The sequence below is a fragment of the Panthera uncia genome, chromosome D1 (genome assembly GCF_023721935.1).
Source record: "Panthera uncia isolate 11264 chromosome D1, Puncia_PCG_1.0, whole genome shotgun sequence".
Classification (NCBI taxonomy): Eukaryota; Metazoa; Chordata; class Mammalia; order Carnivora; family Felidae; genus Panthera; species Panthera uncia.
In genome coordinates this window covers 105010821-105082909 of record NC_064808.1, presented here as the reverse complement: position 1 = coordinate 105082909, position 72089 = coordinate 105010821, and the positions used below count along the sequence as shown (strand labels likewise).

Genomic DNA, 72089 nt, shown 5'->3' with positions numbered 1-72089 from the left:
AGAGGTGCCCAATGGCTAGGGAGCCAGGGTAGGAAATGACACTGAAACTCAAGGCCGACCTCGAAGCGCATCCTCTTTCCCTGACCTATGCTGCCTCTAACGTGAGCAGCTTTTTGCTTAGGTAGGGAGGAAACGTTCTTCATTGAACACCGAGCACCATCCCAAAGAAAGGCACGGGCTTCGGAGCAGTCCTGGGCCACCGCTATTGCGCGGTGAAGCAATGCTCCCCAAAGAGTCCCAGACCACGAGGTGGACCATCCCTCCAGAACAATTAACCCCGGGGTGAGGCTAGTGTTTCCGAAGCCCTGGTTGAAATGCAGATATGTGACCCGGGAGGACGGACTCGATCTCTCCATTACACCTAATGAAAGAGCTGGCCCTGGGAGAACTTGACCCGACCGGTCCAGGAGTTGGGAAAGGCGACGCTGCCCTCCCCCCTCCCTCGCCCCCCCCCCTCGCCCCCCGGCACAGGAAGGCAGGTGGGGTGGGCGTCTGGACTGCGGGAATCCCTGGGAGAGGCCGCGGGGCCGCAGCTGAACTGACAGCAAACTTTGACTTCTGGACAATTCTCTGGGAAGGGAGCGGGGAGCGCATCTCGCTCCGACAGGTCCCCGGGTCCGCGCGCCTCCCGCGGATCGGCCCCGTGCCACTGACCTGGGCCCGCGCGGCCGCCCCGCTCCCCTGCCCCCAGCGCCGCCCCCCTCCCTCCGCTCTCCGCCGCGCCCCTACCGCGCCCCCGCCACGCCCCCGCCCCGCGCCCGCGCCCCCGCCCGGGGACTGGGCATGCTCAGTCGTCGCCCGCGTCGCGGTCCCCGGGAAACCTCCGCGCGCCCTCCGCGGGCGGCTCTCGGTCGCCTCCCCGCCGCCGGCCGCCCGGGCGCCTCCCGGCGGGCTCCGCTCCCCGCGACCCAGATTCCGGGCCCGCCCCCGCTCCGCCCGCGCCTGCCCGCAGCCAGTGCGGCAGCCGCGGCCTCCCGGTGCAGCCGCGGCGCGGGGGGACGGACGGAGCGCGTGGAGCGCCGCCGCCGAGGGCGGGGATGGAGACCCGGCCGCCGCGCGCTCGGACCTGCTGAGCGTCCCGCAGCCGCCGCAGCCGCCGCAGCCGCCGCCGCCGGGAGCCCGGTGAGTCGCCGTGCCGGGGGCCGACCCCGGAGAGGCAGGGGCGCGAGGGGCGATCGCCCTTGGGGAGGAGGGACGTGGTGACGGGGACGCGGCACCGTGCGGGGCGCAGCGGCGAGGTAGGCTCGTGGCCAGAGAGGGGCTGGGAAGGGAAGCACGCCCGGCCTCGGTGCGGGAGCTTCGGGACCGAAATCCTTCCCCGCAACCTGCCCTCCAGAACCAGCACCCGGGGGGGGCGGGGCGCGGGGCCGCGCGGGAGGCCGTTTGCGTTTCGGCCCAGGCGCGGGTCACCTAGCGACCGAGCGAGGGCTCTGGAGGAAGCATCCCCGGCGGAGGCCGGAATGGGAGGGGGGGACGCCGAGGACGGCCTGGGCCCCGCGAGCGACAGACATGGGGTCCTGGGGCTCCCCCGGGGCCGTGCGGGGGCCGCGGGCAGCGGGTCGGCCTCGCCCCCGTCCCGGAGGGGCCGCCGGAGGGGCCGGCGCGCCGCACCTCCTGCAACTGCCGGGAAAGTCCTTAGGAGAGCATCGCTCCTTCCCAGGCAGGTGGAACCGGGGAGCGTGGCGGTGGCGTGTGCGGTCGTGAGTGCCTTTCCCCCAAGTGCGGGTACGGGTGCGGGCTGCGCCTGCCCCACCTCCGAGCGGAGGTCGGGTAACACGCCTTATGAATATTTCAGGGGCGACCTCGCAGGCTCGCCTGCTTCAGATCAAGTTTAATGAATGTGGTGCTGAGCCTCGCCGCTCTCTGCACGGGCAGGTGGGCGCCCCGTGCCCTTGCGCTTTCCGAACAATTCCATCCCTTTTCTCGCACCAACCAGGAGAATGACGCCACTAACCCCCGGTGAGCTTTGGAATGGGACCACAAATCGCGTGTGTCATCTGGAGACTAGTTTTGGGCAGGCATCCAGGCATTGTTCTGCATGCCTGCAGTGTGTGCGTGTGGTGCCGGTAGCTTGACAACCGTCCTTAACCGGAGCGGCCAATATGGTGGAAAGCAGGTGCTGAGCTTGTGTCGGGATAGACGTCTTAATTCATTATCGTCTTGTGACACCCGGTGGCCACGGCGGACTTGGTCACTCTCTCCCTCCAAGTTGAATCCGAGAACAGTCTAGATGAAATTTTGAGGATGGCACACTCCGTATCCGTCCGCTTAGGGAGCTGTTCATCCCTAACGCTTTCTTTCATGGGAATAAGGAGTCAGTGTCTTAAGTAACGAGCAATCGCTGTCAAGAACACTTAAACAGGAACACATTAACGTAGGAAACTTTCAGGACTGGAACAAGCTGTTCGTTTCACTTCCATTGCACCATCACCTTGGGTCAACGGCACACAGGGCAGCCGGTCCTCTAAAATGGTACTCACTCCTTTGCAGAAGAAACCTGCTTTTCCCTTCCTTAGAGAGACAGGTATGTCTTTTAAAACGACCTGCGAGGCATTCTGCTAACCAAGATTTCAAGCCTCCGAGATTTACAGGATGCTGAAAGAGGCGACTCTTTTCGCGTTCCAGCCCATTCACACGGAAGCCCAAGCGCCTGGGTTTACAGATGCTTCCCAATTGGGGAAGGCTTCTCCAGCAAAGACACACACACTGCGGTTAGATCACGGGCTCCACCCCCGCCTGCCAGGCTGCTTCTCCCCAGCCTGTTAGTGAGGACAGTCTGTCTTCGGGTGTCTGATTAATGAAGAACAGAAGCCCCAAGATGACTTAGGTATCTTCAATATTGTCTTTTGCTGGTTTAACTGAAAATACGAAATATTTAAAAATTGTTATTAATACATGTAGCTAGGACTTGACTCAGGCACAGTGATAATACGAATATCAGCTTTGTAAGAGATTTGGAGCAGTACCACGGTATTCTTTCTGCGTAAATCATTAATAGATGTTAGAAAGGAATTCTATAAATTGGCAAAAGAAATGAAAATTTTATATAATAAACAGCACTTGCTAAAGTATGTTGCTGAGATGTTCAGAAAGAAACCCAGCTGCATTAACAGAGATAAAATCTGCCCAGTTGAGAAGTTTGCAGAGTTGGAACACAAATCTCCAAGCGCTCTAAAGCATTCCTTGAGTCCTCTGAGAATTTTTAAGGAGTCACTGGTAGAGCTGTCAGACTTAGCAAATAAAAATACAGGCTGCCCAGTTAAATTTGAATTTCAGATAAACAATGAATAATTGTTTTTAGTATAAGTATGCCCCCTGGGACATACTTATACTTAAGATCCATATTGTTTACTTGAAAATCAGTTTTGATGGAGCAGCTTGCATTTTATCTGGCAACTTTAGTCACTAGAAATTTCTCACTCCTCATTTTTGGGTCATGTATGGGTTGAAAAAATAAAGTGGAGCAGGAATCATATGCTGTTCTGCAGACAATCTGGGACAGGCTCAGTTCTGGTTCAAGCTATTGAAAATAACTCATGCTGAAAAGTTAGTAGTTTCAGTTCAACACGTATCTGTCGAGTCCCCCTGCCTGAGCTGCTCGTGAGAGGTGCCAGCTACAGAGTGGGGGAAGTGTGTGTGAGGGGGCGTCCACATAGAGACCTGAGGCCTACTAGGGCCTGTGTGTGTTGCAGCCTGGGAGCCACACGGAATTCTGCTGGGCAGCTCCAGGCAGGGAGTGAGAAGACCAGCACGTTGCACGGGTCTGGCCTTGAATCGGAGAGTGAGATCTTATCCTTATCCTGGGAGGAAAAACACCCCTGGGCTTACACCTTGTGGAGGGGAGCTGGACCGGAAGTTGAAGGACTTTACCTGATGGCCTCAGCTGGAGGACGGAGTGGCCTGCTGACAATGAGGAAAGTAAGAGACGAGAAGGGGATTCTAAAGAAAGACTTTAAATAGTTGGGGAGTTGGGGACTGGAGGGAGCAGTGGGGACAAATGCAGGGATCCGGAAATGGTACCTGGACGAATGCATTTTGCTGCATTTAACAAAGCAGTTGGTCTGCCCTTTGATTAATACCCAAAGTGCTCCTTCACTGTTCCACCACCATCCTGGTTTCCTCGGGTAAAAAGTCATTGTTGAGTAATACTGGAGTATACTATTTATATAGTATTTTGTATACAAGTAGATCTTAAAGTGTAATATTTGAGATGTTGATCGATATTCACTTGCTTCTGGCACAAATTCCTGACACAGGATTAGCAGGTGTTTTAGCTTTAACAAATCTATCGCCTCAAGTAGGAAAAGATACTAAAGGGCAATGACTGCGTGATCTGGTCCAGCTATCTTTAAGGAAGCAGATTCTGATGGTGGAAAGAATGTAGGTTTCACAGAAATAGATTCTGATGGTGGAAAGAATGTAGATTTTACAGAAATAGCACTATGTGAAAATGACCAGATGCTTGTAGTACCAGAGAGTTCCCGCTCAGAACATTCCAAATGCAATTAATTCCGAAAAAATAGGACACCACTTAACATTTGTGTCTTCGAAAACCCAGCGGGCACTTTCACTATTGATCATCAGCACAGGAAGTTTCCAGAGAAGTTGAAGATCAGACCAGCACAGGCCACGTAGAGAAGTGTTACTCATATCTTGAATGTTCCAATTTGCCAGTCTCAAGGAGATGACACCAGAGTGCCATTCGAGATTGCACTTGTCAACAAATCTGGTTTGTCAACCATCTTCAGAAGAAGCTCCTATGCTTGAGTGCCCTCCATATGGTTACATTTCCACTTCGTATTTTATAATAAGTTCTTGAAAAATCACAAAAATTACTCTATGCTGAAATGTATAATGAAGTAGTTAATTAGGATCTTTCTTATCAAAGGATTATTCTTTAAAATAGAGCCAAAAAAAATCCTATTTCAGGTATTTGTACCGTTCCTCTTTGTAATATCTACCAAACACGTCTTGCCTTATAATTCTTTTTATTTTTATTTTTTAATGTTTGTTTATTTTTGAGAAAGAGAGAGACAGAGCGTGAGCAGGGGAGGGACAGAGAAAGGGAGACACGGAATCCGAAGCAGGCACCAGGCTCTGAGCTGTCAGCACAGAGCACAACGCGGGGCTCGAACTCATAAACCGCGAGATCATGACCTGAGCCAAAGTCAGACACTCAACCGACTGAGCCACCCGGGCGCCCCGTCTTGCCTTATAATTCTGACAGTAGATGAGAAAAAAAAGTGATCTAGCACATACTAAGCTTGCTAAAATTTCCAGGCAGTTAGACCATAGGTTGTTTTTTTTCAGCAAGATTTCACATGGATATGGCTTATTAAAGAACGGCTTACTGCAGTGGTCTCTAATGACAAGCTTATGTGCACGATCACCCCAAGAGAGCTTTAACTGAAATTGTGTGCTCAGTTCACAGTCTAAGTCCTCAGTAAATACTCTGAATTTAAAGAATCTGAAGACAGTGTGTTCTTGCATCCCAAGAGCTTTTAACCCTCCAGCACACTTCTGCTGACCACAAGCAAGTCTTATTTTACCTCATTTCTGTGCTGTGAAATGGAAGATATGCACATTTAGAAAAAGAAAATCGTGCCAGCTCCAATCCTCTATGTCTATAAAATAGATGCCAACTGTGACTACTGTTCTGAGGGATAAATAATTTCATTTTCAGGATAATTAGACAATCTGTGTATTGTCTGTGTACCCTCCGATGTTTCAGACACCATCAAGATAATTCACAATTTGCTCTGTTTCATTTTTTGCTTTTTTGGTACAAAGCAAGATGATTGTGGCAAATGCTTAAGAAGGACTCATTAAACCCCTTTAAAAAATCAGTCTCAAACAAGCTAATAACTGCAGAATTCAAAGGTCTTTATATAGCCTTTAAATGTTGTTTCCCTCTCAATTACTGGTATTAGGACTTGGTTAATTAGAAGTCTTGGTATAAGAGCTTACTTCAGCTGCTAGAACTCTCCCTCCTAGTTCCCTCGTACAAGTAGATGGCAAAAGGCTGCCATGTGTTTTGAAGGTTTCATTCATGATGAAACGAATAATTTATTTATCCCACAGCTGTTTTTTGGCTTAGCTTATATCAGTGACATCATAAACTCTGTTTCCTATTTTTTTTATATCACCAGTTGGCATTATAAATATTTTAAGTGTGAATCCATCTCTGCAATGAATTTGCTGCACAAGTACCTTTCTTCCTTTTTCCTTTAGAAGAAGAGTAAGAATGTTCTCCCCTTCAGAATTTAGAAGACAGGTTTTCTGAAGATTCTACATTGCAGTAGAACACTTAAAAAGTTTATTTATCTTGAAAGAGAGTGAGAGTACGCAGGGAGAGGGGCAGAGAGGGAAGGAGAGAGAATCCCAAGCAGGCTCTGAACTGTCAGCGTGGAGCCTGATGCAGGGCTCCAACTCACAAGCTGCAAGATCGTGACCTGAGCCTAAATCAAGAGTCAGACGCTTAACAGACTGAGCCACCCAGGTGCCCCTCCAGTAGAACATTTCAATTTTAATTAGTTTTTCTTTGGCCTTAGAATCCATTTAAGTTAGCAAAAACTTAAAAAAACAATTGTTTTTATTTAAGAAGTTAAATCATACATTCTCTTAAAATGGTAAGCATTTGTCAGAGTTGTTTTAATTAAAATGTGTATTATGCACATCGCTAGTCATAATTTTTAAAGCCTGTATTAAAATGCCTAACATAGAATTTTGACTTTCATATTGACTCATGTGTGATGTGTATGCGGCCCAACAGTAAACCCAGTATATAAAAATCAAGACTTAAAAAAGGATTGGGGTTACAGTTTTTGCTTCACTGAAGAGTTCTGTGTTGTATCAGAAATTTCTCCTACTACTCCTTTAAACTGTGGATAACCTAGCGTGTTTAAAATAGAGCTAGACCATCAGATTTTTATATCTACAACATCCTTCTGGAATGCATCTGTAAATGGGGCTGTGGAGTCATCTTTGAGAGGGAGAGGCAGAAATAAGGTCTAGGATGTGGTCTAATAGCTGGGTTGACCAGCTGTACCCAAAGAATGTTCACAGGCGTGGAAGCCCACATGGTTTCTGTTGGCTTCAGACACTGACATGACAACGTTTTATCAATGACTCAGGTATACTTGACCATATGCACATTAGGTTTGCTGATGTTGCAAAGCTCAAAACACTAGTGTGTTTGAATGACAATCATTTTCTTTTTTTAATTTTTGAAAGAGAAAGAGAGAGAGAGAGAGAGAGAGCATGACCAGGGGGAGGGGCAGAGAGAAAGGGAGACACAGAATCCAAAGCAGGCTCCGGGCTCTGAGCCGTCAGAGCCTGACGTGGGGCTCGAACTCACGCACCACAAGATCATGACCTGAGCTGAAGTCGGACGCTTAACGGACTGAGCCACCTGGGTGCCCCTGAATGACAATCACTATTAAATCTGATATCCCTGAGCCCAGAGCAAGGGCTGAAACTAAGACTGTACTTAAGAAGAAATGATATTGTCAGAGACTCTTAAACATGGAGAACAAACAGAGGGTTGCTGGAGGGGTTGTGGGGGGGGGGGGATGGGCTAAATGGGTAAGGGGGCATTAGGGAATCTACTCCTGAAATCATTGTTGCACTACATGCTAACGAACTAGGATGTAAATTTAAAAATAAAGTCTTTTTAAAAAAGAAGAAAAACAGATGTTGGCTTCATTTAGGATCTAAAATCAGTTGCCCAAGGACATGGGAGTGGAAGTCCTAGTTAACAACAGTTTGGGTTGTAAAAAGTAGTTTTAGTTCACTTGAGTATTAACCAACAATACAAAAGAAATCAACGCTATCTTTGGTTAGACTCAGAAATGAATAGAGTCTGTATCAGAAACACACAATATAACACACTATACTCAAAATGATGCATGGCAAGCCACCTGTCAGGGATGTAATAAGAGGCACTCTCTCTGTTGGGCTGGACGCTGGCACCCATGACCTCAAAAGCACCTCCTAAATCTGATTATGCACTTTACGCTGAGCTCCCAGGCACTTCTACGTGAATCTGCCAATGTCTAATTCAGCCTGGTACTATTTATGTAATATGTAATTATTATACATCCTTTTGTTGATTTATAATATCTATTCTTATTCTTTCTACTTAATGATTATTCCCTAGGTAATTAATCAATCATCACTTAAAGTAAGTGCCTCCATTCTGTGACCACCTCGGGTTCAATTTAAAAGGCTACTTACAGGTATTCTTTCATTATCGAAGATCAGAATTGAAATTCTTAGTTCAAAAAGGCATGGATACTGAAGAAACATACAATGGGCATGTGTCCAGGCTCTAAAATAAAATCGCACAGCACACCTAATCAACTCAGAGACGGAAGGCGAGCATGTGCCCCTCCTGTTCTCTCTGTGTACTCACTACTCCGCACTGTGTTTTGGCTTTCAAAGGTATTTGTTTATAGTGTAGGGCGGACACTTTTCGTTCCTTTTGAACACTGCCTTCTGAACCCCCTTCCCGTGTTGGGGGCTGTCCTACATTATGAGGCAGAGCCCCCCCCCCCCCCCCCCCCCCCCATCATAGGAGCTAAAATGCTGATACATCATCCTTGCATCCCGGGCCCATGACCCAGACCCTGCCCTGGGGGCGGCTGTTCCAGACAGCAACACCCCTTGGCCAGTGCTGGGGGACAGCGGTGTCTGCTCCAGAGTCTCGACACAGTGGCATCAGAAGTATCTTTACTGGACCAGCTCCATGTCATCATTTCAAGAGTTATTTTTGGCTACCTAACCTCTAAACCTAGTTCTCTACCCCTCCTGGAGATTCGGTGGGTTACCGTCGGAATAAGTTCCTTTTCTGCTTAAACAGACAGAGCTAGTTTCTGTCCCTTGTGATAATAAGCCCTGACTGTCAGAGGGTGCAAGTTCGTGCTCATGCTGGCGTATCAGTCGGTCACTAGGACCTGCTGAACGCGATGCACTCTGAAAAACACTAATGGAAATGTGTGTTCATTTTCCGAGTACTTCTGGAATAAGGCACCTTGCTTGGCACTGGAGAGGAGAGGCACACAAAGCTGGTATTTTCAAATCAGTGCTATGGGGACAAGCAGGAGGAGACAGGGACACCACTGTCAGAGAAGATGGAGGCAGGTATCATTTTGAGGGTTTACTGATTCTAAAGATGGATTTAGCATGGGGCCAAAGGGTTGAGATAAGAAAGGATGTTTGGGGGTGGGCACCTGGGTGGCTCAATCGGTCATGATCTCATGAGTTTGAGCCCTGCATTGGGCTCTGTGCTGACAGCTCAGAGCTTGGAACCTGCTTCGGATTCTGTCTCCCTCCCTCTCTGTCCCTCCACACTCTCTCTCTCTCTCTCTCTCTCTCCCTCCCTCTCTCTCTCTCTCTCTCTCTCTCTCACACACACACACACACACACACACAAATGAACACAATTTTAAAAAGAGAGAAAGAAAGGATTCTTGGGAAAATTCCAAGAGGCAATTTTTTTTCACCTTAACATTTAGGAAACACTGCTAGAATGTGTCATATTTTAATTGCCACTTTTTCTCCTAAACCCATCTACCATATTTCACAAATACAAGATGTCATTGGTATACACTGTTTTTAACCACTAACAAACAAGCTTGGTAAATATTTTTAAATGGCAATGCCTAACACCATACAGAGGCTCTACAGTCGAGGGTGTAAAGTCTCTACAACAACTAAGTCAGTCATGGAAATGGGTTAGATGCCAAATTCCTGTTTATTTTTGTTGTACTCTCCCAAGGCTGTTGAAGAGTCATAGATTTACCTCTAACTTCTGATATGAACAAAGTCAGGTGTTAATCATCATTGCTTGGCTAGAAAAATGCCTAATACGCTTACAGTGATTCTCAGTTTTGTTGATGGTGCCTTTTTTTTTCTTTTTTTGGTAAGTTTCTATTTGGAAAATGTCAAATATATACAGAAATAGACAGAATAGTATAATGGATCCTAATACTCAATAATCATCAACTCATGACCAGTACTGTTTGATTTCTAACCTATTGTCTTTCCACCCCATTTTCTTTTGAAGCATATCCTAGACACATATCATACCATTTATAAATATTTGTGTATGTATCTGTAAAATACAATGACTCTTCAAAAACACGTAATCACAATAACATTATTACATTCTGGAAAAATACAGCTATAATTTGTGGCATCTTTTCTTAATAACAGATTTTGTGTTCATTAATTAGGTTTTAGGCTGTTTTTATCTTTGGAGGTTTTTAAAAAGAAAAACAAATTAAGTCTACTTTAGTGTCCACTGATTTCTTTTTAAGAAATTAATATGATGCTGGTAGGTTATACTGCAGCTCTGAATAGTGTTGATCTCGATTTTTCCATTCTGTAGCTTTTATATGAATGTGTTCTCTAGTTGAGAACTAGAACTGCTGTTCTTGCCATTTCCAAAGCAATCTTCAGAAAAGTCCTATCTACGCCTTTTCTGTTTTCGTCCCTAAAAGGAGGATCCAGAATCACTGTCCAAGTGGCTCAGACATGCTGTTAGATGACAGGCACACCCACACTGAACCCTGCCAGCATTTGTTAACACAAACTCTGTGACTTTCCTGTTGAATGTTTTCAGTGCGTTTTCATCCGTGTCACATCCAGCACTCAAGCTGCAACTTATGGCCTAGTCGGATACTGTTCTAGAAGGAGGATGGGCTTTTTGAATCCCCCCACCTATTGCAGGCAGCTCTCTGGTTCCTTAGTTCCTCTGAAGCCTTAGTTTCTTTTTCTTTTCTTCCTTTTCTCTCTTTCTCTCTCTTTTCTCTATCTCCCTCCCATCTTTCTTTCTTTCTGTATGGATTCACAGAGATTAAGGGCACTTGACCTCAGGAGGCTAGGAGTACCATCTAGTGTATGTCATCTTTAAATTTAAGTTTCTGTTTTTAGCAAAGTAATACTTGTCCCTTAAAACATCACATAAATATCTGTCAAGTAATCTGTCAGTTCATTTTTCATGGAGACAGCCTTTCATGGAGACAGCCTCCTTTCATGGAGACAGGATGATTCACCATCATCCTGAGAATTCTTTTCCCCTTTCTCAAATATAGGACCTGATTGCTGGGTCCAATGTCTCTCTCATTCTCTACCTTCATTTCGGTAGAATGTTTCCTTTAGAAACTCCTTAAAAGGCATGCTTGGGAGGTACATGGAAGGCCTGTGTGTCTGAAATTGACTCCATTCTTTCCTCATCCCTAATATTTTGGCTGGGTATAGAAATCTGAACTGGAAAGAGTTTTTTTCTCAGAATTTTTATTCTTGCTTCCATGTTCCCACTGACAAACTGGACACTGATTCTTAGCTCTTTGTGTGTGAACTGTTTGTTTTTATTCCCCCCACTGGATACATTTATGTTGTAAAAGTGTATATTGATATGCTTTGGTGAGCATCTTTTGTTGTTTAAGGAGCTGGGTATCCTGTGGGCCCTTTTGATTGAAGATTCAGTTCCTCAGTTCTTGGAATTTCTTGTATTATTTCTTCAATAATTTTTTCACATACTTTTTCACTTTTATTTCTCTCTGGAACATCTGTTGTTTGAATACTGAATCTTTTTCTCCCATTTTTCATCTTTTTTGTCAATTTCTTCTCAGCAGATTTCCTCAAATCTGGGAGATTTCCTCAACTTCCATCTCTGTTGTTTAAAAAAAAATGCTAAGAACATTTTCTTATTCTCTTAATGTGAATTTTTATTGTTTCTTGTGTCTCTTTCATGAGTGTAATATCTTTCTAATATCTATGAAAATTAATTATGATGTGTTATTTTCTTCTCTTTGCATTGTTTGTTTCTTCCAAATTCCCCCTTTTTTCACTTTTCTTTGAGTCTCTATAATTCAATCAAGTTAGAAACGTTCCCTAATTCTTTGAAAATCCCTGGCTGTCCATTCATATTTAAGACTGAGGCACTAAAATGCTGACTGAAAGCTTTCCATGGGGCTTGTTGGCCATATGGTGTCACAGCAGTCCAGTGAGGGGCTGGTGCTTCACTGGGGGAGATCCACCTGTGTGTTGGGTAATTTCCTGAGGGGTAAATCCCCAGTAGCCTGGGAAGAAGCATTATAGCTGCCTCTGACCAGGGAGTTGAGTGGAAGAAGAAGCCTGGATAAATCTCATATTTATCATGCAGACTTTTATTTAGCTCCTTCTATTCAGGATGACCATTCAATCTCATTTTCTTGTGTCCAGAAGTTCAGAGCCTCTCTAGCTCAACCTCTTCAAGAATAAATCTCACCTCTTCTGACAGAATGGAGCGCGGTTATACTTGCTTTCCAAGAATGGGGAAGGAGCTCTACCTATTCCTTATGAAAAATGCCCACCAAGCCTCCTGTGTTGGCTTCATTCTACACTACCACTTTTAGAGGAACTGGGCATCACTAACTCCTGAATATGACCAAGAGTCCATATTGTCAATGGTACTGCCTTTGGATCAGTTCCCTCACTGCAGGCTTAATCAGTTAGGCGAAGTAAATTACCATTTGTTCATCCTTTCAGCCTCTAGAAATCTGCTGATATCTCACGTACGCTCCTATTGCCCTTAGCCTTATGGATTTACACCTTTTTGATTTCTTTATTCTCATGTCAGTGGGATTTGGTGGGGGGCATGTTTATTTGTTTACTTACTAAATTTTTTTTGAGAGAGAGTGTGTGTGAGTGGGGGAGAGGGGGAGGGAGGGGGAGAGAGAGAGAATATGAATCTCAAGCAAGCTCCACAGTCAGCTTTGAGCCCAATGCAGGGCTCATTCCCATAACTCTGGGATCATGACCTGAGCTGAAATCAGGAGTTGGACGCACAGCCGACTGAGCCACTCAGGTGCCCCTTTTTCTGCCATGTTTAAATGGAAGTCCATGACAGAAGCTTTAAGTTAAAAGGGATTATAGATGTAAAATACTGTTAACTACAGCAGCAATAATTGCAGTGAGACAACTCCTACTTAGTAAGGACCTCATGCTGCCTGTGTGAACTTCCATAACGACCATTCTTGTTTGTTGCTCCTCTGAGCCTCTAACCCACAGTAAATCTTAATGCTCTCTTAACCTACTCATACCACTTTCTTAGCAAAGTATTCCACCTCACACACACTACTATAAATAATATGTACTCCCCCCTAAAAAAGAGAATTTGGTATCATTGATCAGAATTTTGCATCACATCCATGAAAAATCCATAACAATGACATAATGGTCAGGAACCCTTGCCTAAGAGGATAGTCCAGTTTAGTCTGACGTGGCTGAAATGTATTTTCATTTGAGACAGCTCAGAGCTTCTTTTTTTTATGTTTATTTATTTTGACAGAGAGAGAGAGAGAAAGAGTGGGAAGAGGGGCAGAGAGAGAGGGAGACACAGAATCCCAAGCAGGCTCCATGCTATCAGTTCAGATCCTGATGTGGGGCTCGATCCCATGAGCTATGAGATCGTGACCTGAGCTGGAATCAAAAGTCGAAGACTCAACCAACAGAGTTGCCCTGGTGCCCCTGAGACAGCTCAGATCTTCTACACTGACTTCAGAAAGGCCCTAGACTCCATGTGTGAAATCTGCTAGATTTCCTACGCCTGGAGGACAAAGACTGTATCCTGTTTATTTTGTGTCTCTGGTGCCTAGAAAGAACTGAACATAATAAGTGAACACGTTTGTTGACTAGCAATTAGAGCCGAGGTCTTTTCCTACCAACTGTGGCTGTCTGGCCTTGGACAAGTGATTTGTTGGATTTGACTGAGGTCCCAAAAGACAAGGTCACCTTGTAGAGGTGAAGAGGAAGGAAGGGGTCAAGAATGGAATACTAGGGAACACTTACACTTAAAAGGCAGAAGAATGTGAAATGGGTGGAACCGGGAGAAGGGGTGATCATGGAAGGCAAAAACAGGCCGCAGCATCACATGAAAGCATATCAACTATGGTAACGTCAAGGAAACGGAGCTTGGACTAGACAGTGCTCTGCCTTCAATGAAGCATTTCCGTACTCCTTCACTCTTGCTGTAGATGAGGTGTGCTCACGTGTGTGAACGGTGTGTGCTGTGTGTATCGTGGAGGGGCTGTGATAGGAGAAGGGAACCAGAGCCCAGAGCCTATGCAGTAACCAGCTGGAAGCATCTCTGGTGGGTTAAGAAGGATGCGAGTTGCTCCTATGTAATCAACCTCTAACAGATCTTGGAATTACTTAGCCTGGTTTAAGCTGAATAAAAACGTTTGAGTTGGGGAATAAGAATCCTCTGGTGTGATATGCTGCAGGCCATTCGTGCTCTTTGTCACCAACCAATGGAATCTTCTGCAGAAACATCATGGCCTGGAATTTGGAAATAAGTAGGTGACTTCAGTCTGACTATATTTCACCTATCCTAAGACTTTTTTCCCCACTAAGCCACTGAAATCGGGCTGCAGCAAATTAGCAGCATTTTATCCTTCCTTAAGGACACATGACATAATGGCACATCTTATCCTTTATGGCACTGATGAGATACCACTGGGAAAAATAAAATATGTACTCAGCAAACGTTTATCGTCATGCATATTAAGTCATAGCTCTAAAATAAGTTTAAAACTACTTTTTTTTTTTAATTTGTTTTACAGTACGAATAGTTGCTGCAGCCCAACCTAATAAGCGACTGGGGTCAGCGACTGCCTTAGGGGCGCAGTACCTGTTTGCCTCCAGGCCCCTGGAAATGCCCTAATTCGCTTGGATTTTCCTGTCAAGTGTTTCTAACATATGTCCTCATTGTATTATCATTATATGAAAGAGAAAATTTAATAAAAAGTATCAGTCTAGATTGGCAAAATCATATCCATTTAATTTTTATGTAGTCATAAGGTTACCATTCTTTTATTGTGGTTTTATAGAAATTTGACTTTTAGGGGCACCTGGGTGGCTCAGTATGTTGGGCATCCAATTCCTGATTTCAGCTCAGGTCATGATCCCAAGTTCATGGGTTTGAGCCCTGTGTCGGGCTCTGTGCTGACAGCGTGGAGCCTGCTTGGGATCTCTCTCTGCCCCTCCCCTGCTTGCATTCTTTCTTTCTCTCTCTCTCTCTCTCTCTCTCTCTCCCTCCCTCTCCCTCTCCCTCTCCCTCTCCCTCTCCCTCTCTCTTTGCCCCTCCCTGACTCACACTCACTCTTTCAAGGTAAATAAATAAAACTTAAAAAAATTTTTTTTAATTTAACTTTTAAAACTCAAAGAATTGAGTGTGCAAAATCCACACAAGTATTTTTGTGGAAAAATGAATTAACACCTAGATTTTGAAATGCCCTTATTCTTTTAAAGATGAAAGACCAGTTTTATCAGTTCTGCTTTCCCCGCCCTTCGCTCCCTCCATGAAAACAGTGCAGACACGTTGGCAACCACAGGGAAAGCCAGAAAATCACTGTACCTTTAAAGTGGATCATCAATATATTTGCAGGCAGCCGTGGATCCTGTGGCTGGCAGGGGCCTCCATTGCTATAAATCACGAAAATAAACCCTGGGTGAGTGTTTTGTTCCTGAAGAAGGGGAAAGAAAACCTTCCTAGTTGTCATTTTCATGAGTGTCAGCAGAGCACTTTTCAAGCTAAGCAATAGAGGAGGAAGGTTCTGGAATATGGCCTCAGGGAGAATGTTATGCATGAGCGTTATACCTCTAACGTGGCATGCTGGACAGCATGTGTGAAATGTAATCTGAAAGATTTGTCACTTTTCCGGGGTGCTGAATTTTCATATTGCTTGCTCTCTCTCATCTGCATACCTGTAATAAAGTCAAAAACTGCACGTTATACATGTTTCAAAGGCTCAAAAATAGCCTTAGAAATTTTTCTTTCCTTTCTCTTCCCTCCCCTGCCGATCCTCGCGCCCCCTCCCCCACCTCCCTTCCTATTCCACATGGTGACTATGTTCTATCCTCTGAAGACTGACTCCCTCATCTGTCTAGGGCTCCCTCGCACTGACACAGTGCTTCTTAGGACTTGACAAGTAGGAAGCATGATGGAAACTTAGCCACTACCTGAACTTGCTAATTCAGACCTATTTATTCACCTCATTTGGGTCTGATACTTGGCCCACCAGATTTAAGAAGACTGACCTCCACGTCCTTGTGTTTTGTGGGTGGGCTCAGCCAGAGCCCAGCCCCACACACGGCAGGCGGCTTAGCAGCCACTCCTTATCCCCAGCCCTCACTGCTCTTGCCTGTGACCCCACAGAGACGTGCCTGTTTGGGAGCAATTCTGAAGTGGTTATATCTTAAAACCACCTGAGCTTCAAACCCTTCTCCTCCGCTTACCCTCCCCACCTAGACATATAGGTCTTCCGCCAAAGCGGAAGAAAGGGTGGAAGAGGGGCCCGTATCTCTTTCTGCCAGAGTCTCAAATCTCTCCTTGACTGATGGAGGGATGTCACCACTGTGATTTCATTGGACTTCATCAGAGCACAAGTAGCACACTCTGAGACCATTCAAGAGGGAAATGGAAATTTCCCCATAGGTTAATATCATTTACTTGGAGTTTATTATTGTCATCAGGAAAATTTTCTCAACTACTTTTAGAAAATATGTAAAGTGACATAATATAATAAGGACACAGAATAAACGGAATTGAACCAAATTAGCCTTAGGCTTTCTTCTGATACCCAAGGTGGCTTTGATCAATCGTATTTTTAGGGGAGAAAACTATAAAACTTAGTATTTCTGGACCTTACCATCCAATGTGCCATTGTTTTCTTCTCTCATCTGAAATGAGAAGAAAAGCGCAAAGTGAGGAAATTAAATCAGTGGCAAATGATTTCCATACTGCTGACCTTGAACTTATCATCTGCAGGGTTAAGGTGGGGGATATCCCCCCTCCCTCAAATGCTAAATGGACTTTTTGTTTCACTACTGATAAAAAAAACTTTGTCTTTTAAATCCACTCTGGGTTGGGGGGAAGGGTAGTGGAATGTGTCTTCATCTCCTGATTATAATGACGTATTTTGAGATTGACCCGTTTGATTGATTTTTTTTTCCCTTGGTTGTGTTGTAGTGTGAAAAGAAAACAACAAGAAGCAGTTAGGGAAATCTAAAGGGGAATGGAACTTATTTTGTTTTTCAGTGACATCAAGAAAACTCGTTCAAGTTAGTATATACCTCCTAGGTAGATTTGGAATATTTTACCAACCATTACACAGATTTTATGTGCAGCAAAAAACAAACAAACAGTAAACAAATATTTTCATCTGCAAGGTGGAAACTAAAACATACAGAGGTAGACCAAAAGCAAACCAAGAGAAAATGATGATTTGAGGACCGTGTCTCACTGATCAATAACTCAAAGAATAATTTGGGGAGAGTGAAATCACCACAGCAATGGCAGTCTGGCCCGAGCTTGCATTTCATTGGATTTTCCCCAAAGGAGCACTAGATTGACTTTGAGGGGAAGGGTACTTTTACTGCTAGTTACTTCAGAATTATACTACCAAGGATTCAGATGTCCTTGGAAATGTGGTCTCAGGAAAGACTATAAAACCCACCCTTTGGGGCTGTGTTGTGTAACTTCCCATAAAAGGTTCTCATTGGGAAACTTTCAGATCTGCAGTGTATTTGCCTCAGGAAAGGAAATGGGGTGGTTTTTAGTGCAGGAGTGACCCTTATTATTCAAGAGTCCCCTAGCTCACTCCCAGAGGAACACTAAGTTTTCATGTGCAGATGGACATCCAGGCCTTGATTATCCCCAGCTCTGCACTTGAGCTGGAATTGAATGTGCTGTTCATTTCTTTCAATCTTAAGTCAGTCCAGAATTTTCCCTCCGTGGTTTCCAGAGGCAGCGCAGGGGAGTGATTAATAGCGTCTCAGGAGCCACGCTGCGGGGTTGGGAATCCCAGCTCTGCCAGTAAGTAGTAGCTGTGTGACCACGGAAAGCTGCTTCACCTCTGTGTGCCTCGACTTTCCCAACTGTAAACTGGAGACACTATTATTCACTGCATAGAGTGACTGTGAGGTAAGCTGATACAAACAAAGCTCCTCGAATACTGCCTGGTGCACGGTAAGCACTTGGTAAATGTTAGCCAGCCACAAGACTTTACGCTGACATTACATTTTTAAATGAAATTTTATTTCTTAAATGTGTTCCGTACAACATTTAAAAAAAAAAAAAAAAACTAGGATGACCCCAAATTAGGGAAATTATTGAGAGTGGAGCACTGTTTACTTTGTGGATTGTCTTTTACTTACACATAAATATGAGTCCACAAGCATTTTGGGTTGTTATAGGGGACTCAGTCAGTTAGAATTCGAAGGCTACATATGTCGCTTTTTTTGTCTCATGTAGGGATTATGACTTTAAAGAAAGTGTTCCTGTTCCCTCTAGTTGAGTGTCTAATTCAGTCCCTGTGATACTCAATAGAGAGGTCGGTTTCTAAGAGGCAGGGTCACCCCGAGGTACTCTACAAAGAGCCCTAGGAGGTTTTTCGCTCAAAGGGGCCGCAGCAGGTTCTTTGATACCAGAAGAGACAGTGAGTTTTCAAAGCTGCAGACCACGCCTGCAGTCCCTTTCTTCCCAGCTGGAAAACAGAAGTACAGAGGGACCTAAGCCCACACACGGCACTGAAGTGTCACCTGATCTCTGGAGGTGTTTGATGTGCGGGCACAGTCATCCGATCCTTCCCTGCGGAGCGGCTCAGGGCAGTGTCCTCACACTCGTGGAGACGAATCACTGCACGTAAACGGAAGATTAGGAGACCCAGGATTATGGTCATAGTGTTTATTTTGGTTTAAAAAAAAATCTAAGGGGTTTTCTTTTTCTTCCAGTGGGGAGATCTTTCGTTTATGAGTGCTGTTATGGAACAGTGCATTTCTCTAGAAGGGTGCAGGGTTCATCCCAACAAATCCATACTGAGCCTCCAGTGGGCCAGGCACTGTATCAGGCCTTGGGGCTTCCCTGGGGCCCGAGAGGGGCATGTAGTCCAGAGGGGAAAGAAACACGGAGCACATCACCTCATTACAGGAGGAGAGATTTAAATACAGCAGGTAATTCTGGTGTCCACCTGGTTACACGCCCCTCTCGAGAGGCAGTTTCAGGGAAGAGATGGCACACAAAGCAGTCCCCACCCTTTCCTTGCACTCGGGGAAAAAGGTGGCATTGGAGCTCACATCTGACCAAAACAGGGCAAACTTTACATAAGTAATACCTGAATAAATCTGAATTAAACAGAAGAGTGAATATCAGTGTTTTTCAACTAGTGAGACGGATACAAACAAAACCAGCGCCTTCATTAATTGAGTGAAGGTCAACAGGCATATGTGTAAAATACTTGGAAGTCTCTCCGAGCTGCTGTTTTGTTAGAACGCTGTGCACATCAGAAGCAGCCTCCAAGTCTCCCTGACCTCTCTGGCCCTGTCCAGCGCTTGAAAAAAATGCTGCTTTGGCTACAAAGGAATCGGTTAACTCAGTACCACTCAGGGAAAAGCAACTCAAAAGACATTTTCTTAAATCACAGTGGCTCAGAGTATCATACTTTGCACGCCAAAATATCTGTTGCACGCTCCTACCATTCGCACAGATTGTCTAGTTAACAGCAAATAGGCCATTGGCAAGTGTGCCTCCTTTAAAACAAAGCTGGATTTAAAAAAATAAAGTAACCAGTAATTTTTTTTTTATATGAAACATTTAGCGAGGTTATCGAATGAATACACAGCAAGCAGTGAGTTAAACAGCATTTACACAAGCTTTCCACTCAAAGCCATTTTTGGTGTTTCCTTTTTGGGGGACACATAATTAGAACTAATCGTTGTCTTTGTTTCCTGTTTGGGGGACAGATAATTGGAACTAATTGTTATTTTTCCATCCCTTCACTTTTCCCATCCAACCAGTAAGTCCAGTTGATTCTACCTTCTGAATATTTCCCACTTCTGTGCACTTCTCTCTACCACCACTGTCGGTGGCCCAGTTCAGGTCACAACTTGCCAGGATTTATCTCAACAGTCCCTCCAACGTGAATAGACACTTCTCTAAAGAAGACATCCAGATGGCCAACAGACACATGAAAAGATGCTCAACGTCACTCCTCATCAGGGAAATACAAATCAAAACCACACTGAGATACCACCTCACGCCAGTCAGAGTGGCTAAAATGAACAAATCAGGAGACTATAGATGCTGGAAGGATGTGGAGAAACGGGAACCCTCTTGCACTGTTGGTGGGAATGCAAATTGGTGCAGCCGCTCTGGAAAACAGTGTGAAGGTTCCTCAAAAAATTAAAAATAGATCTACCCTATGACCCAGCAATAGCACTGCTAGGAATTTACCCCAGGGATACAGGAGTGCTGATGCATAGGGGCACTTGTACCCCAATGTTTATAGCAGCACTTTCAACAGTAGCCAAATTATGGAAAGAGCCTAAATGTCCATCAACTGACGAATGGATAAAGAAGATGTGTTTTATATATACAATGGAATACTACTTGGCAGTGAGGAAGAATGAAATCTGGCCATTTGCAGCAACATGGATGGAACTGGAAGGTATTATGCTAAGTGAAATAAGTCAGGCAGAGAAAGACAGATACCATACGTTCTCACTCATATGTGGATCCTGAGAAACTTAACAGAAGACCATGGGGGAGGGGAAGGGGAAAAAAAAGTTAAAGAGAGGGAGGGAGGCAAACCATAAGAGACTCTTAAATACTGAGAACAAACTGAGGGTTGATGGGAGGTGAAGGAGAGGAAAAAGTGGGTGATGGGCATTGAGGAGGGCACCTGTTGGGATGAGCACTGGGTGTTGTATGGAAACCAATTTGATAATTATACTTAATATAAAAAAATAAATAAAATTTTAAAAGTCCCTTCAGTGATTCTTCACTTGACAAAATGACCTTTTATTTTAGAAGATAATTTAATAAATATTTAATTTATTAGCATTGAATAGAATTTGATAAATAATAAGTAAAATATTAATAGTAATGAGTACCAACTCATTGAGTGCATGTTATATACCTGTCACTGTGCTAAGCACCTTACATGCTTTGGTTCATTCAATCCTTAGTACAACCATACAAGGTAGCTATTAATTTCTTGCCCCACTTAAGAGAGTGAAAACTAAACCCTGGAGAGGTTAAACAATTGTCTAAAGTCACTTAGTTAGTGGTAGATCCCAGAGATGAACTCTGTCGCCAAAACTTGTGCTCTTAACCAGCATGCGCATGCTGCCATATTTGCGAATTTTCCCTTATGTGGTAAATCTCTCTTGTAGCATTAAACTATATTGTATTAACCCAGCATGATGCTTGCACATAAAAATTCAAAAGGGTTTTTTTTAAATGGATAAATTCAGGAAGACTTATGTAGAGAATAGAAGCTGAATTATTATAATATTTCACTTATCCCACATCCTTATGACATTTTTTTAGATAAACCAGTTTTCTAGATAACTGAAATTAAACCATTTAAGGATATATTTTTATTTTCACAAAATCTTTCTGAAATGTATTTCATTCTTTATTTCTTTAGTAGTATGACCATCCTAATATATTACCTTGATGACAAAGAACTATTGTTATAAGAAACAGATGTTGCATATAGTATTTATTTACTATTTCCTTTTGGGTTGTGGTTTTAATTACCATCTATATGCTGAGGAAGCCCAAATCTTTGTCTCCAACCAGGATTTCTCTCTTGACTTTCAGATCCACATATATCCACACTACCACTTGACCCTGCAAGTTCAAAATGCCCCAAAGACCCCTAAATACACCCAGACCCTCAGATCTGCATCTCCAGAATTCTTCGCTTAGTGAGTCTACTCTCTACGCATAGAGATAGGCATAATGTTTGATGACTCCTTTTCTTTCACTAATATTCCCTAATCAGTAAATTAACAAAAGTCCTCTTGATTTTACCTCCTAAATATCTCTCAAATATCATCACATTTCTGTCTCTGTCCATTGCCTTATCCTACCATTATTATCTTTAATGTTAACAACCCTCTAAATGGTGCCCCTATCTATAATTCTACCACAATCTAATTTATTCTCCATACTATTTTTTTTTTAACTAGAAGTCTGATTGTGTCACATCTCAGTTTGAAAACTTTCAATAGTTTTCAATACCACTGCTCATGGGATAAGGTTTGAATGTCTTCAGTATTGCTTACAAAGCCTTCGATGATTTGAGACTTTCTTGCCTTTCTGTATCTTGTCATCCCTTTTTACCTGTCCCTCTCACCGAGCACAACCAGGTCATATAGAACATTCCCATCTACACATTGTGTATTCTCTTGCTTCTGGGACTTTGCATGTGTTGTCTGGAGAACCCCTGACCCCTCCATCTAAGGTAGATATCTCTCATACTCACGAACACAGCACCTATTTCTGCTTATAATATTGTGGTTAAGTACCTATTTGTTTCTCTATATTGTCTTCTCTTCTGCCTCCCTCAAGGCCATTGGGGCTGGAAGATGGAACCCATGCCCCACATGTTCACCTATATCCCTAGTACCTAACTCTGTGTCTAGAGCGGAGTTGGCACTAATATTGTTTAAGTTTTAGTATAGTATTAGATTTATAGAAAAGTTATGAGGATAGTACAGAGTTCCCTTATACTGGCACCCAGTATTCCCTATTGTTAACATCTTACATTAGTATGATCCATTTGTCACAACTAATGAACCAGTATTAATACCTAATTATTAACTAAAGCCATGCTATTCAGATTTCCTGAGTTTTTTTTTTTTTTTAAGTTTATTCATTTTTTTTTTTTTTTAAAGGCAAGGGGACAGATTCTCTCCTAGAGCTTCCAGAAGAGAACATAGCCTTCTTAATGCCTTTGGTTTTTTTTTTTAGGTTATTTATTTATTTTGAAAGAGGGGGAGTGCAAGTGGGGAAGGGGCAAAGAGAGAGAGAGAGAGGGTGAGGGAGAGAATCCCAAGCAGGCTCACACCACCAGTGCAGAGCCCGACGCAGGGCTCAAACTCACTGACTCACAAACCAATGAGACCACGACCTCCGCCAAAGTCAGAGCGTAACTGACTGGGCCAGCTAGGAGCCCCTAAGTTTATTCACTTTTTAGTAATCTCTACACCCAACATGGGGATCAAACTCACAACCCTGAGATCGAGAATAACACGCTTTTCTGTCTGAGCCAGCCAGGTGCCCCCCTTTCTTTAGTTTTTAACCTAATGTCCTTTTTCTGTTTCAAGATTCCATCCAGGATACCACACTACACTTAGCCATGCCTCCTTCGGTACCCCTTGGCCATGACAGTCTCTCAGACTTTCCTTCTTTTTGGTGATCTTGGGAGTTATGATGAATATTAGTTGGGTATTTTGTGGAGTATCCCTCAGTAAGAACTTGATGTTTCTAGCATGATTAGACCAGGTTGTAAGTTTGGAGGAGGAAGACCACAGAGGTAAAGTGCCATTTTCGTTGCATCATATTCAGGGTACATACTGTCAACATGACTCGTCACCATGATGTTAACCTTGCTCACCTAGCTGAGGTAGTGTTTGTCAGGTTTCTCTAGTGCAAAGTTACTGATTCCCTCCCACCCTTACCCCCCAACTTTCCATTTTGTACTCAAGGAGTCACTGTGGCCTGCCTACATTTAAGGGGTTGACAGGCTCCACTTCCTTGAGGGCAGAGTATCTACACAAATTATTTGGAATTCGTTGGTGCAAGAGATTTACATATTCTCCCCAACTTAGTTATTCAGTCATTTATTTATATCAGTGTGCAATCATGGGTATTTATTTTATACTTTGGGCAATAATCCAATATTTTGTTACTTAAGTGGTTCCAGCTTTGGCCATTGGGAGCTTTTCAGTTGGCTCCTGTGTTTATTTGATATATCCTCGATTTCTTTTGAGCACTCCCTTACTTTCTGGCACAAGACATTTCAGGCTCATCTTGAATATTCCTTACCCCAGCCCTAGAATCAGCCATTTCTCCAAGGAGCCCTGGTTCCCTTTATTGTAAACTATAGGCACACCCATGATCTGGGCTCTGGGTAAGTACTAACAATTTTTCAGAAAAACTGGATCCATTTTTAGAAACCACAAAAAGCACAAAGACTAATGTATCTTCCCACCACCCAAAATAAGCCAATGTTTTTCTGCTTTGTTTTACCTCAGATCCATGTTAAGAAATAAAACACTTGAAGTTGAAGGTCATTTTCCCCCAGTGGCCTTTTCCCCAGTCCTAAACCCTGCCCTCCCCTCCCAGAAGCAACCACAATCTTAAGCTGATGTGCAGACACTTTTTTTTCAAGCATTCATGGAACAGCTACAGAAGCATATGTATTAAAGAAAAACCTGGCTCATCTTCGGTCTGAGCGGCCCACATTCCCAGACTGTCCTGGCCGGTCGTTGTGTCTCCGCCCTCAGCCACCATCTGTACACTCAGCTCCTCGCCTGCCTGGCCGGGGCAGCTGGGGCTCCGCTCGTCTCTTGTCTCTGTGGCTTCCAGCCACTCTCTTCTCTGGTCTGTACCTTTCTGTCTCATCCCGACTTGAAACTGAGCTTCCTCCTTGTGGGGGGAAGAAGACCAATACTCTGCAGACTTCGTGAAAGCAAACTGGAAACTGGAAACGGCTAGACAAATAGAAAATCTCACGGTTCTGTTCACAGTGCAAAAAAAAAAAAAAAAAAAAAGCAGAACAGGGCCGGGGACATAGGATTCATTTGTTTGGAGGGCTTGGCTCTTTAACATCTGATTTTTAGCTTAAAGACATTACCAGTTGCTTCTAATTATTTTCAAGTTGTACTTCTGGAAGTACAATTTCCAGATTTAAGATTACCAAATATCTGGAAATTAGGATAATTATGGATAATATGATTCTAAAAAAATTAGGATAATATGATTCCTCATTTCTATTTTTCTTACAAATACTGTTCTTCAGAATATAGGAACAGGGACACCTGGCTGGCTCAGTCAGTAGAGCACCCGACTCAGGGTTGTGAGTTCAAGTCCCACATTGGGCGTGGAGCCTACTTAAAAAAAAAGTAAAAATAAGATAAATTTTAAAAATACAGGAACAATACCCAAAATAGAGAAAAAGCTTACTACTGAAGAGATTGTTTATGAAACTAATTATTTCCCCATCAAGGGACTTACAATGAAAGGCTAATTATGGCATTACAAAGTAAAAGTCTTTGGCCATGATCTCCATCCACGAAACTGGATTGCTATGTGAGCAGTTCGGTTGATAACGTTCTGGGTGCTTTCTGTCTGCTTACTATGGTAAGCAGAAATCTCAGGTTTGGGATTTCCAGCTCCATTAATAGTAAATATATTAAATTTGTTCCCACAGCTGACACTTACGCTGACAAAGGCAAATTTGGAAGCAGCTCCTTGGGGACAGTGTGGATTGGATAACACCTAATCAACACCGGCACAATGAAGCACTTCCTGCGGTAAGTATTTATGGTTCCCTGGTTGAGCTCTCTAAAATGGAGAAACTTCCTTCCCAATTAGTATAATATTCCTGTTCACCATTTGTGATCCTATATCCAGGTCTCTTAGGATTGCATCAAACAGTATTGTATTTTGGCTAAGAATAATTTGGTCACAGGTTCCTCTGCTACCCCGTCTGCAAACAGATACGACACAGCACTTAGCAGCAGGACGGGACACAAGACTGTAAGGCAGCACAAGCGTCAAAGCCTGGGGCAGGTGTGCTTTGGACAACCTGGATGCCATGTGTCTCTAAAGCATTTAGGATGACGTTTGAGGGATTAGTAGCCAAGTAATCAATATAATTTGTATAGAATTATTTTCCTGAGGAAAAGTAATTTTAAATATCCCTTAATTTAAATTTTGGTTGGCTGGCCATCCATGCGGGCATTTTCAAATGTTCCTTTTTGGTTAAAAAAAAAAAAAATATTCTAAGCTTTTGTTCCTCCTGACTCCTGATGCCTCTGAAATCTACATTAACCATTGGTTCCCTCAAGATTGTGCTGTATAGAGTAACATATATGCTGGTGCGTTGTGAGGTGATACTGTTTTGTTTTGAAAGCCATTTGGCTGGACCTATGATTATAATTATTTTTACGAGTATTTAACTGCCATTCACAATCTAATGAAATTCCCAGAGAAATTTTACATCTTATTAAAATATGACAAAATAGTCTCCAAAGTTATTCTGGCCCCCAAAGTTAGAAAGCAGTACACACTTCCCAGAAGATTGAGTTTCTTTTCCCCAAGATGGGCTGCCTCTAATACACATTCTGGCCCCTGGTGGGCTTAATTCTTTGAGAAAATGGTTTCTTTCAGTGGCTGCCATTTACGATTTTCTTTTCCTCACTGATTTTGGTTGCATCACTGTGTCTGGAACACCTACATCCCTTTGTGTGCAACTCACTGTTTTGGTGGGGTCTTAGAAGTATGAAAGCTTTCAGGAGGTCACTATTAAACCGTTTACAGGCATTAGGTTTCGACTGACTGTACAGAATAGTCCTCAGCCTGTGTATCTCAGCTGTGCAAAAGGACAGTACTTGGAAAAGCACTAGGACATTGGCCAGCAGAGCACTGACCTGACATGGTTTTGGTTGCCATGGGAATTAACCCACCTGTTTACACATTCACGAAAAATTGGTATTTAGGAATCCCTCCCGAATGTAAACATGGTGTCTTCTCGTTGTAGAAAGCTTTCGTGTTACACGGAGCTGAGAGGTCAGGAGCTCCTTTTGCAAAGGGGGAGATGATAGTGATGACGTCTGTGGCAAGACTTACAGTACTAGTAGGATTTCCTCTTCAGGCTCTTACTTTAGAAAAACTTGAGCAGCCTCACAACCAGCCATTTCGGGAGAAATGGTAGCACTTGTTTCTGTTAGTTTTCTCTTAAGCTGAACAGCCGCAACACTGGGTTTAGGAGAGACTGGAGTATTTTACAATTACTTTGTGTTTGAGATTGAGATGTGGCGTGGTAAGAATCTGCTGTCACTTCACACAGGCCAGTGCCAAGAATAACAGAACTGGCATGTCCCAGTCACTTAGGTGTTCTGATCTAAATTCTTCTCTTTTAACGGGACACATATTTTATACGTATTACTTGATATCAATTATTTATATGACACTGAAGCTAGGGTAACAGATTACGTATCAAGAAAGAAACTTGAGGATTTTCATTGACCTTTGGTTTTGAAGTCATAAAAGGAAACTCGATCACTGCTGTCCTTAGTTGATCGTTGCTTTTGACCTTCGTTTGTGTTTTTAATGCTTCTTAGTAAGTTATAATGTGTGTGTATTCATTATACGTTGGTGTTTATGGAATCTGGAAGGGCAACAGGGCAAGGAGTAATAACCCTGAATTGCAAACCCTATCGGGTCATTTAGATTGCCTTTTCTCCCCACTGTAGTCCCTTCCCACAGACGTGGGGCAATTTTGACAATCTTTTCACTTGAACCAAAGAGGTTATGTAAGCATAGCCTGAACAAATTAGGCATTTATTCCTGAGCTCAGCAATACATTATGCAGAATAAGGAACTGATTCTGAGAAGAATCCAGCATTATTTAAAAGCCCACAGAGTGGTTAACCTGTCAACCTCTGAGTTGTTCTAGAATGAAACACTTCAGCTATAGCTCCAGAAGAAACGAGGTTAATCTTCAACCGAGCTGTGGAAAAAATGGATTTTAATCCACATATAAGTTACATGGTACCCAACTCCACTCTTTCTAGCTCACTGCTGCAATCGGATCTATTAATGGTGTACCACTTAGAGCAATACAGAGTGGAGAAAATATTTGATTAAAAAAATATTATATGTTAGAAATAAATGCTCCAGGATTAGTATAGCAAGATGAAGGGTGTATTTTAAATTAAAGTAAGAGTAGATACAGGATAATGAATAAGTAGCCCGTGGTCACTCAGTGACTTTTAGCCATGGTCTGCATTAAAAAAATACAAAGATAAAAGGGAGAAGAAAGTGTGTTTATGTGTGATCAGAAAAAGAGGGGGCACTTTTTGAGCCCCAAACAGAACTGAGGCTTAGGGTTTAGTTTACATATTTTATTAACAGGGATGGCTTACTGAAATTATGTTTTTTACAGTAATCAGAACAGTATTAATTTTGAAATTTTCTAATAAAGCGAATCTTTTAAGTTTATTTATTTTGAGGGGAGGAGGGGCAGAGAGAGAGGAAGAGAGAATCCCAAGCAGGCTCCATACTGCCAGCACAGAGCCCAATGTGGTGCTCAATCTCAGCAACTGTGGGATCATGACCTAAGCCGAAATCAAGAGTCAGATGCTGAGCCACCCAGGCGCCCCAAGGGAATCTTTTAAGTCACCCCATATAAATGATTGCTTCCAACTATCCCAGCCTCAGGGTCTCACTTTCTTGGCTGTGGACTTCACTGCGTACCTTCCTTCCTTGGGCAGAAGACAGGGAATGTATTCGTCACACTCCCACCTTCTTGGGAGAACTTTTGAGAAATAAAACAAAGTTACACCCAAGTCCTGACTGTAAAGCAACTGAGGGGAACAAAGAGTATTTTGCTGCCGTCATTAGGTAAATTAAGGCTCCCAATTAGCAAAAAATGCTGTAAATTGGTTTTCTAAGTCATTCACACTTGATTAGTATCTCCGTCCACTGATTCATTTAGTGAGCACATACTGCTAATAATTCCAGTACTGTACCACATTTTTAATTCTTACTTTCTCTTTATTACAATTGTAATAAAGTACGAATCGCTATCCCATAGTACAGAGCAGGGCAAGAAGGCTTCGCAAGGTGAAGTACCTCATCCAGGGGCACACAGATATTTGAACGAGGCCCGCCTGACCTCAAAGCTGTTTCTCATCATTTCTGCAGAGTCCTCATGTGTGCCTGTGGTGAGGCATTGTGGGGGATATGACAGGAAACACGAGGTGGCCTCTGCTCTAAAGGAACCTACCACTTGCTAGGGAGAATGTGCTAGGCCCACGGACACAGAAGTCACAAGTAAGAAGGACTGTGATCGCCGACACGCATGCATGTTACCATACATGTATGTACATAAATATGCATGCACGCATATGACGTGCACACACAAGAACACACACATGTGCACCTACACACACACATATTTTAAATTATTTTGTTCCCTGTGCTAAAACAAAACAGCAACAACAAACTGTTTCCACACCCTTGTTGAAATATGTTAGCCTGAAAGGTGTTCTAGGCAGTTTCCTGTGGGTGAGATTTTCAAGGCCACCCCTTGGGCCACTTCACTTTCATGAAGCTCGTCCTCCAGAGCATGAGGCCAGGGATACTCAGTGTCAGTTTGAATTTCACTTCCTTCACTCTTGTATGTTTGTCTTTTGTTCCGAAGTGGGGGGGGGGGGCGCCCTCATGTTCCCCGTTGTTTTTGCCTCCTTATTAGGATGATCAGGTCAGCGGGGGTGGGCTTTCCCCATCCAGTCTCAGAGGAAGGTACTTTCTCTCCTTTGCCTCTCTAACACTCTGGGCGATTTCTTGGAGAGGACTGTCACACTGTTCTTGTTTTTACGGTCATTTTCCTTACCAGACTCTAAGTTCTTTGTGGACAGGGATGGCATGTGATTTGCAGTGAAACTAAGCTCTTGACTCACATTCCCTTCTTCCCCCTGCCACGCCCTGTCCTGTCCTTCACAGCCTGTCTTCTCGTTTTGTATCTGTAAACTACCTTTCAGTGACCATCTGTCATTTTTCCCCCCACCGATTCATTTCCAGTCTCTTTCCTATAACTACTCTAGGTCTTTAACTCAACAGAAATTAATTTATTCATAATACTGAGCATCTACCCTGCTCCTGATGGTTACTACACATTTTTAAAAATTCTCTTATGCAGTGAATCCATAACAGTAACAGGCCCACTCCTTCTCCCCTCTAGAACATTTTGAGGCCTATTATGGATGATGACTTTCTTTTATTAATAGATTTACTTTTCGTTCTCTTTAAAATATTTTTATCTACAATAAAAGTTTATATTTGAGATTATGTTTAAGTAGTCTTTTTAGTTTCTTTTTAAAAATGCTTTTTAAATGTCAAAGTATAATGTGTTTGTTGATTGCCTTATAAATAAGTCAATATAAGTATTCTCCAAACAGAAAAACAAAAAATCTGAATCTTAAAAATAAGTTTTATAAAAAAAAAAATAAGTTTTATAAAATGTATGTATTTAAGCATCAAATTTTTATAGAGTAGTGAGTCATCAATAAATCAAGATAAGCCCATGCCTCCTTTTCTTTGAAATGAAAAAAGGATAAGCCATTATTTATTGTTTTCATTTTTTTAAATATTTATTTTTGAGACAGAGAGAGACAGGGAATGAGCGGGGGAGGGGCAGAGAGAGAGAGGGAGACACAGAATCCGAAGCAGGCTCCAGGCTCTGAGCTGTCAGCACAGAGCCCGACGCGGGGCTCGAACTCACAAACCGCGAGATCGTGACCTGAGCAGAAATCGGCCGCTTAATCGACTGATTAGCGGCCGATTTATTGTTTTAGTTGTCCCCAGTATTTATTGTTTTAGTTGTCCCTCTGTCCGCTCTTGGTCTCTACGCCCTCAGATAAAATTTCCTGGAAAGTAAAAACAGTGCCCTTTGCTGTAGCAATAGAATTTGAAATAGTGCCAATCCATGATAAGTTTATACCCACTACTTTTCAAAGGCAGGGTTATCTCTTCAGATAAATAATGATGGAAAAGACCAGGGGACCCACCTGCCAGACAGAGCACTGGGTCTCACCGCTGTTCAAGGCGGGGAATTATTCTTGTTCTTCTAAGGGCCCACAAATAGTTTCTTTGTGATTTACTATTACCAGTTCATGCATCAAGTCTACTCCAGTTTCTCTTGCTACTAGGAAGCTCATTGTAGAGAGGGGCCCATTTACTAGGCCAAACCCCTATTGACAAGTTAATTCCCAATTGATTGCCAGTAGCCCTAGTTAGGAACCTCAATAGAATATTTTTTTCTAAAATTTTTCTTTTTTTTTTAATGTTTATTTTTTTTTGAGACAGAGAGAGACAGAGCATGAACAAGGGAGGGTCAGAGACAGGGAGACACAGAATCTGAAACAGGCTCCAGGTTCCGAGCTGTCAGCACAGAGCCCGACACGGGGCTTGAACTCACGGGACTGTGGGATTATGAACTGAGCCGAAGTCGGACGCTTAACCGACTGAGCCACCCAGGCGCCCCTTTTCTAAAATTTTTCAAACATCGTTTTAGAAAATGAATGAAATGTTGGAAACATTGAGCGGTTTGTTGTTCTCTATGGCCGTTCAGATGAAAAGTGTTTTGTTTAGGCAACTATGGTTTGAATCAAGAACTGTGATTATTTTATGTGTCCTTCCTCACCAGTAGTGTACTTCTTATTTATTACAGGATTTCTTCAAGCAAGAATTAACTTTCATTAGCAAACTCATTGAAACTGTTCAAAATAAGCCACTTTTCTCTTATTATTCCAAAAGAAGACGTCAGTCACAAACTTAAGATGATGCCGTAGTGTTGCACCACAGGTACCCGCACCCCCTCAGCCCGCAGGCCGGGGCTCCGTGGTTCTAGGTGATTCTCCTGCTTCAATGGTCCCATCCCTGCTGGGTGCATTCCTCTAACAAAGCACCACAAGACAGGAGCTCTCTTTTATCTGGTGTTAGAGATATGATCCATTTTGAATAACTTACTTTGGATGGCTATTCTGGTTCAAGCTAGGGAATGAATGTGAAATAATAAAAGCGGCCATAATTGGCTTGTGGAAAAACACCGCTGTGACCTCAACCATAAACGTCACTCTAGAGCATACTAATAAATGGTTGTAATAGAAAATATTGGAAATGAAACATGTGTAAGGAGTTCTTATTATTAAATCAGCTTTTCCCAGTGCTTGTGCAACACATTGATGTTAGTTAGTAAGTCCTTCTGGAACACTCTCAAAATGCTGTGATTAAAAAAAGAAACAACGGGATCAAACACAAAAACTGCTGTCTATGCATGTGGCTATTAAAACAGGGGCTCGTTTTAATCTGGATTTTCTTCCAGTAGTCTTGAGAATTTTGTGGCTGTTCCTACAAAAGGTAGTAGATCCTTTCAGTAGTAAGTTGAGAATCTTCCATCACAAGTAAGAAAACAAAGTCTAGCGTTATGAAGAAAAAAAGCGAAAGACTCCCCTACCTAAAATTAAGCTTCTCATTTTGATGATTTAGGCCAGGAGGGAAAAAAAACAAGCAGAATTATAAAGCCCCTGAATATAGAGTTCGGATGGTGGAGAGGGTGTGGCTGTAATTCTCATTCAAAGAGTAGGAACAGAACTTCCTTTCTTTTCTCCTAAACCAGCCACTGGTGGACTTAAAAAGCATTTAAAGATGCATTTCTTAACTTCTTCCTTTTCAGGGTACACATGCCAAATGAACTTATGAACATTCTCCCAAAATATTTAATTATGTTTATTCTCCCTGGACCGTCAGGAGTTTTTTCATCAACTTTATGATTTAGGGACTTCAATAGGTCCAAAAATAGGTTTAAAAAGTGAGCCCCTGACAACAGCTGACGGTGAAGAACAGTCATCCTACGGAAGCTTTGCTGATCTGGTCCTTTCTCGCAGAAACAAGCTGGATGTGGTGTCTGCCATCAAAACGAGGCTTCCGAAGTAAAAGGCACCACTGGCATTTCCATCTCTGAAATCTCTGCCTTAGGTTTATGATCTAATTACAAAATACATTAGATCTGTCAAAATACTGTTTGATCTAATGATCTGGCTTGAAAAAATATACAGTATGTAGATAGCAGAGCAAGAAAATATACAGTGCTAGCACAGCAAGCTGGCCTTTTAATGAGATACTTGTGGGTGTCTGGGCCCATTAGGAAAAGAGCTAAAATATATTCTTAATAAATAATATAATTATCAGGACTCCTGGCCTAGAAATTACAAACAGGTAAAGAAGCAGTGTATAAATTTCACTCCGTGATGGAAGTGGGCATTTCTCTTTCACAACCTGTGACACTGGTTGTGTGGCTGCGTGAGAGGGATGTGACAGACCCCAGAGAGTGCCGAGCCCTGACACATGAGGCAGCATCGCCAGCCCGTCGCTGGAGCTCTCCGACTACGACGGGTCTTCCTGTCTTTGACAGTGTGAGCCTCAGGGGAGCTGGAAACAGAAAAGATCAGAGCAAACAGAACATGATGTCTTTTCTCTCCTTTTATGTAAGACTGTCTTAATGCAAAACAGTTCCCCAGGCGTTTTCTTCTCATGGGCAAGGAGGCAGCGGGAGAAATTACAGATGGGCTAGATGCCACTGTCCATGTGGACACCTCCTGCCCCTCCGAGGACATGGCTAGGCTTCAAGCCACGTCTCTGTATGGATCTGATGGAGACGTTGTATGAGGGAAACTTTCTAGTTTAATTTGAGCTATAAAATGGTCTGGTGCCTCGTACCCTAAGCAGAGTAAATACAAAGGTACCCCTGACTGATCAGAACCCTTTGTCCCCAAGAACCTGTCATGGAGTCCTGGGTCGCGGACTACGAGGCTTCATCTGAGGAGCCGGCCCACGTGCTGTAAGCAAGCTCCCTGGGCCCCAGAAGGACCGGTCACGGGAAGCTTTTATCCTCGACTTCGTCGCAGGAATAAAGCCCACCAGTAACAGCAATACCAGCTGGCCCATCACCAGCTAACAAAGATACTGCTCAATCCTCTCTGCTGGCATAGCTATCTAGTAGTTGGAAAAACGGAATTTTTTTTTTCCCGAGAGAAAGCTCAAGTTTCATAAAATTTCTCATGCATCTAATTAAGATGTTCCACTCAATTTATATTTAGGTTACCTTTTTTTTTTTAAATCATAATAGATCTTAGGATGTATGTGACTAAAACAGCTGAATTTCAGACTTTAAAAGGTAGTAAATCCATTTTTTTATCTTTCAGCACAAGCTAACTGACTTCACGTAGAAATCTTATATACACTCTTGTAATGGCTTTTGGTGATCATTTATACATTTTAATTGTTATAGCTTTTTTTATTAAATAAAATAAAATGTACTGATACAAAAAATGAAAATATACTTAGTGAAAATCGAAAGTCAAAAGTACTCATAATTCCTTTACCCATTAATACCACTGTTAACATCTGTGTCTATCCAGTGTCTTTTTCTCCTTGTTCAGACATCACCATTAGATTTTTTTTAACAGTTTCCATTTTTTTGGGGGACTTTTTAAAGTTTATTTATTTGAGAGAGAGCACAAGCAGGAGAGGGGCAGAGAGAAGGAGAGACAGAATCCCAAGCAGGCTTGGGATCAACACAGAGCCCAGTAATACAGGGCTAGAACTCCCAAACCATGAGATCATGACCTGAGCCGAGATCAAGAGTCAGACACTTAACTGACCGAGCCACCCAGGTACCCCAGCATTAGAGTTTTCTAAAACCTAAAGTCGATCATTTCATGTATGTCTCTTCCTAATTTTTCCTATTTGTAAGCATATCATGACATTTTCTCATGTTATTTGATATCCTAGAACATAATTCCATTACCAACAAAGGATTCCATTGTGTTGTCTTACTGTAGCAGTTTGGTTACTTACTGTTTCCTCCATTCCCTATGCATTTATATGATACAGATTCCAAGCTCTTGTACACATTAGCCTACTAGAATTTTTATTTTTAACACAGGCTGTTCAAAACATTAGAGCCAGAGCAATTAAGCAAAGGAACACAATCAAGGTGACGGTTCATATTCACGGATGGATCACATCACTAAGGCTACTAGTTAACAACTCTCATTCACCTGCGTGACCCTGGATCACCTTAGGGTAGGGCTGGAGGGAATCAGTGAACATTTGAGAAAAAGAAACATCTTTTAGAAATGACACTGACAGGAAGTTCTATAAATAATTCTGCCTCCTAGGAATGCGCGGTATGCAGACATAGATTGAATATAAGTTCCTGGACGAGAAGTCCTCTTTACCTCTGTAGCTTGAGTCAGGTTGAGACTCTAAACAGTGTCATGAAGTAGTAGATATTCACATATTAAAAATAAAATAAGGGGCGCCTGGGTGGCTCAGCTGGTTAAACGTCCAGCTTCATCTCAGGTCATGATCTCGTGGTTCGTGAGTTCGAGCCCCACATGAGGCTCTGTGGTGACAGCTCAGAGCCTGGAGCCTGCTTCGGATTCTGTCTCCCTCTCTCTCTGCCCCTACACTATTCACACTCTGTCTCACTCTCACTCTCTGTGTCAAAAAATAAACATTTAAAAAAGTTAAAAATAAAAGTCAGCATAAAACACAAGTCCACATGTGCCAGAGATGTAAGGACACGATTGGTGACTAGATACTTCCTGGTTTGTTGAGGAATTACTGGGCTGCTCTAAGGCAAACTTTGTTTAACGGGAGCCAAGAACAAGCTTGTCAAGAGGTGGAGTCAGGGGAAGGTTTAAATCAGAGAAGGCTGACGAACTGAAGGTCACCCTACTTGTTCAATGAACTTGCCTTCTGACAAGTGTGAGAAGCGGCAGCAGAGAAGACAGGTGGCACACAACCGAGTCCTCAAGGGGGACAACGGCGCCTAATGGAAAGCAGACAGGCGGGAGAAAGAATGAGAGCGAGGGAAGGGTCAAAGCAGGCACTAAGGAGGGGCTGCACCTGGAGCAGGGCCAGCTGAGGGGCTGTCTACAGAGGCAGGAGGCGAGTTCAGCCATGGCTCGTTCTTCCCCGTGGCTACGGGAGGGGCAACTCCAAAACACAGACGTACTGTTTACATGGTACTAATTCATTTTCATGAGGTTTTTAGGCAAAGGTAAGAAAAGAAAGGATTCTTGGCTGTGTGTCCCCCTCGGTGTTTGGAATATCAAATTCAACCAGAATATAGGGCCTTCTAGAGTTGCCTGCAGTCATAGTAAGTGCATCCTCACAGACAGTGGACTTCCCTCCCAAAAATGGGTTTTGTAGCTATGCCAAGTACAATAACACGGGAGCAGGGAAATGAATATGACTGCAAACCCAGAAGTCTAATGGTTGATTTTTTTCTGGGCTTTTCCTGCTGGTGGTGGCCGCTTTCCATTCTCTTCCAGAGTTCTATTGGAAGGGTGCTGTCTTTTGTCTTTGACAGAATGTTGTTCCAGGTGTGCCTGTATTTTTACTGTAAATTTTTGTGGCGCTGCCTAAAATTTGTAATGAGGAAGCTGACTGGAAGATGTGAACTGCAACGGATCTGTTACAGTACCAAGCCTGGGGCTTCTAGAACCATGAAAATCGGTAAGTATGAAACAAAGAAGTGAGCAAAATGTAAGCTTGATGGGATTGTGGGTGCAGCACGTTATATTTGTGTATGGTAATTTCTTCTGATAGAGAGGGAGAGAGAGAGGGAGAGCGCACACACACGCACAGGGGAGGGGCAGAGGGAGAGGGAGAGAGAGAGAATCCCAAGCAGGCTCCGTGCCCAGCACAGAGCTCGTTACGGGGCTCACTCTCATGACCATGAGACCATGACCTGAGCCAAAATCCAGAGTTAGACACTTAAGTGACTGAGCCACCCAGGTACCCCTGTTTTTAGTAATTTTAAGCCCCTTGTAAATGTCATTTTTTCATGGCTTTTTTATTGTCACTTCTACAGAAACATCACTGAGGGATTCAAAAAGTAAGGTAAGTGAAACCGTTTCTGTATCTTTCAACAACTTTTCACTTGGAGGCTTACCTCCATCATCAAAAAGTAAACGTTTTAACAAACAAATATATACCAATGGCAATGCAAACTGAGAAAAAAGATTGGTTTGCTCATTACAAGCCATTATACTCTTGATGACACGAGAGCAGCCACCGAATGTGAATTTCTAGGCAGATTTATGACGCATTATTACTTCATTGTTGAATTTGTCCTCTTTTTTTAAAAAGAACTTTTTTAAAAAACTTTTTTTAAAAAAAACTTTTTTAAAAAGTTTATTTTTTGAGAGAGAGGTAGGGTGAGTGTGAGCAGGGGAGAGGCAAAGCAAGAGGGAGAGAGAGAATCCCAAGCAGGCTCCGCACCATCAGCACAGAGCCTGATGTGGGGCTTGAACTCATGAAACATGAGATCATGACTGAGCTGAAATCAAGAGTCAGAATGTTAACTGAGCAACCCAGATGCCCCAAATCACTTAATTTTATACTCAAAATTTCCCAAGAAAATCAGAGAAGCCACTATGCTAGCTATCACAGCATACAGTTAAGCATCCACATAAAAAAGAAAAATCTGGGTTTTTTTTCAAGATTCTTGAGTATTATTATTTAATTTGATATCCTTAAGACTATGTGCTTCACTCACTCATAGGCATACTGCCCATTAACAATGGAAACCATATACACTGGGTCAGAAAAATAAGCTATGTTTCAATATAAGGATCTTGAAAAAAAGTAAATAGGACAAAAAACTTATGTATTTCTGCTTTATGTTAATTATCTTAATCAGGAAAATTGCACTCCCCCTATTGTGAAAATGTCTAATTTTCTAGAATTCAAACACTAAATCAATTTTTGCTTTTAGCTTAGTTCTAGCTTAGTCTTATTTAGAAGTTCTAAGCAAATACTTGAAGCCCCCCATCTAAAGAGACCCCACTTAAGCCACTGATGCTCGTGACAAGGGAACTGACTGAAACGTGTTTTTCCAGCTGCTGCAGACTTCCGTGAGTGTTCACCCTGATGCTATTGAAAAAACTATAGAAGACATCATGGAACTGAAAAAAATTAACCCCGACATAAATCCACAGTAAGAATGTATTTATGATGTAAACACAGAGCGCAGGGCATGCATTTAGTACTTCTGTAGAGCTGAGCTCGCTGGCATGCTCTCCCTCTCTGTGCCCCCACCCCCACAATCATCTGCAATGTTTCTGACTTTCAGATGAAAAATAAGGGGAAAAGGTGCCTTTTTCATATTTGTAAACAGCAGCAACTCTGTACTTTTGTCATGATTTATGCGTAGGCTTCTGAGATGCCATGAATGTGAGAAATCTGATGGATGCCCTACTATCAGAAGGTGAAATCCGGGGAGCCCATTTAGCAGCAGTCGCTCGGGCGACGCCTATTTTACATGAACAGTAAATGTTCACCTTGTAAATGTGCCTAAGTGGATCTGCTCCATCAAAAATATTCCTCCAGTTTATGACAGGCTGATAATGTTGGCGACGGGTCTTAATGCTTGTCAAGGAGACTGGCGTGTGTGGGAGGGATAGATGGTTTTTATATGAAGCCTTTAGAACTTTGTGATTCAGTCATCTTATCTTGGAAATATTAAAATGCATTTGGCATCGTACGTGATGTTTAAAATTAGCTTTATATTTTCCATCGGGTACAGGAGTTTCTCGGTGAAATTTTGGGCTAAGGATGTTGGGCAGAATGAGTTCTGGTGCAGGTATATTTAGAGACAGTTTAGGTAGGTAACAATCAACCTGTCTTTCGGATGTGATAGGCGGGAACTTCGCATGTTATCGCTGAGAAAGGCTTCTAATTGCTAAAGACGGGGAGCTGTGGTTGAAGGGAACGTCAGAGTGCGCTCTGTATAGGGCTGTCTCTTGGAGGGATTCTGGGGACTAATGGGGGCTCATCACAAAATTCCATCTCCACATGGTCTCCAGAGCATCCTTCCGCAGACACTTCAGCTAATTGGGTGTCTGTTCCTTATTCAGTCATGAAGGGTGATTTAATCATACGGCAAATGTCTTTTTGAAACCTCTGACACATATTTTATTTCTTTGGGAAGGTAATAAGAAGGCAATTCATTATTAAACAAAGTTGAACCAAAAATTTAAGAGTGCGGTTGGGCATGAGGGATATGAGACTCACAATCATATTTGGAGACTGGGTTAGATTTAATAGCAGATCTTCTCTGTCTCTTCTGTGAAAGTTATGTTTCATTCAAGAAGCATTTCCTTGCCCTCTATTCTTGTGATTTCCTTTTGGGGGTGGGGACCCTCATAAGCGGTAGCATGTGTTTTTACATCTCAGTGTGGGCTTCAGTGCTTTTTTTCTACACTGACATGACAAAATGTGATTTTTAGAAATTCAATTTCTGGAAAAAATCAGGAAATAGAAAAGGCTGAGGGAAATATTTTCTAATCTGTCAAGCCATTCCTTCTTTTAACCGCACTTCTTTTTTTGATTTTAATTCCAGGGTAGTTAACATACAACGTCCTATCAGCTTCAGGTGTACATTTTTTCGGTTGGTCTCATTTTTTCCCTTTGTTTGGTTTCTTAAATTCCATATATGAGTGAAACCATATGGTGTTTGTCTTTCTCTGACTTTTTAAAAAGTTTGCTTGTTTATTTTGAGAGAGAGAAAGCAGGGGAGGAGCAGAGAAAGAGGGAGTCCCGAGAAGGCTCCACACTTTGAGCGCAGAACCTGACACGGGCTCAATCCCATGAACTCTGGGATCATGCCCCAAGCTGAGATCAAGAGTCAGACGCTTAACCGACTGAGCCACCCAGGCGCCCCTCTCTGACTGACTTATTTCACTTAGCATTATACTCTGTAGATGCATCCATGTTGTTGCAAATGGCAAGATCTCATCCCTTTTATGGCTGAGTAATACTCCACTGTCCGGATACCACATGTTCTTTATCCCTTCATCTACAGGTGGACCCTTGGGCTGCTTCTGTAATTTTAACCACATTTGGTTTTAATTACATTTTTTTTTCAAGATGAAAAATGACTACAGTAAACATGGAATCGTCTCCTCTTGCTCCATCCCGTTTTACTTCTCTCGCTTCTTCCTCCAAATTAACTCTCCTCTCAGGCCTACGCTGATTCTCAAGGTGACCAGTGCCACTGTGCCCTTTTCCTAAATTTAAATCTGATTCGGTTTTCTTGGCGCTGTGGTAACGAATAATTATAATGGCCATTTCACTGAACAGTTTTATTTAAGTTTCGCATTTGGGTTATCTGACCCTGCACTCTAAGTATGGAATAGGTATGCCATCCTAAGATGTGAAATTCTCTGTGGCTCCCAGTGTTAAACAATCTTTGAGCCACAAAAGTGAATGACCGTAAAGAAACTTACCAGGAATGCATAAATGTGAAACCCTACCTCTAGATTTAAAAATGCCATCAAACAAGCACGGGAGAATAATTTGCACGAAAGTTGTTTATGTGAACAAGGATCTTGGTGACTATTTAGCCACCTGTTTGATAAATTTGTTCTGTGACTACTTAAGGAGACGGTGTTTCACCTGCTGTGTTGTGATCACAGAAAGTAGCTAGCGATCCTCTGTGTATCACCCTTGCCGGACTGTTTTCTGTCTGGGTGATATGTTTTAAGGGGGCCGTTATTCAAACAGTATCCATTCAGAGAAGACTGTGCAAGATGGTAAAACATGTGAAAACCATGTCCCATGAGAGGGAACTGAAGGAATAGGGCCCTTTTTTTAGCACTGAAGATCAGACTACAAGGGAGAATCGCTGTCTTAAACAGTCGTGGCAGGGGAGAGTTGGAAATTAATCTCCTCAGAGAACAAACTTGGAACCACCTGGTAATAATGAAGGCACATTTTGTTTCAGCGTGAGAAAAAGGCTTCAGACAAAGAGCGAGTCAGAATGGAGTGGGAAGTTTTGTAGTCAGCTTTTCCTCTTGGCTTTGCCTCATCTGCCAGGGATGCTCCCAAGAAGAAGCGCTTTTGTTGTTTTGTGTTGTTGTTGTGAATTTTCTTACCACTGAGGGCTGACACTCTCTCACACACATGTAAGGTGCTTCTGGTTACAGCCGCCTGGTGGGGGGCAGGGCTAACGGGTCCCTACGAACTCATGATCACTTATATTTTCTACATCTTACTTAAATCACCTGCAAAAAGAACTCCCTTGTTTTTTAAACCATATTGTTGCAACTTGGCTTAAGAAATGGCCAGAAGGAGACGAAACTTTTAGCCAAGTTCTTCAACTGTCTATCCATGTGGAGCTTTGGTAAGAAACTGTGCTTCTACTCAAGTAAGAAGTGGTTATGAGACCAGCACAGGAAATGTTGCATTCCTTTATTTTTCTAAATAAACTAAGTATGGCTCTATGTTGAAAGAAAAAAGAGAGAAAGAGAGAAAGAAAAGAAAAGAAAGGAAAGGAAAAGAAAAGAAAAAGGAAGGGAGGGAGGGAGGGAGGGAGGAAGGAAGGAAGGAAGGAAGGAGAGAGAGAAGGAAAGAAAGAAAAACTGGGCTTCAATTAAATATATCCTGTGTGACTGAGGGTTGATGGAGGGAGGTGGGTGGGGGATGGGCTAGATGGGTGATGGGCACTGAGGAGGACACTTGTTGTGATGAGCACCGGGTGTTGAATATAAGGGATGAGTCACTGGATTCTACTCCTGAAACCAATACTGCACTGTATGCTAACTAACTAAAATTTAAACAAAAATGTGAAGAAAATAACTAAATGAATAAATACACCCCATGTGAAAATTTCCTCCATTTTATATTATGAAAAGTCCTATTACGCACACAACCAGTGAACAAATGCTAAAATATCTGTTTTGTTTTTCCTCACGTGTGTTTCTTCTGTTTTTGAACACCTTAGGCTGGGAATCTCTCTTCAGGCTTGCCTCCTGCAAATTGTTGGCTACAGAAACCTTATTGCAGATGTGGAAAAACTGCGCAGAGAACCGTACGATTCTGATAACCCCCAACATGAAGAAATGCTGTTGAAGGTTAGACCTCGAACACATTTCAGTCCTTCACTTAGGTCAGCTCATGTCCACCAAGCACCTGCCAAGTGCTAGACGCTGCTCAGACGGGGAGGGTACAAAGACGAGTGAGACGTGGGCACTGTGCCCGGTTGGTAAAGCCTACTTTTCTTGCTGGTTCAGATGTGGGAGGCAAAATCTTCCTGAGAAAACTCATGGGAGAAGTTAAATGTAAAGTCCTTTTTTTTTTTTTTTTTTTTTTTTTTTGGTAATCGGAGAACATCACAGGTGATTTCTCTGAGCTTTTGTATCTGGCTCACGTTTAGGCTGTTTAGCTGTATTGAAAGCCAGGAGGAGAAACAGCACTTGTCCAAGAGTGACCGGGGATTTCCATTTATGACTTTTAATAGACATCAAAGAAGATGAAGTTGGTTTCTGCTTTGGCAATAGCCCTCCTGGGAAACTACCTAAGATCTTATTGCTGATTATTTATTCATGTAACTCGGAGAGTATTAGAAGAGGAGGTTAAGGTTTATACCTGGTTTATTAAAACTGTTAGAAGAGCAATATACAGTTCTGGCTGTCCAAGTAAAAACTTAAAAATCTCGTATGATCTGACGGTGCGTTATGAAATACCAATAAAACTTGACCTCCACACTGAATCTGGAGCTTAAGAAATTAAGACCAACCTTCAGAACTATTCATCTAAAATATTTTCTCAATTCACTTCTGAAAACAGATGCTTTTTAAGATGGAGTGCTTCCTTGTCTTTGCTAGGATACAAAAAGACGCTAACGAAATTGGAAGAAAACATTGGGTTAGCTGCCTTAACTTTATTGAAACGTGTCACTAGGAGCTGTAATTTTAAGAATGCATATCCTGCCGTGTTTCTGTGTATGTAAATGCGTAAGCAGATGACTCACTGGTCTCTGCTAATTTGTGCTGTAGCTGATGTGAATCCCTAAGGCTAAAAGAAGCTTCATTCTTTGCAGTAGTTTTCTTCTTCCATTTCTGCTGTGCTTAAATTTACCTAACCTACTGGGCTAAATAAACTTCATTTCCTTTTATTGCCTTTTCCATTCCATGTTCCGATCGAAGTAGTCAAGTTCAATTAAAACGACTTCAAGGTGAGAAACAAGAGGGGAATGAAAGAGAAACAAGATGGTGGAATTAAGAGTGGCCACAAGCAGCTGAAGGTTTCCTTAGAGTGCCGTGATGCCTTCAGATTCAGACATTTGGGTGCCTGCGGTGCTCTGTGTTAGCTGATCCGTTGTGTGTGTGCCTGCTGTACTGTCTTAGCTGATCCGCACCGTGTGTGTGTGCTGGCACATAGCAGCTTTTCAACAAATACAGGTGAATGCATGAATCACTGTGGTTCACTGGATACTAAAAGTCAAGAACTTTTATGACATACCTTTCATCTCTGGTCATTTGATTCTGTCTGTGTTATTTTTTATTGTCACAGCTGTAAGAGGTAAGGTGATGGTTTGTAACTTTGCAGCTGAGCAGACTACAAGCATTTCAGTCCAGACTCTGATCCACACAGCCAGTAAGTTATAAAACAAGGACTGTCCGCTATTGTGCCAGGCACTTTGAGGAAAGGCATCTTTTTTACGCTTAAGTGGCTTGCAAGCGAACTTGGGACATACTATGCATCTACAAAAAATCACTAAACCCTATCCAGACAGATCCCTCAAAATATCTCTTAAATGTTTTCCATGCCCACCAGCTTATTCTAGCATCATCTCCAGCTTGGGTTGTTATAATAGCCTTTTAATTCTGCCACTAAGTGTTAGCTTCCTCCCTTCCGTCTTCTAAAATACTGCCGGAGGGATTGTCTAGTCATGTTATTCGCTAGGTTAAAAACTTCAGCTTCCCTGTGTCTGCCACAACAAAGCCCATGCTTCTTAACGTGGCATTCTGGACCCTTTCCAGTCTATTTCTCCAAGCTGTATCTCCTGTATCCACCACACTCAGTCATTCAGCTGACCCAGAACAGGCCATGCCATCCCATACACCCAGGCATTTGCTCATACGGTTCCCTCTATGACCTATTCTCACCACAAAAGCCAGCTCTTTTTAGAAATCCTTATCCGTTCAATTTTGAAATCTTCTCCAGTCTCCCCAGGAACACCTCGGAGTGCGATCTTTATTCTCTTCTTCGGTTTATTCCATTCCAAGTATGATAATAAAAACAGTAATCATAAAACATTCAGTGAATGTTTAGCACATGTTAACCTTTACAGTAAATGTTTTACAACATCATTTCATTTAATGGTCACAATAACCTTGTGGTGAGATACTGCCATTATCCGCATTTTCAGATGAGGAAAATGAGGCTGGGCAGTTAAGTACTGCACAAGCTCACGTGGTAAGGAAGGGCTCCACGCTGCCTCTCAACGGAGAGCCCGTGTCTTGTTCCCATTTGTATTTCCAGAGGCTGGCCCATGGTTTGTGTTTAACTCCCTGATATTGGCGTCTTTATCTTTAAAATGGACAATAATACCCTTGTTACCTACTCCATAAAACTTTTAGGGCAAGAGTCAGCAAACTAAAGCCTGTGGGCCAAATGTGGCTGCCACCCTTCTTTGTAAATAAAGTTTTGTTGGAACATGTCCACTCATTGTCTGTAGCTGCTTCTGCACGACAATGGCAAAGTGAAGTAATTGGAGGGTGACCATATGGCCACCAAAGCCTAAAATATTTAATATCTGGCCCTTTACAGACAAAGTTTGCCAACCTCTGATTTAGAAGCTCTGGTAATAGATTAGCCATATTGTTTAAGTGCTCTGACTTATAAACGTGGGAGACCATCATCAGTGCTTATACTCAGAGTCTTAAAGTATAAAAAAAATCTGGATTTTAGGATCATTTAAACATTGGCTGAGACGAAAATGAAAAACATCACCTTATGTTCACACAGCACTGTCCATATGAGCTATTCAAATGGACATTTCTATTAAACATTTGCTAAACCACATAAATAATAAAGGGAAAATTTTATGTGGATTCATGTACCTAATAGAAAAAAATATAGCCTAGAATTGAAAGATCCTCTCTTGTTGGGAAGAGATAATCCCATGGTGGCCTTGGTGAGAAGCGGCTTCTCCTCGAATGAATGGGTGGACAGACAAACGGCCTTGTCCTTGCTCTTCTTTTTTTTAAGTGTCTAGATATTTTGAGAGAGAGAGAGAATCCAAGCTGTCAGTGCAGAGCCCAATGCAGGGCTCGACCTCATGAACCGTGAGATCATGACCTGAGCTGAAATCAAGAGTTGTATGCTTAACAAACTGAGCCACAAGCACCCCTGCCTTGCTGTTCTGCAGCAGACCTAAGACAAGGAGAAAGTGCTGAAACAAGCTTGTGTCAAAGGCTCAGTGCAAAGAGAACAGAGTTAAGCAGCGCCAGGGCCGTGACAGAGGACGGTGTGACTCAGAGTGCAGCTTCCACACCCAACTTGTCATCTGGCACAGGAATCACCCTCTCTGTCTCTGGTCTCCTGCCCTGGCAAGTGGCTTTGTAGTAACTGCACTCCCAACAGCACAGTTTAGATGGCTGAGTTCCTCAGGGCACCCCTCGTCAGAGGCCCACTGCCTTCATTCGGATGTCTGGTCAGCTCCCGACACGCCAGAAATGACCTCATCCTTCAGGGCCAGCCTGCCTCCTACCCTTACTTTTTCAGAGAATAGCCTGTCTATCAGAAGAGAACCCAGTAGCTCAAGTATTCTCACAGGAAATATACCCATGGTAGCACTTTATATAAGTACTTTAGCATAATCGACTTTTCATTTTCTGAGAAAGTGACCCTTATTAAAGCAGATAGGATTAAGAACATAATTAAGAACACTTTTTAGCCATTAGTCCAATCTGTCACGATACATAAAATTATTAAAGTGGAATTTCTTTTTTAAGCATTTTATTATTCAAACTTCTTACTCCCCTAAACTAAGTATTGCCCCCAGCGAATGAGGTTTATCACCTTCCTATAGAAATGAAATGTTTGCTTTTGCCATTTCACTCTACTCACTCAGTGAACCCAGAGATTTTTAAACTGTGTAGGGCCCTGAGATTACTTCCAATTATTAGTCAAATGAATGTGATGAGCTTTACAAACTGTTCCCCTTTGTTCTTGCTTTTTTCATTGTGATAGCACTCAAATCAGTTCCTAGAGGAAAAAGAGACCTTTTCTCTCATTTTTTAGGACTCTTGTTGAACTCAAACATTTTCTGTCTTGATGAATGCAGAGCACTGGCAAATTCTCATCTGGGTGTTATAAGACGATTTCTTATGCTCATGTTTGCTACTTTGCTTTCAAGGCTGATAGATACACTTTCTTTCCTCTGAAACTTTTCTCTCACCCTTTATTTATTTTTCATATGTTTATTTATTGGCGGGGCGGGGGGCAGAGAGTGAGGGAAAGAGAGAAAATCCCAAGCAGCCCCCAGGCTCAGCACCAAGCCCAACATGGGGCTGGATCTCACAAACCTTGAGATCATGACCTGAGCCAAAATCAAGAGTCAGACACTTAACCCACTGAGCCGCCCAGGAGCCCCTCTCATAGTTCAGCCTGCATCCATCTGTTGTGCTACTAACATAATGTATCCCTTGAATTGTATCTTTTTTGGTTAGTGTTTCCTTTCATTGAATATTATGTTCTATCCTGTGTCAGATACGTGACATTTTACTATAAAGGAAGCTGCTTGTGTATTACTGTTCTCTATAGGATTTAAAATCCACGTAACAGAAAAAACTATTTCGAAGTTGAATTATGGAGGTGCCTGGGTGGCTCAGTCAGTTGAGTGTCCGACTTCAGCTCAGATCATGTCAGATCAGCTGTCATCCTGTCAGTGCAGAGCCCAATTTGGATCCTCTGTCACCCTCTTTCCATGCCCCTCCCCTTCTCGTGCTCTCTCAAAAAATAAAAAACATTTTTAAAAAGTTATGTCTGAAATACTAATATGAAAATTTTACATTTGTATTTGTCCCTGTCATAATAAAGATAAAATATAAAGTATTATTAATAGTCTAAAAAGTAAATTTGCTTATACGCCCATCTCTATGTATTTGAACTAATAGTGTGAGCATTATATATTTATATGGCTGTAGGTCTCTTTCTCAAGTAATAGTATGTGCTAAATCTATCTTTCTATAGAAAACCTAGAGGGGCGCCTGGGTGGCTCAGTCGGTTAAGCGTCCGACTTCAGCTCAGGTCACGATCTCGCGGTCCGTGAGTTCGAGCCCCGCGTCGGGCTCTGGGCTGATGGCTCAGAGCCTGGAGCCTGCTTCCGATTCTGTGTCTCCCTCTCTCTCTGCCCCTCCCCCATTCATGCTGTCTCTCTCTGTCTCAAAAATAAACAAACATTAAAAAAAAAACCTAGAAAAATAGAACCAGTTTAAGAAGAGCATAACGTTTAAAGTTTGTATTTGTCAATTAATATATAACTGGAATCAAAATTCCCCTTGGTAACTCTGAAAAATGGTCATATATTTTGAGGTTTGTTCACGAACATGACTGATCTTCCTTCATCCAGTAGATGACACTTAGTTTACTGTCCCCTCTGTTATAGGTGAGAAATGAAACTCAAGTCAGCCCACTTTTCTTTTTGTTAATAATGCTACAAAAAATTTTGCTATAGAGTTAGATAGCAATTTTCTGATAATTTAAATAATACATGGCCTCAAATTTTTCCCTTTTTGCCCTTTACCTTCATTCTCTTAAATATTTTTGAGGACCTTTTGTGGGAGATTATATAGTTCTATTTTTTATTAGAAATTACATCAGAGGGGTGTCTGGGTCGCTCAGTCGGTTAAGTGTCTGACTTCAGCTCAGGTCATGATCTCGAAGTTCGTGAGTTTGAGCCCCACGTCGGGCTCTGTGCCGACAGCTCGGAGCCTGGAGCCTCCTTCGGGTTCTGTGTCTCCCTCTCTCTCTGCCCCTCCCCCACTCATGCTTTCTCTGAAAAATGAATAAACTTTAAAACAAATTTAAATCAGAAAGATGGAAAATGCTAAAATATAGACGGACACATTCCATAACTACCAGGGTAATGACATCATCACATGTCATGTAGCCTCTGGAAAATTCTACTATATACTCATAAGAGAGGGAAAAGGCAAATAACCTCTTGGTTTTATTATGACATGGTCTTTACTTCCCAGACGCCTTCAGAAGGTCTTGGAGTCCCTCCCAGGGGCCTTCAGACCACTGTGAGAACTCCTGCCACAGATAACTGAAATACGGTGAAACCTTTATACCATATTTGCATACATTCAGCTTTGTAAAGTTCCTTCTTCAGATACCGAGTACAAAATCTGAGCCAATGGGAAAGAGGATGTGTGTTTGTATCAACAGGCTAATTTTCTGTCTTGTCTTCCAGTTATGGAAATTCTTGAAGCCTAATACTCCACTGGAATCTCGGATTTCTAAGCAATGGTGTGAAATTGGCTTCCAAGGTGATGATCCTAAAACAGATTTTCGAGGAATGGGACTTCTGGGCCTATACAATTTGCAGTAAGTAAATGGAGAAGGGTCAAGTATTAAAAAGTGATGTTGGGGCACCTGGGTGGTTCAGTCGGTTGAGCGTCCGACTTTGGCTCAGGTCATGATCTCGCAGCCTGTGAGTTCGAGCCCCGCGTCGGACTCTGTGCCGACAGCTCAGAGCCTGGAGCCTGTTTCGGATACTGTGTCTCCCTCTCACTCTCTGCCCCTCCCCCACTCATGCCCTGTCTCTCTCTCTCTCTCTCTCTCTCTCTCTCTCTCAAAAATAAACAAACATTAAAAAAAAAATTTTTAAAGTGATGTTGTGGTCACATGCAAATGATAAAGTTATTTGTTTCAAAAGCCACCACACAGAAAACTCCAAGAAAACACTGACGTCCTCAGACAACTCAGGTTCCTAAACGTCGAAGAGGTGCTTCCATCTTCCTTTTCTTTGGCAGACTTTATTGTGTTTTATAAGTGGATCTCAAATGTTTTTATTTTTAATTTTATTTTATGAAAAGTTGAAGTATGTACAAAACCACACGGAAGACTCGAGAACCCCTTACACTGCCCACGTGCAGTACTAATCAGGGTCTGAAATACCCACAACGCTCATTCTTTTGGCAGAAGCACATTAATGAAAATCCTGTACCGTCTGTCACTTCACCCTCATATTTCAATATGCAGCTCTAAAAAAACCCGTATTAACCTTATATTAACAAGGACTCCTTGGTGTCATCTGTACCCAGTCCATATTTCCCAGCTCTCTCAAAAAAGCCAAAAATGTCTTTTTATGGCTGTTTTCTCCTAATCTGGTTCCATACGAGATCCATACACATCGCACTTAGTTATTATGTGTCTCCTCCCCATGTGCCTGTTCCTTTTGCCCCTCCCCAGGGTCACTAACTTGTGCAAGATTCCAGGTCAGCTATCCTCTAAAATGTCCCATGGTCTGGATTTTCTGTTTGCACCGGTACCCGTGGCCTGTATTTCCTGGAAACTGGAGGTATCTGGAAAGGCCTGTGCTGAGTTGGATCAGAGGAATCACAGCCTGATGTCTCCATTGTAAAGTCCCCCCCATCAGCCCTTTATCTGAGCATCTCATCTTTCACTGATAGTCACTGGACCAGTTAATTAACTGTGTAAAAAGTGCTTTTCCAATCCTGTGATTCTTCCCACAGTTGTTGGCTGGAATTCTGTAAAGACTCAGTTTCCTTCATCAACTATGGTTATTTAGTTTCTCTAAAAGAGAGGCAAGACAGATGCTCAATTTTTCTATTTAATTGACAATGTTCAGAGTGAGGAAGGAGTTGGTGCCCTAATTCCCTTGTTAGTGATCAAAAAAAATTTTTTTTTGCTTTGGTTTTTAAGTATCATTTTTAATTCCTGGTTCTTATATGTTTATTATAATTCAAATAATAGTGCTCATCATTTTTTCATGTTTAAATTAAGTCATATGTAGTCATTATTTTTCAAGCCAAAGGGAGTCCTTTTAAGTTGGCTCTTTGTCCTTTGCTACCATCCTGTTAGTGAGGATAGTAATGTATTTTTAAAAGAAACTAAGCCTGAGGTGCCTGGGTGGCTCAGCTGGTTAAGTGTCTGACTTCAGCTCAGGTCATGGTCTCATGGTTCATAAGTTTGAGCCCCGCGTCAGGCTCTGTGCTGACAGCTCAGAGCCTGGAGCCTGCTTCGGATTCTGGGTCTCCCTCTCTCTCTGCCCCTCCCCCACTCACACTCTGTCTCTCTGTCTCTCAAAAATAAATAACCATTAAAAATTTTTTAAATAAATAAATAAATAAATAAAATTAAACACCTCTGTATGATAAGCCACCATAAGCAAAGTGAAAAGATGAGCCAAGGCCGACACTCACATAAGTGACAGAGGATCCCGATCTGTATGGTTACTTAGTTGTTTGAAGACATCTTTAGATATGCTGGACCAAAAAACAGGAAACGTAGATGGCCGACAAAAGTATGAAAAAAGGCTCAATTTCATTAATAATGAAACTATGTATCAAAACTGCTGACTGTGGTTTGAACTTTTCTGAGAGAAAATTCAAGAGCTTGTTTCAGGCTTCCGATTTATATGGGAAATACGTACACATGAAATTAAACAACATACGCTAGCATTTTATTTTGTTACTGCCATTATTAAGTACTTTCTGTGATGCGTTTTAGAAGGTATGTCACTTTGTGTATTTTTAGGAAATTTCATTGCCCTTTGCCCCCAGGGCAGAATTTTGCTTTTAGCACCATGAGATATTGTCCATCCATCCAGAATTCAAATACCCCGTGACTATCCTCCAAGAAGAATGCACTTGAAACACATGGTCTCTCACCTCTATTCTCTTCCTCTCTCGGCCCCTTGGCTGTCGCAGCCTCTGCGCGTGTCCCTTCCTTCAGGCCACTGAGGAGCTTCATTCCGCCCCCCTTGTCCATAACCCTTCTTACTACAAATATCCTTTGTTCCCTGGGGAAAGGCAATGAGCGTAACTCAAATTTCAAACCTACCAGATACATTTCTAAATCTAAGTGGGTTTTACAACTACCCTACTCTACTGTCATTATATTTGGGAAATTCTGTTATGAAAAGCTGTCTCTCCTCTGGAAGAGCTGAAGCAAGTGGTAAACTCGGAGTGCAGAACGTCCCAACGCTGCATGAAAATGAGTGCATCAGGCAGGAACAGAGCTGTGGTTTTCTTTCCCTCCAACTGCAGGTATTTTGCGGAAAGGGACGCCACGGCAGCCCAGCAGGTCCTCTCGGACTCCCTTCATCCAAAATGCAGGTAATTGCTGAAAATCAAAGCTGGACGAGGCTTACAGATTAGGCAGAAGGAACTTCTCCTTCACGGATAGGTCGGTGAGATTCTCAGGAGCGTCACCCCACCGGAAGTGAGGCTTCAAGCTCTTTCAAATGAGCCCTCTGGACAAATACTGAATAGGAGGGTTAAACCTGCAGGTACTCAATCCCTCCTGGGATTCAGGAGGGAAAGTGGCACCGTGCGAGTGAGATAAGTATTTAAAGGACTGATAACAGTGCTGGTGCCCAGAGGATTAAAGAGGCGGGCGTGGAAGAAGGAGAGAGAGGAGTCTGGAAGCAGTATTTCAGAGACCAGGGAGCCTGATGGGGGAACAGAGGGGAGAGTGGGAGTCATGAAGTCAGGGGCCCAGTGAGAAAGTCTAGAAGGCTGAGGCTTTTTTAGTTTTCTTGGTAAAAATCTAGAGTCTAAATATTTTACATTTTCATTTACCTTCCTAAACTTTTTTTCTTTAACTGATTACATGAAGGGATATCACTAAAGAGGAAACAAGGTATTTTTTGTTTGCTTTTGTGTTTTGTTGCTTTTATTTCATTTTAGAATAAGTATTAGTAAGAATTTTAAAAGCAGTACAAATTCATGAAAAATTTTTCAAAAAAAAAAACATTGCCCAACTTTTTATCTAATATACTTCATTATATGTGGGTTGAAGGAAAACCACGGTAGACAAACCCAACAGAAAATTTCAAACAGCCCTCTATAGCCATGGCTCTATCTGGTTGGAGAAGCATGTCAAACACTCTGCCTCAGGGCTGAACACATCTCCACACGTGTTCCACCTCATATCCTCCCCAGAGAGGGACATTTTACTTGGGAGTTTTGTTGCATAGAGCAATTCTGCTCTTCTAGTAATCTGTTTCTAATTTCGTTATTAAATATTTAAGTCTTATGAATAGTAGTTATTATATACACTTACTGTGTGTAAGCAGTTCTGAAATTTTACAGCCATGTGTTTGTATCACTTCTTTCTCCTCAGCATGCCAACTTGCTTGTTGGTGTTCATATTTAATAAATAAATGCAAAATTTTATCAGACCATTCTCAAAAATTCAAAAACAGGTTGACTTTGCCCCCACCACCTTACTATTATACTTATTCTAGCTTCATTTGCCTCAGGTTCATTAAATAAACTATACTTTCTGATTTATATTTACAATCTTTTTATAAATTACATTTTCATTTTTTTTACCTTTTACTTACTTTGAGAAAAACAGTAAAATCACTTAGCTCTTTCCTGATACATCACAGGGTTAAAATCAAGCTGTTTTAATTTTTTAACTATATTTTCTGAATTGCATATTTCTGTAATGTATAGACCCTGAACTCCATCTAATTAAAATTGTCTGGGGAGTCTGCATATAGACTCAGGTATTCCCCAAAGACCATCAGCAAAAAACACATGAATGCTCCATGGTCTTTGGGAAGTGACAAGAAGCTTAAAATATTTTTGGATTAATCATTAAAAGGTGATGAATTTTATCTGTGAGACATTCTCAAAGAAAGACTGTATATAGTTTTATCTCTCGTGTCAGCCAGCAGAGAGGATGTATTTGAGAGTTTGTGTGAATACTCTTATTTAAGAAGAGATGTGTGTGTGTGTGTGTGTGTGTGTATACATGTACATAAAGCTATTGTGCTTTTGTCCCTTAAGCTATCATAAAATTGAGGAGATGATGTTCAAATATTAATCACTTCAAATTGGTGGTAAATGTCAGTAAACACAAAACAGAGTGTTTGGGAAATGCTACTATCCTTCATCAGTGTCAAAAATAGGTATATAATGATGACTTGTGATAGCAATGTAGGTTGTGTGAGGCCCTGAATATATTAGGCATTCAGCAGCAATATCTATTAAGGAAAGCTCTCTCCCGTCTATCCTTCAGCAAGCATTACACATCGTTATCGTTGCCTTGTAAACCTCCATCTATTGAGTCCCACAGTAGCTTGAGGGATATAAGTAGATTCAAGTTTACAAGGAGAATTTTGACTGATTATTTGTTGTTGTGTGTTTCTTGAAGAAAGGGATTCATTCCGTTTGGGCCAGGGTATCCTCAGTAATCACATAAGTGGAGGGCATTTGGCCTTTCTTGTATTTCCAATGCAGAGAGAGATTTCATTTAACACAGAGACACTGTGCATAAAGCTTCGTTAAGAGAAAACAGGTGCTTATAACTTTGTCTATATAGAGTCTCTTAAATTTCACACCTAATTCATTTTAGTTGGATGTGAGTCTTTGAAGTAAAAATCTCCTCACGCCTTTTTAGCTGGTTGGTTGATTGGTTAGTACGCGGTTACACTTTAAAAAGAGGTGGCATATTTTAACATGAATTAAAGGCAGTTTCTCTGAATTGCAGCCAGTCATTTACAGAGTAGAAAGTCCATAGAGTTAAATGTCAACTTTGTATCATGTTTTTGTGGTCTTCTGCTGTGTGTCTTACACGTGTGTCTTTTAGTGTAGTGTTTGCAGTGTATTCTAGAGAACCCTGCTTAGATAGAAGCTAAATGTTCCTAACTCTAGTTTTAAAATGTTATTTAGTTCAAATGCTAACCACATTTTCTAGTGTGAAATGAGGGTTACGTTAGCCACAAAGAAAGTGGGACGTGGATCCCGCTTACAAAACCGTGGCGGCATGGAGTGGGGGAGAATAGGGAGGACTGCCAAGTCCACAAGCTAAGGGAAGGCAAGGCAGGATTTTCGGAATGCATCTGAGAGGGCCCTCTCTACAGTCTTAGTCAGAAGCCCAGATTATAACACGGATTACAGTGGAACTGCTACAGGTTAGCTGCCTTAGTTTAGCCAGAGGCCTTGCCATAGCACTTGTCAGAGTTTGTAAAGCCTACATATCCTTCCCTCCCCCTCCCTGCCTTCCTTTCCTTCACTAGCTCACTACTTCTTTAATCAATAAACATTTATTTGGCATCTACTGTGAGCCAGACATCACAAATAAGACTGACTAGGATAAATGCCATGAAATAAAACCAAAGGAGATGCAGTGGGGAATCGTGAGAGAGCAAGGGAGCATCAGAAGACACACATCCCAGGCAAAGGTTCATGGAGAAAGTATCGTTTGATAATTAACGATCCCGTAAAAAAGTGGCCTTAAGGACTCTCTCCCACTGCTGCACTAAAGGGAATAGGGGATAAGTAGCAGGGCTTTAAATAATCCCATTTCTGACATCTACATAAATTATATTGTGGATTTTTAATTGATAACATTTAAATTGATTAGTGTTTGATAACTGAGTTACAGACATCTAGTCAACAGTTTTAGTATGAGCATTCCAAGAGAACAAGGACCAAGTAGAGATTAAAGCTTATTTCTTTATTCATTTATTCAGCAAATTCAGCAAAGCGGAATGGGAGAAGAAAAGGATGGACAAAGCAATTGGGTGAGTGTGGGATTTCATTCATATATAGAGGTTGTCAGTTGGAACTAAAACCGGAACAAAAATATCCTAAGAACACCGTAAAGGATGACGAAGATGACAAATGTCCTGATGGAAATATATAACCCAGGTGAACTTTTAAAAGGATGTGTTTATATGTGTTTGGATCTATTTGTATGGTTCTATGGTACTATTTTTGCCTTTGGCCAAGTGACAACATTTAAAATGTTAAACTATATGCACATGATTTTCAGAAACCATCATTTAGAATTGCACTTGGTAGTTTTAAGGATTTTTATCAAGTATCAATTTATTGGATTATATAAATTTACTTTAGAAGCCTTTTTTTAAATTCCCCTTTGCATTCAAAAATATTGTTGAATGGAGAACTCCCTTGTTTAATGTGATGGATTTGTGTTACTCTGAGACTTAAGTACTCAGTTCCATTTAATTTTTGATAGGCATGTAGAAACGGAACTAGGAAATATACCCTGAGTGCTAAGATACTTATTTAAATTCTCCCCCATCTTAAAAGTAATATATAACTCATTACGGAAAATCTAGAAAATATAGGCAAGTAAACAAAAAAAAAATCACCTCAATCTTATTACTCTCAGATACCATAGTAATATCTGGTGGCATTTCATTCTCCCCTGTTTTTTGTGCACATCTGTGTGTATATAATAAAACCTGGCTTGTTTTATACATAATGTTTCCCACTTAAGTAGTCTTTAGAAATACAGTAGTTATTGGCTGTAATATATCATAAGAGATTACCACAACTCATTTCACCAATCACCTTTTTTAGAATATGTGAATAGCTTCCATGTCTTTGCCATTATAAGTAATGCTATAATGAGTACCCTTGGGTATAAAGCTCTTAGTTTCAGATTTTTTTCTTCTTATATATTTAGAAATAAAATTACCAAATCAAAGCATATGGATTCTCAATTCCCTTGGTTACATTACTGGTATTTGATAAGTTATGAAATTCAGGGTAAAGATAGGATAGAGAGGGAAGCCAACCTTCCACTCTGATATCTTATAAGTCATTTAAAAATTAGGTTATATTTTTCAATGCTTATGTGACACACAGTTGGTTTTGTGGTTTACGCTTTACAGGTACTCATTTGCAATTGTGGGCATCAATATAACTGACCTGGCGTATAATCTACTGGTGAGCGGAGCGCTAAAAACTCACTTCTACAACATTGCCCCAGAAGCTCCAACACTGTCTCATTTCCAGCAAACATTTTGTAAGTGTCCTACTGCTTAAACAGCAATATAGTTTCTATGGAACACTCTACGCAAGGGGCAAAGCGGAGAGATCTTTGCAATTTGGCTGCTTTGGGGTCTTTGAAGTTCCCCTTTGGTTTTGGTTTTGTTGTCTTCTTCTTAAAATGCAACAGTAATATTTGCAGGCATCGTGGATTTTTCTCTTTCCCAGCTCTTGCTTAATATTCAGGGTATCAGCTTCTGGTCTGGGTGTCTCCCTCCCTCTGATCCAGCATGGCACAGCACTTAAGAGCCTGGGTTCTGAAAACAGCCTGAGTCGACTCCTGGGTCTATGCTTACCAGACTCTCTAAGCCTTAGTTATGGCATCTGTAAGATGAGTCCTTTCCTTATAGAGTTGCCATGAAGATAAAGTGAGATCATGGATACAAAGTTTTCATTAGCCAGTTCCACACTTGGTGCTCAGGCAGCACGAGAAAGAGGGAGTGCTGGTTTCGTGGGTGATACTGAGAGTTGGCAGCGTTGCCACTGGTAGTACTCTTCCCGCTTTCCCTACTACTGCCACAGACGGAAGATGTGTAGCCCCCCCGGATTAGATGCTGCAGAGGTAAGTATGAATGAGGGGTATCCTCTGGAGTTGCAGTTATAGTGAGGTTTCAGAAGATAAAGACCGAGATGATATGACAGAGCCCTGGAACGTTTTTCTGCATTCTTAGAGACACAATCCTAAAATCTGAATGGCATCACGATCCTTGAGGGCCAGACACAGACTGGTTTGGAGGAACATGGAAAGATGTTCTAAATCATCAAGCGACTCAGGCAGTTTAAAGGAGAAATGTCATCTAAACCATTTACACCACGCTTGCTGCACTGAGGGCCTTGTACCCAGGATTTCTTAGCAAAAAAAAAAAAAAAAAAAAAATTCTAAGTTTTTCCTCTATTTTATATTTCTTTCAGCTCTTCTTTTCTGCTAATTTGCTAAGCAGTTCTGCCGCTCTAAGTATGGTTAAGACACAGATGCTCATCTCAAATCCACCGCAGGGGCATGCTGGTCCCCATTTCATTTTTACAATGTGACAGAATTAACAGCAATTTATTTTCTCTAAACTCCTAAATTAATAGTGATTCTATTATCTAGCATTTTGTCTTTTTAAATATCTGCTTAATCAGGACTTCTGGTTGATGATGGCATACTTAATGCATTTATTATGCTCCCTTTTATTTTTTTTTTTTTATTTTTTATTTTTTTAAAATTTTTTTTTTTCAACGTTTTTTATTTATTTTTGGGACAGAGAGAGACAGAGCATGAACGGGGGAGGGGCAGAGAGAGAGGGAGACACAGAATCGGAAACAGGCTCCAGGCTCCGAGCCATCAGCCCAGAGCCTGACGCGGGGCTCGAACTCACAGACCGTGAGATCGTGACCTGGCTGAAGTCGGACGCTTAACCGACTGCGCCACCCAGGCGCCCCTATTATGCTCCCTTTTAAAACTTCACTGAAGTTGGGGTGCCTCGGTGGCTCAGTCGGTTAAGCATCCGACTTCTGATCAGGTCATGATCTCACAGTCCGTGATTTCGAGCCCTGCGTCGGGCTCCGTGCTGACAGCTCGGAGCCTGGAGCCTGCTTCAGATTCTGTGTCTCCCTCTCTCTGACCCTCCCCAGTTCATGCTCTATCCTTCTCTGTCTCAAAAATAAATAAACATTAAAAAAAATTTTTTTAACTTCACTGAAGTTAATGTAGAAGAATTTTTTCCAAGAAAGCATGAACCCACAAGGACAGGAAAAATCAAGAAGTAAGCAATAAAAACCTCATTTTAGAAACTGGAAAACAGATTAAGTGATAACTGATTTAGTAGTCCTGAGAAAATAAATCCCAAACAGGTAGTGTGGAAAGGTAAGAAGCAACCTGATTTACTCCACAGGACCTCCCAGGAGGTTCAGGAAGCCTATCACAGGAATGAAGTGAAGAGAATTTTCAAAGACAAAGGTGAAGGAAAAGCTCCAGGTGATATCTGTGCAGCAGGATGAGAATATTAAATCCAGACTTTAACAGGTCAGAACGCTCTGACAGCAACTCTTTGAAGAATATAAAACTGATGGAGTGTCTAACCTTGTTTGAACACACTGCAAAGATACTGACCTGGTTTAGAGTGAACTTGGTGAAAACTAAGCAAATAAACAGAGAGGGCAGTTGGTAATACTACACAAAGGAAATTGTTAGGAAACACGTGATAATGTGGTTGGAATTGGGTGAAAGAGAGTGAAATCTTCATCTTCTTCTAAGGGAAGTCCAAAAAATTCACGCAATGGAAATCACGTTGTATACAGTCATGGAAGTCGATGATCAAAATAATCAGCAAAAAAGATGAAATGTTCCTTTAGGGAAGCAGTCAGTAAGACAGGAAGTGCTGCTGGGTTTTGTTTAGTTTTTGTAACAAGACTTGTTAAACTGTATGACTCTAAACTATATGCACGGATAACTTAGATAAAAATTAAGAGCAAATTTAAAAATACATATACTTTATGACTGGTTAATAGTGGAAAATGGCAGCCCCTCAAATATATGATTATAGCTCCTACTCTGACAACTAGGTGATTATATTCAGTCTGACCATTTCTGGCAGATACTGAAGTTTTACTACAGATTGGGCTCTGTGCATCTAAAAAAAATTAATTAAAACATAGTGGGAAGGATTTTGTGATTGGGAAGTAAAGATACTGTTTTTAAGAAGTGAAAAGGCTCAGGGTGCCTGGGTGGCTCAGATGGTTAAGTATCTGATTTCAGCTCAGGTCATGATCTCACAGCTTATGAGTTGGAGCCCCATGTCAGGCTCTGTGCCTGACAGCTCAGAGCCTGGAACCTATTTCTGATTCTGTGTCTCCCTCTCTCTCTGCCCCTCCCAGGCTTGTGCTCTCTTTCTCTCTCTCAAAACTAAACATTAAAAAAAATTTTTTTTAATTGAAAAGACTTATGGCTGACACAGCTCACTCAGTCTGGGAGTCAAGGAAAACTTGCCAAAACAGAATGACTTTTAGTTTTAGGCATTCTGAGGGTGAGTTTCTGTTGGGAAATCCTCACAGAGCTGAACAGTGGGCACTCCAACATAAGGCCCTGGAACTCTGAGGAATTACAAGTCCAGATTTGGGATTCATCAGCATTGAGAAGAAAATCAGAGCCACACAGTGGGGGCGCTCTGGCAGGAGAAAATCAAAATGAGAATCATAGGAATTGGCATTTAAGGATAGGCATTTTGTCGTTTGTATGCACTACTATATCCTCAGCAAAGAGCCTGGGAGAGTAGGTGCTCAGTAGATATTGGTTGGTTGGTTGGTTGGTTGGTTGGCTGGTTGGCTGGTTGGTTGGTTGGTTGGTTGGATGGATGGATGGTTGGATAGATGGATGGATGGACGGATGGACGGACAGACGGACGGATGAATGGATGGTTGGATGGATGGATGGATGGTTGGTTGGATGGATGGATGGATGGATGGTTGGATAGTTGGATGGATGGATGGTTGGTTAGATGGATGGATGGTTGGTTAGATGGATGGATGGATGGATGGATGGTTGGATGGATGGATGGATGGTTGGATGGATGGATGGATGGGTGGAGAGGAAGCTAAAATAAAGGATAATGTCTTTTGTAGAAGAAAGGAAGCTTAGCTCCACACTGAACATGGAGCCTGCTTAAGATTCTCTCTTTCTCTGTCTCTTTCTCTTTCCACCTCTTCCCTCTGCCCCCTCTGCAGCTCTCTTTCTCTCACGCACACACTTCCTCTCTCTTTCTCTTAAAAAAAAAAGAAAGAAAAGAAAAGAAAAGAAAAAAAGAAAAGGAAAGGAAATCTAGTTTCTCATGAAAAATTTAGCTTTTGGCCTTAACTGATAGGGTTTCAAGAGAACCCTAGCCAGGGTAAGTGGCATGCAGTAGGGTTACTCATTTCCCAAGGCCCTCACCAGTTTTTCAGAAAGCACACAATCCCCCTGTGAACTGGGGTATACGCAGAGGGACTCACACCTCTTCAGAGGAAGCACCCTGTGCCCTGAATTCATTGTCCCTCCATCGGACAAGAGCAGTTCTGCACATTTCCTCTGTAATATTCTTGCAATTACTTGTGTCCTTGCTTATGTGTATGCTGTCTGCTAACTGAATGCAGCGAAGCAAAACCAAGATACATTCAAGCAACAACAAATACACTGCAGGGTTGGGCTGGAAAGCCAAATTAGTATTCTAAACAGGTATTTCATCTACGTGAAAAATGTAAGAGAATAATAGCTCTATCATTCTGACTTTACAGTAGTATTCAGCGAATACTGCACTACAAGGCAGTATGCTACGAAAACTGCATTCAGTCTAAAGCTTCCCTGAAATGAAGCAAGGTGAGGTGTCATGAGCACAAGGAAAAGTACAGTGACCAGAAAAGGAAAAAGAATGATCTTTCCTTTGACCTTCAGAAGCGACTATTCAGTAAGAGTAAGAACCAGAGGAAGAGGGTACACTGGAAGAGGCAGCAGGTACAGTGGTAGAGAGTCAGCCAACTTCAGGTTCTGTCTTCCAGCTTCCAGCTGTATTGTGGGATTGTACATCATTTAAATGCCTTTTCTAAGCCCAATGTTCTCATCCATAAAATGAAGTTATATCTGCACTGCCTACTCCACAAAGCTGTTGTTAAGAATTAAGAAACTATAAGCAATAGTCTGGCCTCTGTTTCCTCCCTCTGCTTTCCACACCATTTTGTTAGCTTTCTCAGCTAATAAATCATCACTGGCAATTGTCTACCTGGGTGTCTCTTCCAAGAGGTAGAGAATTGGGGAACACAGGAACTCTACCTTTTTCTTGTATCTGTTGCATATGTGTTACCTGGCAGACGAGCCAACTGGCCAACTGACTGAATGGATATAGGAACACTCTGTTCATATAAAAACGAGTTGAGTTTTACAATTATCATGTGTACCCTGGAAGCCAAGCCACCATTTCTGCATTTTGATTCAAATCATGTTATACAGTTACTATTCTCCTGATGGGACAGCTTCACTTTTGTAGCTTCTTAAGAGGAAGGATCCTGAGAGTGGGGTCAGATTGTTAACCACCCACCTCTAGTCTTATCCTTGCCTGTCTTTAAAACCTTTCAAAATGTCTTTCTGTAACTGCATTTAAGGTAGAAAAATGGGGAAACCAAATGGGTCTGCATTCTTCTAACACTCTGAGCTACACAAGATCACCTTAGAGTCAGCTGCCATCATACCAGCACATTGTAGAGAAGAGTGAATATTTTCATGTGTCTGATGAGAAAGTAAATTATTCATTAGAAGATGATTTTCCCAGTGCCTGTTCACTGTTGTTGATAAGGATAAAGACCGTATAACTCATGAGATACTGATAAGATGCTTTTAGCTGATTATGTATAATTTTAATTCGAAGTATTAGAAGTCTGACTCTACAAAACAACTCAGGCACATTTACTTGAGCTCAGAGGCTAAGTCAGGAAGATTATGTATATTATATAGCACAGGAGGAAGAAATTATAAATTATTGTAAGATTTCACATAGAACCACAAAAAAATATAACATTTAGAAAAAAGCCAAAGGAACGTAAAAAAATGGCATCTTCTAGAACAATGGATCTGAAACTTTAGTGACCTGAGAGTCATCTTACTCAACTGTGGTTGAATCTGAGAGGTCTGCATTTTTAACAAGTACCTCATAACATTCTCAGGATACGTCAGGCATTCGCCCAGTCACTGAAATGGACACATGATTGAATTCTTTTGGTTGAATAAGATATTGAGATTAGAGGAAACAACTTCCTCTTGATGTGCATGAAAACAACCAGAATAATAAACAGACTCCTGATCATGGCCTGTGAGAAATGGTGAGGAGAAATAGGGATGCTTAGCCTAGAAAAGAGAGAAGTTCAGGGCATAAAAGACACTTCAAATATTTGAGTTGGAGAAAGATTGAATTTGTTCCGAGAAATACAGGGTAACAGATTTTGGCCCAGTGTAAGGAAAATCCCTTTAAAAACCAGGTTCTTCATCCATGGGACAGGCTAATGTCAGCATTGTCACCAGAAGAGCTCAAGGCTGGACGCTGCCTCGGGGAATCCAAGCAGCAGATAGAGCAGGATGGATAGGACTGCTCCTGGGATTGCTGATCTGGGGTTTCCCAGATGTGATCAGGTTTCCTTAACAGTGGCAGTGGGCCCTGGGCTGTGTGACCCAGAGGCCTTTGAGTCAGCACTGATGTGTGTCCCCATGGAGAGATGTTAAAAACAGTCACATCAGTTATGTGTGGAGGGCCCGATATAAATCTAATCCTGAAAGAAATGCAATGGTCAATCCCCACAAAAAGCAAACCAAATTTTCTCCCTCCTTACTACCTTTCTTCCTGTAGTTGTAGAGAGACTATATACTTAAGATGTATAAGCATATTTAACAGCATAATGAATGAGAAACCAGGGAAGTTTGTGCAAGTGGACCAATATCTGGAAGTGTGTGTTGGGGGTGGAAGGAAGGTCACTTCTAATTTTGTATTACAGCAAGATAGGGTAAAGATTTTTAAAAATCTGTTTGTGGACCAGTGTTCAAGGTTTTCTCGTAAGTAGCTAGTTAATAAATAGAAAAACAAATGGCTTTAATTTTTACTTTTTACTATTAGGACTTAACATGTTTGTTCCAAAATTCTCTTCCCATACCCCCCATCATCTCTCTGCTCACTCCTTCCCCAGTGGAAAGAGCTAGGATTCTAACCAGGTTTCTGGCTCTGGAATCCTTGCTCCTTCTAATGCTAATACCAAGAAAAGCTTCTGTAATGTTTTGTTTTGTTTTGTTTTTTAAGTACGATTATTTTCTTAAGTACTTTTTTCCTAATATATAACAAGACACTTGAACTTGTTATAGGTTTACTACATACAAGTATCTTTTATTGTCTTTTTAAAAAGCTATTCACATGTCAGTTCTAAATGGGGGCGGGGGGGGGCGGGGGAGGGGAGGGAGGCGGTGCACAGTGGGGAAATAGCACAATGAATAGATTCAATACTTAATGTTTATTCCGAAAACGTTCCCAATCCATATTATTCATAGATAACATTTTTGAGACACAGAAGTATTTGAAGAGGACATTATGCTTCAGAGCAAGAAGGTCTTAGTAACAATTTCATGTAGTTTAATGATTGCTCTGTGTTGTTCAGAGTTGATTTACAATTTTTATTGTTTCATAATAGACTGTCAGAACACATTTGTTTGATTTGTCAGAGTAATTTAAAGCTTTTCTCAAATCAAGTAACAAGAGAAAAAAGGCTGAGTGGAGTAATTCTGAAAAATCAGGCATTATGTTAATTTAATCAGGAGGGGCAGGATGAAGTGGTCACTGTCAGCCCCTCAGGTTCTGCTCCAGACGTGGTGCACATTCCAGAGACGGCAGAACTGTCTGTCTCCCTCCTTGAGTACAGGGACAATAATCCCAGGACCAGCCGCAAAAATCTTGCAGACTGGTAGTTTCTACTGCACGAATTTTATTTTATTTTTTATATATATAATTTATTGTCAAATTGGCTTACCTACAACACCCAGTGCTCATCCCAATAAGCGCCCTCCTCAATGCCGGTCACCCATTTGCCCTCTCCTCACCCACGGGTTTTAAAGAACAATCCAAAACAGGATATCTGCTGCATTTCGACCTCTTCTTTGAGCCCCAGGGTTACCGTCAATTGACCAATGATCGGACATCTCTTTCAGCATTCAGTGACTCTGAATGTGATTAAGGACTTTTTTCTTTCTCCTGCAATCTTATCACTGTCTTCTCTGTAACAGGCTACTTGATGCACGAGTTTCACAAGTTTTGGATTGAAGAGGACCCCACGGACATCATGGAATTCAATCGTGTGCGGGAGAAATTTCGCAAGAGGATCATAAAACAGCTGCGGAACCCAGACATGGCATTGTGCCCACACTTCGCTGCCTCAGAAGGTTTGATCAACATGTAGTCGCGCATACTGGTTTTAACGGATACCCCCGGAACACTGCCTCATTGTCGTGTTAGTTCCCTGCTTAGGTCCCAGCTCATACACTGAGTGCACACAGTGATTGTATGCATGCCTTTTGGTACGGTACTTTCATCTCTGGGTCACAACTACCAGATCCCCAGATATCACCGCTTCTGGAGTATCTGCCATCCAGTGACTGTTCATGTTGTGGCATTATGCAGTGTTACATTTGCCTTGACACCCAAGTATGGAGAGAGTTTTCTATTTTTTTAGATTGTTTTCCTCCCCCTCATAATTCAGCATCGAAGAACTGTACTTCTCTAGCTGTCTTTTGTATGTGAGAGATCTAGCGGACTCTTGTTCTGTGAAAGCCTTTTAATTTATTGATACGTCTCATGACTACCGCTGCTAGCTCTTCGGGCCGGGTTCACGCTTGGACCTCATTCCACTGAAGTATATGACTTGCAAATAATACAGACAGACACATGATAAACCAAACCATTCCTGCAAACGTAGCTGCGCTTCATGACGATGTAACGAGGCTTACGAGAAGCAGATTTAGGTAGGTGCTGTTTTTGTCCAAAGTACCGCAGAATTATACTGTAACTTATCCCCAGTTGCGATTGTATCCTAGTCATATGGATATCAAATTATTTTATTCCCCTGATTTTACTGGCTTGGATGCCTAAATATGTTTATGATGCTTGGAGCCTCAGAGAAGAAGTATGCACGCTTCAAAAGCTGCAGAAGATTTTTCACTGCCTGCCTCTCGCTGAACTCAGTTACACCCTGGCACTCTTCTGATCCAAGCATCTGTGCTTGGGGAACTGAGTGCTGACTGGTTTATTTTTAATGTCAAGAGGTTATATGAAAAAAACAATTTGCAAGAAAATGTGTTGCAAGAGAGGGACCTAAGGTGTGTCCTTCTGTCGTATTTCTTGAAAATAATGACCTTGTCTTGTATCAGTGAAAAAAGTAAATGGCTTGGAGGGGGGGAAAAATCACATCATTCCAAAACTGCTAAAAATCATTTGAAAGACCATGATTTCGTTTGGAATTATGATTGTAGTCTGTTGAATAGTATTTACCATGGCATTTCATACCCATGGTATTTTATACCTTCTGACTATCGATTTTAGTATGATTAGACGTTTGTGTAATCACTTGCTTACTTAAATGAATTTTGAGTACTGCCTAACTGTCAGTTATATGAATAAATTACATGTCATTCTACTGTAATGTGTAGTGGATTTCATTTTAATATTTTTGTGCTCCCACAGCCTCTGAATATGCAAAGATGTGAGTGGGTAGAATGTCAAAGACGGACAACCTAGAGCTGAATATAAATCACGCCATCATTCCGAGTAACCAGGTGTAAATTACAATGTGTCATATCTGAGAGACTTCTTTTAATATTGAGTCCTGATGGTGCTTTAATGAAAGAATAGGATCCAGCTTTTTCTTTGTAACCTCCTTATAAAGCCTGGATTGTCTATGGGAAGACAACTGATAAAGGAAACATTAAGCTACCTTTGTTTCCTTGTCCATTCTAGCTCCTCTGGGATTCTGCTATACGTCCTCTTTCAGCTGGGTACCAGGTGGCATCATTCGCCCGGCCTCTATTACAGCCCTGTGCCCTTCTACACAGTGCAGAAGGAAAGGACCTGATTAACGCATGACATGTATCTTGAGGAACGACAGAGTGAGAATGTGTGAACCTGGTAAATGGCCTGTCTTGGGAGCCCCGAATTTCTACCGCAGCTGCGGCTGCTGTGTGTGAAGGCTACGTTGTCTCTTTCTATCCACTGTGGCCCTGTGTCACTGATGCGGCTTGATAGTATGTGGCATTTACACTACCTCACTGTCTCTTCTGCTCAGGTAGAGACAGCTGATGGTAACAAAGCTGGAAGTTTTCTCTCCCAGCTCCTTGCACGATTTCGCTCAGTCATATCTTAACATGGCTGCAGAATTTTAGGATGGGCTGCCGGCTCCTGCTAGTTCTGAGTATTATTACTAGTTCTGAGTATTATCAGACTTCTTGTTCACACCTGCTTGTGAAAGATGCGTTCTGCCCAGTAACATGAAGGGAAGCGAGAAAAAGAAAAGAAGGGTTTCAGAAGCTTAAAAAAATGTGTGATGTGTATGTGTTTTCCCCTTGAGCATTCTTAGCTTGTGTATACTTATTCCACTGAACAAGGGTTGACCACTTAGAATGTAAATCATGTAGCAAGCCTCTTCCAAGTTTTCCAAAACATTGCTTGCTATGATAAAAACACATTCTAGTTTTTACTACAGAAAGAAAACCCTTTGAAGCACCGTTTTTGAAAATTATGACTTCAACTGGACTTTCCTTATCACAATTCTTGTTATTGTACTGAAAAAATATGTTTTTGCCTGATAATCCACCATGTTTTCTACTTGAAAACTTAAATATATACCCATCCCAAAATACAGGATGCCCTTACAATATATCTTCTAAGCTCAAGATACTTTTGAGGAAAAAAAAGAGGATGCTGTGAATAATTTCTCCAGGACAACAGGGTAAACTGACAGTCTGAGGAAATGGAGATGTTAGGTGGCTGAGAGAGACCAAGAGACAGACTTAAGTAGGGACTGTCCACCCACGACTCAGACAAATGCAACCTGATTTCTTCACATTCTAACCTCTGGGAGAAGTACATCGCAGGGACATGGACACTGTGATATCTAGGATACTAGCAACACCTTAAAGACCCATCAGAGGGGCACCTGGGTGGCTCAGTCGATGAAGTGTCCAACTTCAGCTCAGGTCATGATCTCACAGTCTGTGAGTTCGAGCTCTATGTTGGGCTCTGTGCTGACAGCTCAGAGCCTGGAGCCTGCTTTGGAGTCTGTCTCTCTCTCTCTGCTTCTCCCCTGCTCATGCTCTCTCCCTGTCTCTCAAAAACAAATAAACATTAAAAAAAAAAAAAAAAAAAAGACCCATCAGAGGCATGAGGTTTATCTGAGAAGGTCAGGTGAATAGGCTGGGCTTATGGGAAGTCAACAGTAGGAGAAACAAAAACCCAGTAATCAGACTCCATGGCCACAGATAATCTTGATCTGTAAACAGATGGGACAGATCCAAACTGAAGAAATATCAGAAGAGGATGAGAGTTGGTGAAGTGTGGCAATCAGGGATGGGAAACAGAAGAAAAAGGGGACGGGAAAAAAAGAGTCAGCCAGGTCCATAACCATATCTAGGAAACTTTGAGCCACAGTGACGTCCTCTATCAACGCGATGCCTCTAGCCCTTGCCTCTACCACTGCCCAGGGTAGGAGGCTTGGAGTAACTGCTCTATAATCTGCAGACCACGGCAGAAGAGCAGAAGCGAGAGTAACACTGGATCCTAGAATGAAAGGGGTTCCGGGATGGACTCCATCTCAAGAACTAACGTTCAGTGAGTGCTGATGCCATGTGCCAGGACCATGCTGGCCTTTATCTGCATTATTCCATCCCCTCATGAACATACAAAGTGAGACTGCTTGCCTGTTTTTCTAGACAGATAGGCTTACAGAATCAAATACATCGCCAGACATCTCAAGAGAGTGAGGTATCACCTCACGGAGCAAAGTGTTGGTGAGGATGTGGAGAAAAGGGAACCCGTGTGCACTTGCTGGTGGGAATGCAAACTGGTGCAACCAGAGGACCCCCAAAAAGTTAAAACTAGAACTAGCCTATAACCCAGCAAATCCACTTCTGGGTCTTTGTCCAAAGGACATGAAAGCACTAACTCAAACAGATATCTGCACTCCCAAGCTGACTGTAGCATTCTACTTAAAATAGCCAAGGCATGAAAACGACTTACATGTCCATCAAATGACGAATAAAGAAAACATGGCATATGTATACAATGGCATATTATTCAACCACAAAAAAGAAGGAAATTCTGACATTTGTGACATGGATGGGACTTGAGGGCATTATGATAAGTGAGATAAGCCAGACAGGGAAAAGCAAATTTCTCTCACTTATATGTGGAATCTAACAAAACCCTAAACTCATGGATACAGAGACATACTGTGGTTGCCAGAGCAGGCGGGGGAGGCTGGGTGAAATGGGAAAGGCTGGTCAATAGGTACAGAAAAGAAGAAAAACTAAACGGCACAGCTAGATCTTGAACCCAGGGCCTTAAGCCCCGACTTTTCATCAGTATGCGTCTCCCTAGTTGGAATTATCCTCCACTGCCCAGGGTAGATTATAAACACATACACGCCCCCTACCCCTCAAGGGGTAATATATATGTAAATAACAGTTCTTGCCGGGCGTCTTCAGGGTGAATTCACATGTGGCAGATTACAAAGATTACAAATCCTGCCACACTGTCCCTCAGGACGTCACCCACTCTTGCTCAGAATTTCTTCCTTGATACACAAAGAACAATTCTGACAGGACTGTAAGCTCTCTCCTGAGAGTCCGGGAAGCCTGCACAACTCCTCCAGACTCCCCTGTGGGAAACGTCAGTGAGGCTCCTCGGTGGGTCTGCAGAGACTGGACTGCAATATGTTCACATAGATGGTTAGGAGAGGGGTCGGGGCAGAGTTACAAAAAATAAAATGTTGACTCAGTGCCTTTCTATTATTTTATCTATTATGTACCCGGAACTGTGGTCTGCTTTGCAAAAGAGGCCACAGATGAAAAGCCAATGGCAATAGGTGAGTGTCGCAAAGAGAAGAGCAAGCTGAGATTCCGCCTACAAAACAGTCAAACCCCCTCCGTCACGCAAGATGGGTGAAGGGAGGTCCCTTTGAGATTGCCACCCCCCATAACAATAGCTCGGATGAATTCCACAGCATCTCCAGGCATGGGTCTTGGAAGAGGCTTCATCAGGGAAATTTCTAAAGCAAGGATTAGCAAGAGAAAAGAAGATGTGAGCGCACCCCAGGTCCCAAGGCACAGCAGGGCCTGCGTGCTATCTAGACACACTGTAGATCCGAGTTCCCTGCTGTCCGCCCTTCTCTCAGGACAGGCCTGAAAGCAACCTCAGGGGAGGTGGTGACCTGCCACGGTCACTCTGCAGCCAGGCAGTCTGGACCTGCCTGCCAGCTGCCCTGCCCCTGCAGACCCCAGGGTGTGTGGGATGGTGCCCTGGGGGAGGGAATCTCTGGTCCTTCGGGAAACTAAACATAGATGCACTCCCTTCCTTTGGGAGGGAGAGACAAGAGCCTTCAGGCACAGATAGTTGAGTTTGGTCCAGCAGCCCAGTGAGAGCTTGTGAGTTCTCTGACACATCTCCGGTCACACCCACAGACTTACATTTCAGACACATTATTAGCTCCTCTATGCCAAGTGTGTGGCACTTAACAAGGAATAGGGACATCAGCAGGCTCCAGCTGTACGATACCAAGAGTTACATAATCTACTTCCGGTCAAGTTTTTACTATTCGTGCAAAGTACAAGAGGAAAAAGCCAGGAGTCAGAACACCCACGTTGCAGGGTACCTTCTGCTAGCCTTCCTTAGGCAAGTGACTTGCCCTTGCTGACTTGGCTTTTATCATCCATAACAGAAAAACAATAGTAACAGCTCCTCTTCAGAGGATTATTGTAAGAGTAAAAATCAAATAAACTAACATCAATTCAAGGGCTTGGGAAACTCCAAAGGGCTGGTTAAACACATGTTTAGTTATGGTTGGTATTATCCATTTGGTTTTGGGCTATGAGCTGACTCTCAAAGAAAATTAGGCTATAAAATTTGTCCTTGTAGCTGGTGTCCCCCATTAATTCAATTCAGCAAATATTTATTGAGAACTCCGTTTGTGCCAGGCGTCATGCCAAGACAGGATAAAATGGGAAACAAGGCAGCGTCCTTGGTCTCCCAGACCTCACTGTCCAAACCCAGTGCCTCGCTTGCGGAGTGTGGTCTTGGGGCCACCGACACGGGCACTGTGCGACATGAATCATCGTAGCCCCTCTCCAGACCTGCTGAACAAGGTCATGTAACACTCTCCCCAGCAGGGTCGTGTGCACTTTCAAGTTAGACAAGCACTGCTCCAGAGGGTATTGATCCAGCCACTCTCTGCTGAAACCTGACAAGGCCTAATCTTCAACTGTTTATGGTTGAGAAATAAATCAAACATTCCCTTTGTTTTCCCACAACTTACTCTGGAAAGCAAAGAAGGACTACATGTTCTGTTGTCAGCCACTCACAGGTGCAGACAGGAGTCAACGTGGTGGAGGAGGCCTGTGATGGACTAACCCCCAATGTCATGATATCAGGAGGGGGGTGTTGGGATGATTAGGTGGTGAGGGTAGAGGCCTCCTAAGGGTGGGCCTCATAAGCGTCATAAGGGTGGATGGGAGTAGTCCCTTTTATGAAGAGACATGAGAATCCCTTCTCTCTTTCTCTTTCTCTCTCTCTCCCTCTGCCCCTCTGTACCTGAAGATACAATGACAGGATGGCCATGGGCAAACCAAGATGAGTGCCCTCACCAGACCCTGAACCTGCTGACACCTTGAGCATGGACTTCCCAGCCTCCAGAACAATGAGAAATAAATCGTTGTTTAAGCTACTCAGTCCGCAGTATTTTCTGTTAGAGCAGCCCAAACTGACTAAGACATCGACTTGGACCCAAGAGGATGGCCTGCCCTTCTACCCCAAATGCTTCCTGAGAAGCTTCTTACAGTAGCCAAAGCTGGTGCTGCCCCAGACGCTCCCTCCCACCAAACACCACTCTCAGAGTTTTGTTCTCAAGGAGTCTGTCGGAGCGGCCAGCCTCTTACATGCTGGAGACAACAGTCTTCACATGTTAGCCAAGGTATCCCCTTCAATGAACAGAAACGACCTGGTTGCAACTTAGCAACTATCCACAGAAGTCATTTGAAGTCTGAGGTGTGTGCTTCCTAGAGCAAACCCGGAAGCCTGGAAGCACCAAGAGGATGAAAATCAAAATTACGCGACTCTGAGCCCAAGTGTTCTGACCCCACTCTAAGAGAGACCCAAGGAGGGCAGTTGGGAGGAGTGCCAGGTGGTGTGCAGAAGTGTGGAATCGCTACACTGTGCACCTGAAACTAATGTTGCCCCGTAGGTTAACTAACTGGAATCTAAATAAAATTTTTAAAAATAAAAATAAATTTAAGAAAAAAGAAAAAAGAGGGAACCAAAATATTTGCCGAACAAGGTAGGGCCAGTCTTAAATAAACCAAAGAATCTGGGACTTACAACAATCTGAATCTTTTCTCATGATCTAGAACAAAAATGACACATTTAAACCAATTTAAAACATGCCAGTTCTAAGAAAGCTATTTAAATGTTTTATGAAACTGCTACGTTTGGGGTTACGCTTACCCTTACAATAAGCCACACAGCTAATTTCCTGGCTTTAGATCTCGTCCTTGCTTCTACTTGTGTTCCTGATTCTATATAAATATGAAATGTATTAACATGTATGAGTGTGGTTTCTTTTTTAAAAATTACTATTTTCAGGAGATATGTGGATCATCTAAACAGGATCTTTCTAAAATGCTATTCACTTGCTGTGGGTTTATTTTTTTATGGATTGATATGTTTTAATTACATTAATTTTACTTCCTGAAAGCACTTTTAATCAAACTTCTGAAGACAACTGTATGTCGTACCACAGGCAGCTGTAAAGCATGATAAGGAAAGATCCCATACGCCCTTCATCCATTTCCCCCCAGTGTAGCGTCTCGCGTGACTGGAGCACGACATCACAACCAGGAAATCGACACTGCTCCAGTCTACCTCAGATTTCATCTTACATGTACTCATTGGTGCGTGTGTGTGTGTATTCTGAGCAGTTTCATCCTGTGTGTACGTTTGTGTAACTGACACAATTACACAGTGTAAAACATACAATCACATAATTGCAATTACAATTACATTGACATAGTCAATGTCAGAACATTTCAGTCACCATAAGGATACCTTATGCAGTCCTTCTATAAGCACACCCACCTTCCTCTCCCACCCCGGCCCTAAGCCCTGACACTGATGTGCTTTCCATCTCCATCATCTGGTCTCTTCGAGAATGTTTTATAAATGGAATCAGATAGTATGTAGCCTTTTTAGATTGGCTCCTTCACTCAGCATAATTCCCTTGCGATCATCCAAGTTTTTCCACGGATCAATACTCCTTTCCATGGCTGAGCACTATTCCATGGAATAACCAAACCATCACTTGTTTAACCATTCATCTGCTGAAGGGTATTTGACATGTTTCTAGTTTGGGGCTATTACAAATAAAGTTGCTCTGAATATCAGTGTGCACATTTTTACGGGAAAATAACCCCCATCCCGTTTCCCCCATTCCCCCATTCCCACACCCACCTCCCATCTGGCAACCAGCAGTGTGCTCTCTGTACTTAAGAGTCTGTTTCTTGGTTTCTCTCTCTCTCTCTCTCTCTCTCTCTCTTTGCTCTCACTTTTCCTTTGTTCATTTGTTCTGTTTCTCAAGTTCCACATATGAGTGAAATCATATATTTGTCTTTCTCTGACTAACTTAACTCACTTAGCATTTTACTCTCTAGCTCTAGCCATGTTGTTGCAAATGGTAAGATTTCATTACTTTTTATGACTGAATAATATTCCATTGTATATATTCACCACATCCTCTTTCTCCATCCATCTAGTGATGGACATATGGCAGCAACGCACATTTTAGTTTTATAAGAAATA

General features: G+C 42.2%; 1 protein-coding gene, 1 long non-coding RNA gene and 1 pseudogene across 2 annotated transcripts; 1 reads left to right on the top strand and 2 right to left on the bottom strand.

Annotated features, from left to right (window-relative positions):
- Positions 1–8891: 8891 nt before the first annotated feature.
- Positions 8892–11141, bottom strand: LOC125929782 (rRNA N6-adenosine-methyltransferase METTL5-like; annotated as a pseudogene).
- A 4138-nt stretch (positions 11142–15279) lies between these two features.
- On the bottom strand, positions 15280–18679 carry LOC125928812 (uncharacterized). The gene is made up of 4 exons (XR_007459759.1): positions 18589–18679; positions 16698–16728; positions 15647–15753; positions 15280–15471 (listed from the first exon to the last, which is right to left on the bottom strand). It is a non-coding gene; the product is annotated as an uncharacterized LOC125928812 (long non-coding RNA).
- A 6585-nt stretch (positions 18680–25264) lies between these two features.
- Positions 25265–64651, top strand: ELMOD1 (ELMO domain containing 1). The gene is made up of 11 exons (XM_049614132.1): positions 25265–25374; positions 36009–36154; positions 36513–36541; positions 37543–37640; positions 41427–41556; positions 47910–48043; positions 50731–50799; positions 51302–51325; positions 54171–54221; positions 55341–55474; positions 63263–64651. The coding sequence occupies exons 1-11, from the start codon at positions 25358–25360 to the stop codon at positions 63433–63435; spliced, it is 1005 nt and encodes a 334-aa protein (XP_049470089.1). The 5' UTR covers positions 25265–25357; the 3' UTR covers positions 63436–64651.
- The last annotated feature ends 7438 nt before the right edge of the window (positions 64652–72089 follow it).

Coding starts and splice junctions, on each gene's coding strand:
- ELMOD1 (XM_049614132.1), top strand. Junction 37,641..41,426: donor AACCCCGACATAAATCCACA/GTAAGAATGTAT, acceptor TGAACACCTTAG/GCTGGGAATCTCTCTTCAGG. Junction 54,222..55,340: donor AGGATGGACAAAGCAATTGG/GTGAGTGTGGGA, acceptor TACGCTTTACAG/GTACTCATTTGCAATTGTGG.